General features: G+C 36.9%; 3 protein-coding genes across 5 annotated transcripts; all 3 read right to left on the bottom strand.

Moving 5' to 3' along the window:
* Positions 1-6234: 6234 nt before the first annotated feature.
* On the bottom strand, positions 6235-53404 carry LOC108698913 (A-kinase anchor protein 17B-like). Of its 2 annotated transcripts, none has more exons than XM_041572762.1 (5): positions 53317-53404; positions 10404-11167; positions 10155-10276; positions 8822-9044; positions 6235-8249 (listed from the first exon to the last, which is right to left on the bottom strand). In XM_041572762.1, the coding sequence occupies exons 1-5, from the start codon at positions 53327-53329 to the stop codon at positions 6624-6626; spliced, it is 2748 nt and encodes a 915-aa protein (XP_041428696.1). In that variant the 5' UTR covers positions 53330-53404; the 3' UTR covers positions 6235-6623. The 2 variants fall into 2 exon arrangements, with proteins under 2 accessions (XP_041428696.1, XP_018086268.2); XM_018230779.2 differs by lacking the exon at positions 53317-53404 and adding an exon at positions 14334-14450.
* On the bottom strand, positions 24186-28896 carry LOC121397033. The gene is made up of 6 exons (XM_041572765.1): positions 27882-28896; positions 26876-26944; positions 26713-26784; positions 26557-26628; positions 26392-26463; positions 24186-25239 (listed from the first exon to the last, which is right to left on the bottom strand). Exons 1-6 carry the CDS (start codon positions 28198-28200, stop codon positions 25019-25021), a joined length of 825 nt encoding a protein of 274 aa, XP_041428699.1. The 5' UTR covers positions 28201-28896; the 3' UTR covers positions 24186-25018.
* Positions 38227-44105, bottom strand: LOC121397032 (putative nuclease HARBI1). 2 transcript variants are annotated; one of them, XM_041572764.1, is made up of 4 exons: positions 43658-44105; positions 41986-42110; positions 40240-40975; positions 38228-39513 (listed from the first exon to the last, which is right to left on the bottom strand). In XM_041572764.1, the coding sequence occupies exons 3-4, from the start codon at positions 40970-40972 to the stop codon at positions 39149-39151; spliced, it is 1098 nt and encodes a 365-aa protein (XP_041428698.1). In that variant the 5' UTR covers positions 40973-40975; positions 41986-42110; positions 43658-44105; the 3' UTR covers positions 38228-39148. The 2 variants fall into 2 exon arrangements, with proteins under 2 accessions (XP_041428697.1, XP_041428698.1); XM_041572763.1 differs by lacking the exon at positions 43658-44105 and having other exon boundaries at positions 38227-39513; positions 41986-42386.
* Positions 53405-57020: the final 3616 nt, after the last annotated feature.

The following is a 57020-nucleotide window of genomic DNA, read 5'->3' as shown; positions in this document are numbered from 1 at the left end:
ATATTGAATTTTAAGGTAACATCATTCAGCTGTATGTTCAACATAATGGAAGTGAATATGCCCAAAGACTAAAGCATCTGCCTTGTATTGTAAGTGATGCTTTTTTCGTGCTATTTAACTTGTGGTTGGTTGTGAGTGCTGGGATGTTAAACTTCTTCCAAAGTGGTGTTGTTTTCAATACCCATCCACCTTCTGTAATTGTAGCTGATGAATCTACACTGGTATCATGTTTTACATGGAAACAGACTTTCCTGCTGAACGTCACTGTGTAAAGACAAAACACCCACAATATATATATCAGAACGTCTACTTTTTCCTTCGTCATCATATTTGCTTCTCACACATCTTGCCTTTCTGTATTAATTTTAAGCTTTGTTCAATCTTCCTTCCTTATTTTACCCAGCCTTTGTTTGTGATCATTGGATTTTGTCTAACTTGACTATCCGCTGCTGCTGCTTGCTTATTGTCGCACCCAGAAGGATTTATATTTTACCAGTGCTGGTATCTTCCATGATTCCCCAATCAATTATGCTGTTTCTCTATCAGAGGGGTTTAGGGGGTACTGCAGTCTGAAGCCCTGGGGCAAAGTGGGCCAAAAGAGATGTGAAAAGATGTTAAAAAAAGGAGTGGGCATGATTGGAGTGGATCAGGGCACAGTTGTATTAAATGGGCCTCATTCTACTTGTTGGCTGGGCCCTCTACTCAGGGGCCCAAGAAACCAAAGGATTAATTACTGGGATCCCCTGTGGGGTCCTGATAACTAAATAGCATAGGGCCCTGTGATTTATGACAGGCAGCCCCCCCCCTGGCATGCACAGTGGAAGGCTTCTAGAACAAAGCATTCACCCTCCCAAAAATTCAGTGTTGTAACTTACAATGAGTTAGACACGGGGTAGGAGGCGAAAGACACACACTTATTTAGACACAATAATGAAACAAGCAAAAACAGTGATTAAAATAGTAGGTATTTATTGAAAACATATTTCTGACAGAGCTTTAGACCTTTCAGTTGTCCTTAGCATGAAACACAAGGCTATGTCGGAGATGTTTTTTCAATAAACACTTTTCCACTTTATTAGCCTGAAAATTAATTTCATGAGTATCCACCATTGTTGCTTGATTTACTGCCCCCAGCTGAGGCTCCAAGGGCTGGTTTATCTGCACCACTGATTTTATTGGTGATCCATTTGAGACATTCTATTGCGACACTGACTTAAATGTGCGAGCTTTGCATAGTGTTAATTTGGTCAGTTCTTTCATGCAGATTTGCTCTAGGTTGTTAAGGTCTGATAACACTTGTTCACTTTAGACTTCAAAAAGTGTCACCCAATGTACCCTTTTCCTGTTGGCTTTGTGTTTGGGACAAGTGTCCTGGTGAAAGACAGCATGATGCTGCCACCACCACCACCACCAATCTTCACTTTAGGCATAGTCTGCCTGAGTTGTGGATAGTGGTAGTGTTAGATATGTACCCACATGTTTCTTTAAACGACACCAAAAAACTCTTTCTTAGGGGCAGATTTACTAAAAGGCGAAGTGGCTAACGCTAGAGACTTTTTGCCAGAAATCGCATCCGCAGAGACATTGCCAATGCACTAACAGGCACGGACGACAACGCTTGCAAAGAGTCCGTCCCTAGCGTTCGTTTGCATCCTTTTACGATGGAACTTTTCGCTCAGGCGAATGGTCGTTGCTCCGCAAATTCACTAAAGTGCAGATTTTACTGAAAGTTACCTCTTTCACCAGAGTTTACTTCACCACCTCAGACCAGGCAAACTGATAAAATGAAGCTTCATCCTCCTCAATCTTATGTCACTTACATCATATCCTGTCTGCCGAAAATGCATTGAAGTTGAAAAAACGCTAGTGACTTTTCCTTTTTTTAAGAGGTATTGCCTGAAAAAAGTCGTAAATTAAACTTTTGGATTAAGATTTTTCCCCAGACTTTTGAGGGCCATGGAACATAAATTTTACAGTGGGATCATGTCTAGGGCATTATATGATCTCTTTTGTCGTTATTAAGGTTAGTTGGACATTTTTAATAAAAAGTGGCCACTTCAAGCATTTGCACCAACATCTCTAATAAAGACATCCATACAACTTTAATGTACCCACCCTATTCAAATTTACCTAAGCGTAAAATCACTAGCGGCTTTTCACTAGGCATAAACGAACAATAGTGAATCTTTGCTATGACAAGCTTACACTTAAAATGTATCGCTAGCGAAAAGTTGCCAGTTTTCGGCGCCCAGGACCCAACTTCTTATTTTAGTGAATTAGCGTAGTGGTAATGAATTTGCACCTGCACCTGTCGCTGGCGACATTTTACCCTTTAGTAAATCTGCCCATTTGCCTGACCACAAAATGCTTTGTCATGTCACAGCTAGGTCACAATAATTATTTTTGGAAACTCAAGGAAATACTGCATGAAAACATGTTTTAATCTGATAAATGATAAAAGGAGATGTTAAGATCGGGAAGAGGAGGGAAAATTAAGAGAGTAAAAAACGGTATTCATAGAAAAGGGGTGGGTAATGAACAAAAAATACATTCTTTTTTGTTCAAGTGACAGTTGTTTTTGGAAGCTCTGCAGCATGTTTAAAGAAAACTCTGCCAAATCTATTGTGTTCAGTGGATCTTTAGATATATATATATATATATATATATAATTATAGATATATATATGCATATTCATATCTTGCCACGAAAAGGCCTACCAGAAAAACTGCACTTGATTACTAATAAAATAGAATTTTCAAAAGTAGCTAAGATATCAAATATTGAACTGAGGCATCCAGAAACATTGCCAGCAATTCAAAAGGGGTCTGTCGGGACAGCCTGCACAACTAATCTAAGAGAAAATTTACCAGATATCTGTTGGGCAGGTTTGAATTTCCTTGTCTTTGCCCAATTTCAGCCAGATATCGATCAAGCAGACTGTTCTGTAGGTCATAGTATGTTCCGATCATTGGCCCCGGGCAAACTTTTGAATCAACAATTGGGCCCAGCATTTGGGTTCCAAACCAGGTAAAGATCTGCCCATTTGGTGACTTCACCAAGAGGATGAATAGGAATATGTCAGGGTTAAAGGACAATAGAACCCCAAACCCAGGCAACCTTCTCCACACCAGCTGTTACTGTCAAGTGTCCCTATCTTATTACCTTTTGTACAAAAACACAGCGGGGTTCTCAAGATCCATCATGCTCCACTATGGTTCTTAGAATACCCAAGTGGTGAGAGTCAAAGAGCTTATACTGATTAGCATAACTGGGTTTCAAGTATACTTCATTTATTCATGTCTCCCAACTTGATGTATATCTTAAATTCCAAAAAGACCAGGTAATTGTCCTTTACACCTTCCCTTGATATTCTTGTATCATGGAGGATATCTGAACCACTGAAACAGTGCTGTTCCATTGAATATGTTTAAGACTCTCCTTTTCACTTCTTCCATGTTAACATTTGCTTTAATGGGAAACACTGGCGAACCCATGGCATAGCCAAGTTTTTATCTATTAAAAGATATCCTTATGCTTGATGTAGGTTGCGTTGAGAGCCAGGCTGTTTTCTCATTGTTTGACTTGCCTCTGCAGTAGGTATGCACATGAACTGTGAAGAGTAATATCATAGGACACTGAAACTGTCTCTAGTTTCCCTTCACAAAATTTGACAAATAATATAGTTCTACATGCAGTGAATTATGTTACCAACTAAGGTGGTCAAGTTATTAGCCAAGTATTTATCAGTTTTATATGAGTTGATGTCCCAAGTTTCTTAAAATGGTCTGTAATGTCTTTTTTTATATTATTTTTTTTATAATGCAGTAGGAAAATAATAATAAGATTATGGATTTAGAAAACCATAATAACCAATTCATAGGAACAACAAATATGCCTTTTTGTTACTGTTGACTTTGGAATTCTGCAGTACGATGTACCTTGCACAAGTCAAATTTATATTTATTTTAAATTCTAGTGCCCAGTACTGACTGGTTTACCTACAAAAAGACTCATACCTGAAACAGAGAAAATGATCAAGGTTAATCAATTGTTCATAATTTTACATTTGTAGAACAAATTAGTCCCAGGAGACCAAAACATGACATTTAAATAGAAAATCAAATGTCTCTTATACACTTCAGAAACAGTAAAAAGGTTAGTGTATTTGAACTACTGCTGAGTAGATCTGAGAGACAGATGAGCAAACTTTTTTTTATTTCCTATGTGTGAGAGTTTCGAAAAGGGAACACTGCAGAAGAAACACACGTGCAGTGTCAAATTTGGCTCATCCACGAGGTTCAGATCTTCATGTAGGCAGGGCCGGCCTTAGGCCTATTGGACCAATTGGGCCCAATAGGGCCCCGCACCACTGGGGGGCCCCGCACCACAGGGCAGCACAGATAATATTTCCCTCAGCACATGATGCTGCCTGGCCTGCCCCCAACTTTGAGAGTCCAGCCCATCCCCAAATCCATAGGTCTAGCCTGCCCCCAACTCTCATAGGCCCATCTTTCCTCCAACCTTGATAGGTCTTGCCTGCCCCCAATCCAACCAAGCCTGCTCCCAAGATGAATCGGCCCAGCCCCAAACTAATTGGCCCAGTCCACTCTCCTATTTCCTCCCTCTCTCTCTTACCCTGTGTGCCCCTATTATGTGCCCCTATTTCATCCCTCTCACTCTTACCTTGTCTGCCCCTTTCCTTTCTATTTTGTGCCTGTATGCCCTTATTTTCCTAAATACTTGGTTTGTCAGTAGCCAGCAACACTTTGTCTAGGGGCCCCGCCAACATGGTCCCAATTGGGCCCCACATTTGATAGGACCTGCCCTGCATGTAGGTTAGGACCTGTCAGGAGAAGACTGCATCAAAATGCAGATGGATCATTGCTGAAAATATTTTCAACCCTGCCCAATAGATCTCTTATAGGTGGCCATATATTTGTCAGCAGGCCATCAGAAGGGACATAACCCTGACTCACATTTAGGCTGCTACTCCATATTTGATCATAACCTAACAGGCAGTTTATATGCTTATTCCAATCATATCCCTAGAAGATGCTAAACAGCTCAGTTACAGTTTATTTTCGTATAAATGATGATATCTATGGATTGGTAAACCTAAAAGTCTGGAGAGACACAGGAGATTATTGGCCTGTGCAAAAACAAAAATCTGTCTCTTTTTAATTCTATATTGGTAGTAAAAATAAAGCATAAAAAATAAAATTAACTATTGATGCTGTCCACAAGAAAAGTATTATTACTTAAAATACAACTAGTAAAACTTGAAAAGGCATACAACCATAACGTAATCTGAATGCAAATAAAGTATTCACCATTCTCCTGGCGTTGCCTCCACACTAATGGATATTTGAATGGTTTCTTGCCACACTTAGGGGCACATGGGTCGAATATCGAGGGTTAATTAACTTCGACCATCGAAGTAAAATCCTTCAACTTCGAATATCGAAGTCGAAGGATGTACCGCATTTAGTTCGATCGAACTATAGAAGGAAAAAACTATTAAGTCCTTCGGATCGAACGATTCGAAGGATTATAATCCATCGATCGAACGATTTTCCTTCGATCAGAAATTACTTAGAAAGCCTTTGGGGAACGTCCCCATAGGCTAACATTGGTGCTCGGTAGGTTTTAGGTGGCGAAGTAGGTAGTCAAAGTTTTTTTTGAAGAGACAGTACTTCGACTATCGAATAGTCGAGCAATTTTTAGTTCGAATCAAAGTCAAAGCCGTAGTTGAAGGTCGAAGTAGCCAATTCGATGGTCGAAGTAGCCAAAAAAGTATTTTTCATTCTAATCCTTCACTCGAGCTAAGTAAATGTGCCCCATAATATTGACTGCATAGTTGAAGTCGACATTTGTAGCACTTTGGGACAATGGGCAAATAAAGGGTAAGCAAACCTTTATAGATTTTTTTTTCACACACGTACCTAGAGCAATTCATTATATATAATTTTAATAAATAAGTGTGACATACTTTTCATCCTGGTCTCAACGTTGGATGCCACTGTTGTTAATGCATATTTCAAAAGTATCTTTTTAACTCCTTCTCCAAGTAAAAATTGCATATTCTAATAGAAACTGGGTACATACTAAATATAACTTTCTCCTTTATATGTCTTTATAATTACAATGCAAGATCTCAGTAATAGTCTCTGGATCCATTTATAATAATAAAAAAATGCTTTTGTTGAGATGAAACACATCTTAATCCCATTCAATTCCAATAATAACCACAATGTATTTCTTTTTAATGAGAATTGTCAACCATATGGTCATTAAATGCTTGCAGTGAAAAATGGATGGTTAACAAAAACAATATAAGGGTATTTAAATATTTACTTTCACATATGAACAATTATATAAGCAGCATCAGCCATATTCTATTCACATGAAAAGCATTGATGTCCTTTGCTGAAAAAGGAGGTTAGCTCTAAAGGACTATTGCTATACAAGGTTCTGAAGATATTTCTTCTGATGAAGTTTGGCAACAGTTATGTAGGTAGCAGGGTAGCTTACCCCTAAATAGCTAAGCTCACAGTTCGTAGGTATCATATAAAACACATAACATATACAGTTTGGATGAACCTTGGTTGATTTTTAGGTTATTTTTACATTTTGTACTTTGTGCCTCTATCGAGTTCTTCCTCACAATAGAAATGATGCTCCCATTCTAAAGAGTCATGGAATGATCCTTTGGAACTAATGTCTGACTGCAAGGTAGAGACAGATGGATGGCCGGGACTGGAGCTAGACCAACTGGAAGATTCATCGGAATCCCATGAGTGTTCTTCTTGTTTTAAACACTCTGTTTTGTGTTCTGGAATGTAGCATTGTTGTGGATTTGATATTTTCTTTACTTTTCTGTGATGTTCTCCATAATAGCTCAAGTTATCGGGTTCATCTTGCCACATGTAGCTATTTTTCTCAGATGACACACCTGCCAGTCTGTGAGCATTAAAGCACTTTTCTTTGGAGTGGTTTCTGTCTTCCACCGTGCAGCTAGAAGGATTTCTTTTCACCTTCTTTCTCTTTCTTACTGCACATACTTGTTTCTCTGTATCAGTATCACTTGTTTCACTATCATAATGTAGATGTACTTTGGCTTTATGGCATGCTTGTGTTGGATGACACTTTGTGTGCTTTTTAATTTGCCTGCATACAGAGTAGGAATGTAACAAATGGCCCAATATATCTTCATGGTGGCAAATCCTATTTTTCTCACAATGACAGCAAGACATAGCTTTTTTCAAGCAAGCCATATTCCTTTGCCTTTTGGAAATCTTTCTAATATTATTCACTTTCGTTACTGACTCGCTTACCTCTTCACTGAAGTATTCAGAAGTGCTGCTTATTTGCTCTAGGACATCTTTTAGCTCATCGCTAGATTCTGAACTATGGATAGAATCTTCATTCTTCCGTTCTTTTGCAAATAGTCCCTCTTTGTCTTTTGCACAGTGAGACCTTGCTGTCTCTAAGGGAGGCTTGGGCTCATCTTTAACTACATGATTGTCCGTTTCTTTAGGACATTCTTTGGAACACTCATTGTCAGAGGAACTCTCTGATTTTGGAATATCTGCTGTTATTTTACTTTCATGTTCATCATTGTCCGTTTTGTGGCAAGGCTGCTGCTCAGTTTTCATCTCAGGAAAATTACAGGTCATGTTTCTGACTTCTATGTGAACAGTATCGCCACTATAAGAAACCACTCTGGAACACCAGGCTTTGCTTTCAGTATCCGTAGTTTGAAGAAACAACCTTGCATATTCTGGGTAGTCGTAATAATTCAGCAAATAATTGATGAATTCCTCAGTTTCATAAACTTTTATCTTTTTGCAGTATCCAATGCTGGAAGTGTCCTGAGACTGCAGTCTTTTCAAAGGTTTATGCTCCGAATAATTAGATTTTATTGGCTCTGTCTCATCTTCTTCCTCTTCAAATGTAGCAGGTTGAAATTTATAATTCAAGTTACTTTTCCATGCAGATGTAAACCCTTTTCCTTTCGCTTGAGGTGTATATTGTCTTTCAAGTGGAAAATATTTTTTTTTTTGTGGGGGCATAACTCCACAGTCATCTTTACTCTCAATCCCATGCTGTCTGCTCACCCTTTCCTTTAAACTTCCTATGGACAGGGACTTACTCAGTTGGGAATATGTAGATATTGTGCTGTCACAGGAGTCCTCAGTAAAATCACATTCCATATGTTCTTCAATATGTCTGTTTGCTTCTGCTAAATTCTTGAAAAGAAATAAGCTTATGTTAATAATAAAGCAACTGAAATTTTTATTAACTCCTTCAGTAGATACATATTTAGTACAACATGTTTAAATTTCCCAGTGTGTTACACTAATGGGTCACTTAAAGATTTGATTTTGTTGGAGGATCTTAGCTGTCTTTGTCTGTCTTTACACTTTTTTTGGTTTTCCTTGTCACCATTTAATTGGTGTTTCCCTCTATTCCTCACAATTTAACTATGTGATTATATTTTCATGAACATAATTAATACACAACATACAATGTATAAATAAAATCTGGTGAAAGCATTAAATAAACTGCCAGTGCTTTCTTTAAAGCGATACTGATGTTTGTATCAAACAAAGCCAATACTATGACAGATGTAAAAATGGTTTAGTTTCTGGTGTCAGTATCTCTTTAACTTGGTGTGAGGATACAGATTTTTTTTCTTGTAACCTGTGTTTTGGGGACAACTGTGTGTTTTTGTCATAAACAAACCATTCATGATATAGGAAAACCAAGAATCGGGGGAAAACAGATGTAAATAGTGAAGTTAACTTGTGGCAACACTTACATTAATTTGGTCCAAGAGCAGTGAAAGCAGATTGATTGATTCGACTCGTCTCTGAGCTAGAAGCAGTTTCCTCTCCTCCCATTCTTCTGTGTTTTCTACTTCCTCGAAAAACAAATCTTTTTCTTGTGTGTTTTCTTCTTGCTCTTTTTGTTTCTGAAGCTTCCTTTTCAATCTGGCTTTCCTTTTTCTTGCTCTTAATTTTCTTTCTTTAGCCTTTCTTTTTCTGTCAAGACAAAACATATTTTTTTTTTAAATTTAACAATATACAGTATGTCTGTGATGTATATTTTAAATTGGCAGATGAACACTTAAAGGGGTACTGTCATGGGAAAAAAATTTTTTTTTCCAAAATGAATCAGTTAATAGTGCTGCTCCAGCAAAATTCTGCACTGAAATCCATTTCTCAAAAGAGCAAACTGATTTTTTATATTCAATTTTGAAATCTGACATGGGGCTAGACATATTGTCAATTTCCCAGCTGCCCCAAGTCATGTGACTTGTGCTCTGATAAACTTCAACCACTCTTTACAGCTGTACTGCAAGTTAGAGTGATATCACCCCTCCCTTTCTCCCTCCAGCAGCCAAACAAAAGAACAATGGGAAGGTAACCAGATAGCAGCTCCCTAACACAAGATAACAGCTGCCTGGTAGATCCAAGAACAGCACTCAATAGTAAAAACCCATGTCTCACTGAGACACATTCAGTTACATTGAGAAGGAAAAACAGTAGCCTGCCAGAAAGCATTTCTCTCCTAAAGTGCAGGCACAAGTCACATGACTGGGGGCAGCTGGGAAATTGACAAAATTAAAATTGAATATAAAAAAAATCTGTTTGCTCTTTTGAGAAATGGATTCAGTGCAGAATTCTGCTGGAGCAGCACTATTAACTGATTCATTTTGAAAGAAAAATTTTTTCTCATGACAGTATCCCTTTAATACAATTGGCCAGATTCAGTTTCTTGAGAAAAAGGTTTATCACGTGAAAACTCATGAACGACATTCAGCAAAACCTATATAACGGTTTATCACATGAAAACATTATTGAAGCCTATGGGATAAAATTAGAACTGAATAAGGAGAAAAGTTTTTTCTCTTCAAAAAGAATATCGTCCATGATTTTTTACGTGAAAAAACTTGAGATAAATTTTTCTCACTGAATTGAATATGGCCCAATTTCTCTCTCCCTGTGTCTCTCTTATTATGTAACTGGATCAATAAATGGAAAAAAAATCCTTAAAGCTTGTTCCCTTAAAATAACGTCTGTGGTTACCATAATTTTACAAAGACTACAAAGTCATTAAGAAAATCAAATAAATATCAGAAACTGTTTTACCGCTCAGCTTCCTTCTCTTTTTCTTGTTTTCTTTGCTGTTCCAGCTCCTGTAACTGAAGTCTTTCAGCATTTCTCTTACTTATTGTCTCTTCACTAAAGTGTTTTGTTGTATCTATGGATACCTAAATACCAAAAACATGAATTCACAACAATCATTTACAAGAATATAATATTTTTTGTCGCAAAGATGGGAATATTATCTAAAGCATTTTAGTTTTCTACTGCCACTTGATCTATGAAATATATTACCTTTATATCACAAGCTAAACACTTGCCATCTTCACTTGAGTACATCAGTTTCATTCTGCGAAGTGCCTGAACTGCATTTATACTGCTTGATATATCTTCATATTGAAGAAAGGCCTCAAAGGTTTGAAGACCTCCCAAAGACAGGTTTCCAACAACTTCTCTATATGGATCAAGCATAGGTATATCTACATTTGAAAGATTTCCATATTTCTCAAATGCACTTCTGAGAACGTCTTCACTTGGCTTCTCAGTACTCACACTGGCCACTGAAAACCATTTGCAAGGTAACCCCTCCAAATAGATTGCAGGTGGAATCATATTTTCTGAATGATTATTTTCTAAATCTCCCTCAGGTTTTGGCATATAGAATTGTAACTCTTCATCGGTTGGCGAGTCCAAGGGAACCTCTGTGACGTCAATGCTCAGTGGCTCCTGAAAGCTGTTTAGTTGTAGCAGTGCACCATTAAGCTTTTCCAAGAGTACTTGAGCTAACATTTTTGTATCAGCTTCACCTTCAAAGCAAATATTCTCTTTTGTATTTCTTAAAACCTTCAGAGAACTGAAATGTTCCGGTTCCACCAAATTCTTTAACTGTTCTAAAATCTCCCGGTTTGGTATTGGCCTGGAAGGGTCTCTTTCTTCTGGGAGGATCACTGTGATTAATAACTTTAATTTTGGTTTAAGAAAGAGCCGATGTGTGTTACACAATTCCACAGTTTCAGAGTTATCATGCACTGTAATAACTGCCATTTTGTCCAGCCACTCTATTAAAGGAAATATAATACATTCATTAGATTTTTACCCTGAATACAATTCAAATGATACCAGAAACATCAAAATAGCTATGCTTTCTTTTAAATTTAGTTCACAAAATGGTTACATTATCAATGGACTTTTAAGTAGTTGTTTCTATTTCTGCACTCAAAATCACAAAAGAGTTAAGGGAAAAAAAATCCCCCCCCCTTTGCAGTCAGCGTGCACCTGATGCTTTCCAATTAGAGGTAACTGATCACTAGAGAATATATATGCAAAACCCAACTGAAACAGCTCAACACAAAAACACCTGTATTATCTTTAAGCAAACACTGCTCTTAAAGGATAACTTTCATTACATGAATTTAACTGCATAGAAAATGTTGTGCATGCTCATTAGTGGAAATCCATTCATGCCCTCCAAAAATCATAAAAGTTCATTGATGATTAGAGGGAGCTGCATACAAAACCAAGGTGCTCATATACTGTTTTCTAAATGTTGATTATTTTTAAAGCAACAAAATAGCTTGTAAACATTAATACTGATATTACATACATCAAATCCTAACTATCTTGGTATCTCTTATCCTTGTATTATGTAACCCTACATGGTGTTATTCAGCTTTTACTAATTCAACTTTTAATAGAAACTAGGGATGCACCGAATCCACTATTTTAGGATTTGGAAGGAAGAGTAACATTTTTACAATTTTTTTTATTTATTTGTGTGATTTTTTGGATTCGGTTCAGCCAGTCATTTGATTCGGTCAAATCCAAATCTTGCTGAAAAAGGCAGAATCTTGGCCAAATCCCAAACTGACTCCTGGATTTGGTGCATCCCTAATAGAAACATTTATCTCCTTTTTTCTGTGGGAGCACACTGCCACCCAACTACCTAAAGCATTACTTAGGTAGAGAGGATGATGTTTTAGGCTGTTGTAGCCCCTAAAGTGAACTAAGTGTTGTCCCCAGGATACTGGGTCCTGGTAATGGCACTATAGAAATTTCCAAACTGTTTCTGCTTTTTTATAGTTAACGAATGTTAAAAAAGATGTATGTTGGCACCTATTGTGCTTAACTGCTTACTTATGCATTACCATTAATGCATACAGTATATTAAACATTACAATGTTAAATATCCGAAGTCAGCTGCTTACCACTCCATGTAAAGAATCCAGTTGCCTTCTTTTCCTTAAGAGAACTGAGCAAGGTATGTTGCGCCAGAGTTATAAAGTGTGTATTTATCCAAATCAAACCTTACATCCATGAGCAGAGCCTGCAGAGGTGATCATGGCTAAGGAAATCATGGGAACAGATTCTTTCAGAGTACCTTAGTGCTTGGTAGCTCTTGGTATACCCCACCTGCTCAGCTCCTCAATTGATCTCTGGGGATCTATTCACTTTATACAGAACCAGCAGTATTCCATGAGGATTCAGAAAATCTCATCAAAAGCAAAACAGCTGTGAATACCTTGGCACCCAAGCTTTGCATTAAAAAATGTGTTACATTATTACATTTGTTTAAATGTAATAACAAAGCATATATCACCATATTAAATGAGGAAGATGGATAACAGGTTTGCACTTGGTCAGTGCAGGTATGTACTAGAAGGTAATGGTGGGGTAATCTCATCTTATTTCACCCAAACATCCATGTCTACACTCAACAACAGTGTTTAAATGCCATCCTATTTATTTAGCCACAGAATTTGCATGAGTGACACTATTTGAAATTTCTTGCCAGTGCTCCAGAACCTATGTTGTTGACAGGCAAAGGGTTTTAGAGCAACGTCACCTTGAAATTTTCTCATAGCATGGTTTAGGCAGCAGCATTTTAAGGCAATCTGCAACTGGACTTCTTGTTGTATTGCTCTCAGGCTGGGAATTTAGATTACTACCTGGATGCTATGGCCGAGCAGTTGGGCAATGGTTTGAAAGTCAAGAACACAGAGATAGTCAATAGAAAATAAGAGTAACAATAAAGTTACTCTGACCATCAGATAGTATTGTAGCTTCACAGAGGCAGAGAGGGAAGGTTTATCATTTAAAAAGAATTTAAAATAGAACATGACCATTGCAAATGTGCTTATAACAGACCATCTGTAACATATGTAAAGCTACACTTTCACGTTAAAAACGTTGTTCTGCATTCATCTTATTTTCTTTTGGAGTTTTTAGCATAAGACACATTTTCTAGCTGAAACCCACCAATGTGTGCAGTAACAGGCTGATTCTACACCTGTCAATATGCATATAATCCAGTATGGGCCATTAGCCTTATTTCTATACTTTTACCTTATTTCTGCTGTTACTATTTAAACAATTGTACAGTAAGTGACTAGACATCAGGCAAATCAGATTAATTACATGATTTATACCAGTGCATTAAAATGAATTTCAATCACAGTTAGAAAAATTACAACACGGTTCAGCTATTTTTATGGAGAAAAGAAAACAAAAACCATGTCTAAATCTGAATCCAGGGCTCACAGCATTTAAACATCATTTTAGCATTTTGTGTTTAATGTTATAAATACATTCTTTGTTGCCCTAGAAGACAAAAGGCCTATTGTTTTGCTGTGTTTAACCATGGGAACATGAACTCAGTGATTCCACTGACATCCAAGGGGTTAAAATACATCTTAAAGTGCAAGCTGTTATAAAAGTGTCTAGGAAGGCAAGAGTATATATGGATAATTATGGTACGGACGTCTCTAAAGAATAGATGGTTACGCCTGTAATCCCCTTTCCTGAGTTACTCTCTCTCTCTCTCTGCACCTTCCAAAAAATCCTTTTTCTCAGTTTTGAAAGCAATACTCTAAATTAAAGTGCTAAATTAAAAATCTACAGTAAGGTACAACTTGTGACAAGGGCCCAGCTTGCAAGGCACAAACAAACCAAGAGTTTGCATGACTCAGAAATCAGGAAATATACAGTACATCGAGAAGCAAAATACCAACTGTTGTGGTTAAACTGTTACAAACCCTGTCGTTTCTAATTTGCAAAGATTATGAAATAAAGCATGCAAGATCACACTATAATTTAAAGATTAATCATTACCACTCCTGATATTCATGTTATAAACCGAAGATGGAGATTCATACTGCATCTTAAAGCATATCTATCTATCTATCTATCTATCTATCAAAGTTTGCCTTGATGATAAAGTGTTCTTACCTGCTGTAGAGCCAGATGCCCGAGCTTCAGTAAGCCGCTGCTGAGAGAAGAGCGAGCAGGTGGGCTGTATCTGTGTACTGCTTCCTGCTTTTGCAGAAAATACTGCTAATATTAGGTTATGAAACACACAGGGGGTTTACTGGAGCCCGTTTACTGGTTCACTCCTTACAGCAAATTATAGCCTGTTGTCAAATAACCCTGTGCACGCTGGTTTGTCCAGTAATGTGTTACTGTTTAATATAGTACAGACCCCTTCCGGATACATTTAGATGAAATGTTTTCTCCAAAGAAATTTAGAAATGAAATATTTGCTGTTTGAAAGAGTAATTTTTTTCATTATATATGACCCTTATGGAAGACATCAGAGGTCTTTTAAAGACAATGAGAAAAGAAAGAGTAAAATTTACAGCAGCACCTAAAAAATAAATCAAGCTAGTAAAGCTAGTGCCTATTGGGCAATCTAAGATTTTGTTCTAATTTTTTATAAATACAGTAAATGCCTACCTATATATAAATGCCAGTGTGCACTACCTTTGCAAGTATGTATTAATAAAAGGCCCACTGATACAGATACCTCATCATATTCAATTAACCCTGCTGCTCTCCCAGCAATCAATAGTACTCATTTATGACTGGGAAGTGCATATAATGGCGCAAGCTGACTTTTTTTACTTTGCACACAGCATTACTTCTGAAATGAATTGTCGCAGCACTCTGCACAGAGACCTGAGGCCGTCCCCATGAGTTCAGTGCAGCCTATGTATGCCATCACTGTATTCATCAGTGGAGGGAGGGAGGAGGCATGTAGGCACCCCTCCCCCTAAATGTCCTCTTACTTATCCATCAGGCAAGCTAGCAAGGGAGTGGCAATTGACAAAAGCTGCAATGTGGTCCTGCACTTACCCTATAGTAGATGTTAAGGACAGGGCTGGCCTGTGCCCTCAAACTATATGCTTTGCTCTTCACCTTAGACTTTTTTTCCAGTGTAATGTGCAGACCCCAGACAGAAGTGCTCTCTGCATGAGCACTATGGTGTATGCACTTCCACCCTTTAATGCATGGGGCTGTAGTAAATTATCCCTATGTGTGAAGTTGAGTCCCTTAGACAGAGAGAGAGAGACCTCCAACAGCTCACTGACATACCAATGCTTCACACATCCAGATGATGAAGGGAATGACAGTTCCCTATTTTGCACATCATTGTCCAAAAGTGCCCCACCACTACACTGCACTGGGTAGGGGTTGCTGTGTGGGCCCCTTCGAAGATTTATTTGCAGAAAGGGTGCCAATTAGTTACACTACTGCATTTAGTACTGCTCAGAACCCTCTATAGACTATTGTTGCAGATGAGTATGCTTGCATAAACTCTCAGATTGACTATATAAAAGGATATATGAGATGGTATCTCTACCATTATCTGCTGCACGAACACAAAATAAATCTATTTACACATGATATAGGCACACGCCGCAGCACACTTGTTATAGTTATAAGCATACACCCAGTGTTTGTGCACATGTCATTAAAAAAAGACATATCAGTCACAGAGTAATGGCCCATTGATTGCATCTGTGAAGTACATAGGCAGTTTCGACTTTAGGTTAAAGTCTTATTTTGTGCAGTGTGCTTGACAGTACAATAACATTCTGTTCTAGAATATTGCACCAGGTTTACTAGACATTATAACTTTTCTTCAGTATGAAGTTCAGTATGAACTGAACTATTTTTGGCACAATTTCTATTTTACTGTACTGCCAATGAACACTAGCTCAAGGGCTTAGCAAACAGAAGGTGATCAGCACTATCCATTCGTTCTAGTCAAACTTATTTCACCTGAAAAAATAAATACAGACATTGATATACAATAGGGTTGGATTTAACTTTTCGGCTGCCATAAGCTTCCTCTGCTGTCACTAGTTTCTTCTGCTGTGACAAATATCCCCTTCCTTAATTTTTATAGAATGTTAGCCTGTGGAACCATAATAGATTTGGGCCTCTTGGTCCTGGTCATTGTGGCTTTCCCACAAATCTAGGCCACAACAAACATCACTGGCTAAAAAACAGTATACCTTGCATGTGTGCTGCATCCATCTTCAGTTATAAAGTATACCCCTGCCTTTACACACCAGAAGCAGACTAAAATAATGCAGTGTATTGCAATAGATAATATACATTCAAAACGCACTAGAAATTGATGTTGGTTTTGTAACAGAAAGCACAAGTGTATAGTTTATAAAATAAGCCCTCCCCAGGAGACAAAGAGGTTCATTTGAGTTAAATTACAGGACTGAATTGAGAAGAGAATCAGGGAATCACCTAAATTTCCCTGAACAGATGTGTTTAAAGAAAGAATTGTAAAAAAAAAAAAAAATAGAAGGTAAGGCAGAAGGAGAGAAAGCAAAATGTAATTTCACAAGCATAATCCTGGAGTTGACATGACGATAGCAACATGGAAAAGGAAATGTGAAGGTCCAGATAGCTAGATTTGCAAATGAGAGGCACTGAACGTAGTGTTGTTGTTGTTGTTTTTTTATTAATCATTGCTTTGCAAGTTGTGGTAAAAAAACAAATAGCATTCTGAAGGAACTGGTTATGAGCAATGTGGTTAATTAGAAATGTAGCCAATTTATTCCATTCATAATGAACTGGAGTTGTAACAGGGTAAAGGAAGACAGGAAGGAAGGGGTAACAAAACCAAAAATTGGAGATAATGACTGTAGGTATTATTGGTTTGTTATTTGATGAGGGTAGAGGAGGGGGATACTGAAAGGTCTTGAATGTGAATAACACACAGCAAAGAAGAATTACAAGTGTAAAGTTAAGAGTGGGCCCAACGTGCTGAACCAACCATTTACACAAATAAAGACTTTAGGTGAGGGGATGTTAAAAATTGTTAGCAACATAACAAGTGTGTGTCTGTGATCTAAAGAACATACCAACTATCTCTGTCTCATGTCATTTTTGAATGAAGCATTCCCCAGGAAAGACAAACTCCTTATTCAGCTGGAAATGAACTTCTAGCCGAAGAAAGAATATTAAATTGTGGCTCACTTTTAGCATGTGATTGAATAGGCAATTCTAAACAACTTTTCAATTGGTCTTCATTTTCTAAAAATATTTTTTAATTATTTGCCCTCCCCTTCTATATACCAGTTTTCAAATGGGGGTCACTGACCCCATCTAAAAAACAAATGCCCTGTAAGGCTACAAATGTATTGTTATTACTACTTTATATTACTCATCTTTCTATTCAGACCCTCTCCTATTCATATTCCAATCTCTTTTTCAAATCTGTGCATGGTTGCTAAGGTAATTTGGACCCTGGCAACCAGATTGCTGAAAAAGCCACTGAATAAAAAGTTAAATAACTCAAAAACCACAAATAATAAAAAATTAAGACAAATTGCAAATTGACTCATGTCCCTCTATATATCATACTAAAAGTAACCTCAAAGGTGAACAACCCCTCCCTATAACTTAATATTCAGAAATAAATCACAATGCAACATACAGTATAGCCACAAAGAGTCCCGAATGCATTAGTCGGCATTATATTAGTTATGGGTTGGACGGGATGGGCATGTAGACATGGGGCAGAGGGCTAAGGTGCAAGGACAGGGCTGGTCTGGGCTCCCTGATGCTGCATTATCCACCAAGCTCCAGATTTATAACACAGTGCTCTGTTCAGAGTGCAGCATTCCCTGGGTGCTTGCACACCTACTGGTGACTACATTGTGCTTGCCAGATAGAACAAGGTTTAGGATTGAAGTATACACATCCTATAAATGTGTGCAGAAGTTCAGAATAAAAGCAAAATATCAGCAGCACTGAATACAGGAATTTGATTTTACTGCCTTAAAAAAGCTAAACGTGTCTGTGAATCTTGTTTGGAAGCACATACATATTTTATTTGATTGCAGGGGAAATGCCATCACCAAGAAAGTGACAGTAGCTGTAGTTGCTCCTAAAAAAATCACACAAATGGCAGACGTCATTTTGACACTGGGTGCTGGCACAAAGCATTTTCTTTTGTGATAATACCTTTCCATATCTTTCTCCAATATGTATAGAAGTGGGTTGTACTATAAATCAGGCCTTAGTACAGTTGTTTTTAAAAATAACCACAGACTTTACTTGCCTTGTTTTTGGTGCCACAATCAAAGGAACTAGCTGCTGCTTCCAACCTTTAACAGAACAAGTGTGTGTGTGAAACTCTCTTCCTAATTTGTCTGAAAAAACAGAAAGCCGGAGTTGGTGTTGTTGGAAAAGGGAACTATGGCTAAATGAGGACGTAGAATAGCAATTCTTTTAAACGGGCAGGGTCACTAAAAATCATGTTGTTCTTACAGGAAATGGTAGGTAGAAAAAATGCAGCCTTTGTGCATAAAAGGTACTTGCACAATCTTTGCACATCCACATAGTTGCATTGGTGTGGCCGTGTCAATCCCACCTCCTGTTGCACGAGTGCACCTAGTAAAGCATGGGAACCCTGGAGCTACTGCCAACCAAATATCAACTATTGCAGCGTACTTACTCCTCGTACTCTACTCTACGTTATTTTGATGCCAAGGCACATCGCCATCTCTTGGACACTACTATGCTGAAATTATTGGGGGAAATACTGCATTTTGGGTACAAAGCATGCTTTTCAACTTCCTAAGTGGCACTTTGCCCACTGCACTTGCGCTTGTGAATGATCCTTTGTGAACATAATTTCTGAAATTTTCTGTGGGGCTTTCAATTTACATGTTTGCACCCCATTTGGAACTGCAGAGATTGCAGCACAGTCCATTTGTTTATATAAGGGGAATTTTAAAAGCAATGTACCTATTGGGGCAGCAGAGATTTCAGCACATGCCTACCATTGTATTTTTATATTATATAATTATTTAGGGTCTGTAGAGATATCAGTACAGGTCTGTACTATTCATTTTCCATAAGTATACCATTAAACAGGGAATAACATATGTTATCATAACCCACATAAACACTGGCATATATAACACCTAATAGCCATGAAATGCATAGATGTAAACACACACACTCTAATTACAAATGTTAATGTATGAATGAGAGGGAATGTTGTCTATTTTTGGCATCTTATTTTAGTAAGTGTCCTGGAATGTACAGAAAGCAGATGTGGTATAAGAGGTGCATGCTTTTATGGCAACCTTTCCAATCAGTTAAACAACCTTAATAACCTAAGCTTTATAAGCAGTGTTGGGAGGACTTAGTGCAATGTGACTTGGATACGAGCAGTGGTTGTCTGGTCACTTGCAATCTTGTTCCAAATGGATATGATGTCTTCCTGCACATTCAATACAGGAAATTATTTCTTGTTATTTATTAATCATATCCCTGAATCACAGACATAAGATTTAACACTCATAGAGTCTAGACATAATGGGGGGAATTCACAAAAGTGTCGGGAACGAAAAAATGTCTTTAAAATGTCGTAGAAAGTGTCGTAGCAACAGCCGACAAATTCACAGAGCATTTCCCCGCCAGTTTTCCGACATGTACGACACTTTTGAATTAGTGTCGTTAAAAGTGGGCGTGGTTTTTTAGCCGCCACTTTTTCCGACATATTTATGAATTACTCGTAAACTCATTTTTTTGGCCGACAATTTTGCCGACACATTAGGCCCTCCAAAATAAAAATGTCGGTCAAATTGTGTGTAAGAAATATTCGTGTAAAAGTCGTGTTTCCGAACTTTTTTTGAGCCGAACATTTATGCTAATGTCAAATTACTAGACAGTGTTCAAAGAAATGTTGGAAAGAGGTAATTATATATATTTTGGTAATTTATTTAAATGATTTAGTATGTATGTATGTATGTATGTATGTATGTATGTAGTATGTAATGGGATTGTACCCAGGGTTGGAATGGGAGAAAAAACTAGGCCGGGTAAAAAATAATCAAAGGAGCACAGATGTGTAGACATGATGATCCTGTACACATCCATCCATATTGCCTTTCTAACTTGTGTAATTAATGTAAAATATGTTAAAGATTATGCAGTCTTGTGCCTTTATATAGTCACAGAACAACCCCTCAGTGACTTCTAATATCCTTATCATTTACAGTAGGGTGTACATTATCGCTTATAATACATGAGTGAGACTCAGAGTTCCCTGTATAACTCAGCCTGCAGCCTTGTGTCTTTATATGGTCACAGAACCCCTCAGTGACTTCTAATATCCTTATCATTTACAGTAGGGGGTACATTATCCCTTATATACATGAGTGATACTCAGAGTTCCCTGTATAACTCAGCCTGCAGCCTTGTGCCTTTATATGGTCACAGAACAACCCCTTAGTGACTTCTAATATCCTTATCATTTACAGTAGGGGGTACATTAGCCCTTATAATACATGAGTGATACTCAGAGTTCCCTGTATAACTCAGCCTGCAGCCTTGTGCCTTTATATGGTCACAGAACAACCCCTTAGTGACTTCTAATATCCTTATCATTTACAGTAGGGGGTACATTAGCCCTTATAATACAAGTGATATCATAGTATCATGTCAACTAGGGTGTCCAGACTATGCTAGCCTGGGATATAGTCTCAGCACCTGGCCCACATCAGAAGATAGACTACTATTTTTATTAAAGTACATCTACTATATTGTGCAAGAACAAGTACGCCACGCTTATGACACCGCCACAGTTAAAGCTCAGAGTGAAGATGCTTAGGTCTGAATAGAAAACTACTTGGACTCTTCAGCTATTGTTGCATTTCAAGTTGTCCAAGGTCATTGAGAGGCAAAGGCTGGGGAGTAGGTTTGCACGGTATAATATAGCTTTGGACAACGCTCCATGTTGAACTGGTGTGCCTGTGGCCCACCAGGAAGCCTGATCTCAATGGGCAGTGACCCACCCTAGTAACTGGAACACATCCAGCTGAAGACTATCTAAAAACTAGCTAAAATATAGCCAAAAGGCATTTTAAAATCTTAATAAAAAGATGAAAAACAATTATGTTATCAATTAAGTTAAGTGCATGGAAAAAAAGTTGCCTCATGACGAAACTTTGGGCAATTTTAGAAAACAAAGTGCAGTGAGTGCTATACCACTAGAGATTTCACATTCAAGCTGGCGGGAAGGCAGTTCGAGGAGAAAGAGGGACAATCTGAGACAGTCTTTAATTGGTTTTAAATTATTAACAATTGTAGTTGCTAGAGTCCAAATTCCCCTAGCAAGCATGCATTGATATGATTTTGAGACTGAAATACAAATAGGAGAGGCTTGAATAGGTAAAAGTATTTAAAAATATCAATAATATATGTTGACAGTAAACCCCACTTGAAAGCTGTAAAGAGCCTGAAGCAATGAATAATAACTGTAATACTGATAAAATAAAGGGGAATTGTAAAGTTTTTTTGAATTATACATAAATTATTATATTCTATAACATATTAAAATTTAACTTTATGATGAGCCACTACTTTAATAGTGTTATTGAGATTAGTTGGCCCAAGGAGTAGAAATTCTCTACAGTTTTAAATTATGCAGTAGTAACCATTTCATGTGTTGTGAAAGACTTCTAAGATTGTCTTGAGTATGCCATTAGAAAGTGCAAAAGATTTTTATTGAATATTAACAAATGTTTGTTTACAAGTTTTGAAACTATTGAGATACTTATAACCCACACCTCCTTAAAAAAATATTTTAGAAAAGAGATTGCATGTTTAACCTATTAATATGCAAACTTGTCTTGGAAGGGACTGAACACTAGACTGTTTTCAATCCGGCTTGTATGTAGACTAAGCTCTTGCCTACTGTGAATTCTACTAATTTGTGTTTTTTTATTTTACCCATCTTTGCTTAGGTAATCAGAAGAGCAGTGAGCGAGAGATATATGCATTACAGCATCATGGAACCTACCTTAATTTACATCCTCAGAATTCACATTTTCCATTGTTTACCTATGGCCCCATCATTTATAAGGGGTCTATTCCTGTCTTTTAAACTAGTAAATCAGCCTTGTCGTTTGCCAATCTTTTTTTGTGTTTGTTTAAATTAAAATTCCTGTTATATTACACTTCTTTGTAAAACTTAAATGTGGCTACAGCCTTGTGTGATAACACAATGATAGGGAGGTACTGTGCTGAAGAAGAAGCCACCGGGCAAAAGAATACTACTAGGAAAGGGAAGTGGCTACTGGATTGAAGGAGGGGGTGAGAGAGGGACAGAAGGCTGTAAGAATCTGTTTTGGAAGACTGAAGCAGACACACTGGAAAACCCACAAGTTTTTCAGTAGAAACAGAAGTGGCAGGTGTTCACAGAAGGAAAGGTTGGGGAAAAATAGTTCAAGCCTGTTTGAAGAGGGAGTTTAAAAGGACCGTGAACAAGACCGTGACAAAGAGAGGTAGCTGCTGTGTAAAAGAAGGTGGGAGAAAGAAGCAGTCTGGGTAGGAAGAGAAAGGGACTGGGTGACTAGACTGGAGAACATAGAAATGGTGGAAATTCACAAAAAGTGTTGATATAGTTTTAGTTTATTATTGAAAGTTTTGTAACTTATAAAGTAACTTTTATATTTACAAATAATACTGCTACGTATTTCTGTATTCTTAACATGTAACGTTTTCCCTGTCTATTTCTGTTTTTATTTACATGTCCCTTGAAAAAAGTTAATTTGTTTTGTCTGTATATTGTGTAGAACCTCTTTTCCTTGTGTATTTGTAATGTTTGTTTTTTTTGTTTTTATTAAAAATGTATAACTTACTGTGTGGTATTCTGTCTAGATTTTGTCCATGCATTGTCATTAACACACGTTACTTAGAACTGACAGGGTATAATAATTAAGATATAACCTTATAAATCTGTGTAGCAAAAACAAATCTAATTGTGATGTGGTAAACTGATAAATTAATCAAAATGTTTCGACTGTTGTACCTTTGGTTTACTTAAGTATTCGCATTTATAGGACCAGTCATTTATAGGTGTGAGCTGAATATGTGCTATTTTTTTAAGATAATCTTACCTTTATGCAGCCTAATTGACGGCAAAGGCTGAACATTACCATGTCAAATTTGACCATATATATGTAATTTTATATATAAATAACTGACATCTATTTAACAGGAGAAAATGAAACACAAAACAACTTGCAAAGGAAGAAACTTGTATTTTGCAAAATACCATTAACATTATTAATGTTTGTTTATCATTTACTCTTTTATAAATAACATTCACAATATTTTTTAGAATGGTTTACTTAAACATAGAAAACTTTTTACATCAACCAGGTTGGTTTAATGATTTTAATTTGAGGTGCTTAATTAGAATGAAGCACTTGCTGTATGTTCAATTGTACATCATGATAAAATTTGAAAGCAAATAATGAATGATTTAGCGTGCAGTGTTCTGTGTCTTCTACAAGTACTTTTGAAGAACACCAGTGTGCTATATGTATCAAATGCACCCTTCTCATTGTGGGGCAGATTCATCAAAGAGTGAAGTCAGTAGTGAAGTTCCGCCACTAGAATGAAATTCCGCCAATCTCCATTCATTTCTATGGGATTTTTAAAGGCGTATTCATCAAAGAGTGAACTTTCACTTCACCCATTGATAAATAAGCCTTTCAAAATCCCATAGAAATGAATTGAGAGTGGCGGAATTTCACTCTAGTGCTGGTACTTCACTCTTTAGTGAATTTGCCCATCAGAGTCAGTTGGAGCAAGGAAGAATTGTACAAACATTAGAAATAACATCAGACACCTTTGCTATGCCTTGTTCAGATGGACGAGCTGAATTGTAATGATTGTATGTTCTATTGAACACCATGCTTAAAATTTAAAGAAACAATAATCGTGCAGTGTACAAAACGTCTTGTAGAAGTCACAGAAGAACACCAGTGTGCTATATCAAATGGACGCTTCTCATTCAGAGTCAGTTGGAGCAAGGAAGAATTGTACAAACATTAGAAATAACATCAGACACCTTTGCTATGCCTTGTTCAGATGGACGAGCTGAATTGTAATGATTGTATGTTCTATTGAACACCATGCTTAAAATTTAAAGAAACAATAATCGTGCAGTGTACAAAACTTCTTGTAGAAGTCACAGAAGAACACCAGTGTGCTATATCAAATGGACGCTTCTCATTCAGAGTCAGTTGGAGCAAGGAAGAATTGTACAAACATTAGAAATAACATCAGACACCTTTGCTATGCCTTGTTCAGATGGACGAGCTGAATTGTAATGATTGTATGTTCTATTGAACACCATGCTTAAAATTTAAAGAAACACTAATCGTGCAGTTTTCTGTGACTTCTACAAGTACTTTTGAAGAACACCAGTGTGCTATATCAAATGGACGCTTCTCATTCAGAGTCAGTTGGAGCAAGGAAGAATTGTACAAACATTAGAAATAACATCAGACACCTTTGCTATGCCTTGTTCAGATGGACGAGCTGAATTGTAATGATTGTATGTTCTATTGAACACCATGCTTAAAATTTAAAGAAACAATAATCGTGCAGTGTACAAAACTTCTTGTAGAAGTCACAGAAGAACACCAGTGTGCTATATGTATCAAATCTTAAATATCAAAAAGGTTTCTCTTATAAATCAACTCGCTCATGATATGTTAAAAGAATATCATGATGCTTATAAAAATATCAAATACAATTAACAAATAAGGATTATTTAGAATACTCGTAAACAGATCTCAGATTTAAGTACTGTTAGAAACTTGAACACATTCATTATCTGATATTTCCTCAGTATTGAAAAGATGTTTTGCAATACGTAGAAGTAACAACTTAATAAATTTGACATCTTGTTTCAATTCAACAATTTCTTCTGAAGGATAACTGAACAAATCAATAGAGCACTGGGATGCAGCATCATCACGTTCTAGTTTGTTGCAAGTTTCCATAAGCTCTTCTGAAAAATCTAAAAAGAAAAGAAAATTGTAATTCCATTTTAGATTCACTACATAACAGACAATGTATCAAAAGCAACATAAAGATTATTAAACTATATCTCAATGTTTAATCTTTTGTTGTGGTTAGTTATTATTAGGGATGTAGTAAAGCTCCGAAAATATGTTCGCCAACACGTTTTGCGAACTTCCACCGAAAATGCGAACGTTCGCGAACTTCGATCAAACGCTAAAATCGTTCTAATTGAACGATTTGAACAAATTTAGGCATTCGATTGAAGGAAAAACATTCAATCTTTACCTGTCTAAGTAAAAAGTCAAAGGATTTTTAAAGGGGAAGTACTTCAACCATTGAATGGTCGAAGGTTTTTTTTTTATTCTAATTGAGCGTCAACCCAAAAACTCCGCAAACATTCGGCAGTCGCAAACAGTCGATGTTTGCACAAATTAGTTTGCCAATGAACACTTCGCTACATCCCTAGTTATTATAACTAATGCAATTGTGAAAAACACCTTTTGCAGTTGTGTTTAAAAAAGTCCAATGGGGATAAACCATAATCTATCTGCACTACATTCATAGAAGGTTCCGGCTTGTTTTGTTCAGGGTTTTCCATTCTAATAGCTACAAGTAGAGAATGATTTCATTAGACAATAGTATGCAATCTATATTCTGTTTGAAAAAGCAATGGCTGACCTCGCTTTTGATTTCATTACATTTTTGTTTTAATAAAAATTGCTTATCATGTGTGTAGTTGCAAGATTAACTTTTTGTTTTTTTAAAAATAAAAGTAGTAGTTTGGAGTGTGCATATAATTGTATACTGCTGTAATGGTCTCTTATAGACACTATATAACTAGGATGTCTTAGAAAGTGTTGTCAATGTTAGGACATATGTTTAAAGAAAGCATTTCTATATTAAAGCCTACAATTTATTGTAAAAATGCTATATTTTTATACTACTCAGGAGATGTGTTTGCATACTAGGAACATTATTTTGCCTTGAATAATACTTTATTAAAAAGATGACTTTGATTATATGTAACCTTTTTCCATTATGACTAATTTACGGATAAGAAACATAATACAAAATTTAATTTAGTTAAGTTAATTATAACTAGTGTTTTAACACATTTGTAACAGTGCTTACGAGTAAAATATCTTACTTTGAAAATTGCCAATGTCAGATGTGGGTTCAGCAGTTTTTGAAGTGGCATGCTTGGTTTGTGAAGAATAATCTGTATGTCAAATCACATAAAAAATATATTTTAAAACATTTTACACACCTAATAATTTTCACACAAAGTTATCAAATGCATTAAATATCTTACTATGATGATCCTCGATGTTTGAAGAAGTGGGTGTGCCAGATGAAGGGTCTTGCATGGTTTGTATGGAAGAATCTGTATGGCAATTTAGACAAAATGTATAACATATTTCCTAAAGAAATTTGATAGAAGGCTTAAAACAGGCATGAAATATCTTACTTAGAGAAACTTCGATGTCTGCAGATGCAGGTTGACCTTTTGTTGCAACAGGTTTTGTTTGTGAAGAAGAATCTGTATGGAAGAACATATTATAAAACTAATACATTATTTTGCTTAAACAAAATTTATGATGTAATGTTTATAATGGAATGCTTTTTCTTACTTTGACATGGTTTGTCTGAAGAAGGGTGTTTGTTCGTTTTTGTCCTGTCATGGTTGGTTTGTTTAGATTCTATTGGAAAAAAACAGAACATTTGTCTATTTTGCTGCAAAGCAGATTATGTGTGCATTTGTAAGACAAAAAAAAAAAACATAAAAATAAAAAATAAAAACTAAAGTTAAGGTGCAACTAAAAGTCAGTTTAAAAATAAAAAACACTCTAGATTAGTATTACTATAAAAAGTGCTTAAATGTAAACTTAAAGGACACCAAAGTAACACCAAAATATGATAATTACTTAGTTTTTTAAATTTGATTCTGGTGGGGGTGGTACTAAAAAGTGCTGTGTTTGTATTAGATTAGTTTTAGTAGGACATTGCAAAACTTGAGCCTTTTTAGCAAATGTACAGATAATTGCACACATCGAAATTTGACATCACAATATGACAATCACCGTCATAATACAAAAAATGCATGACACAATACCACAAACGAAAAACAGAACAACATCAAACGACACAAAACGAAAATTACAAACGACAAATGCACTGACCAATACAAGACAACCAGTCACAACCGACTATTGCACGACATAAAGCGAAAATCCATTACAAACGTCAATTACACAAACGACAATTACACGACATCAAACGATAATCAATTGCAAACGACAAATGCACGGCACATACGACAATCAAACAATCACGAACGACAATTGCACGACATCAAACGACCATTACCCTGATCAATACGACAAACGAGACAACCAATCACGAACACAAATTTTGAAAAAAGAAATTTATACGTAGATTAATACGACAATCACCAATCCATTAACAAACGACAATAAAATATAATCGAACTATGCACAATGTCATCATTAATCAACTGAAAATGTAACCGGCAAAAACATGATTTTTGAAAACTTTTTTTAAACAATAACCATTAAAGTATTTAAAATTTGTAATGATTTCAAAATGTGTATCTGATTAACAATATTAAATACTTACTTTTTCTTATTGTTTCACGAATTTTTTTAAGTTGATTCTTTTCTCTGCACTTCAGATCTGACCACCTTTTCTGCAGCTGTCTGATGTCTCTATCCACTCCATATTGCTTCTTTAAAATCCTTGCAATCTTTTGCATAATGGTCTTCTTATAAAAAGGTGGTTTCTTAGCTATTGTCCGCCAATCTTCATATTTGTATTTGTCAAGAAGTCTCACCATCGTCGCCATCTCACGATGAGACATGGCGGATGCTCTCTCTGTCGTCTTTCCAAATGCAGCGTGCTTTTCCATCCTTGCGCGCATGAAAAGCGGAAATGACATCACAGTGAGTTGGGCGTGGTATTTATAAAGGCCACCGTCACGACACTTTTATTCGTCTAAACGCCGAATATAACGAATTTTGTAGGCGCATTAAATTCGCTTAAAGGTAAAGTTATGGGTAACAGTTAAAACAAGAAGGATACAGTTATTTAAGGAACTTGCAAAAAATCCCACAGACAAAATAGTCTGGTTTACAAACATTTGAAAAGTTTAAATCAGGTGATAACAAGCAGCTCCTTTCGGGGTTTGTTAAAAATGCATTTTTTCAAATTTATTTTACAATAGAGGCCAGTATTAATTAAATTGGGATAAAGCTTCATTTTTATCGGCCAGGCCGGTAAAATACCGGTCATGTGGCAACCCTACCAGTAAGTGCTGTGAGAGGTAATACGCACATAACAATGGTATTGCTAGCCTTCCTCTGACCTGGACCAATGCTAGGGTTGCCCGGCCTAGATAGGGAAAAACCTGCTGGGGCTGGGTCAGTAATACACATTTATGGGAAATGTAGCTGCCAGTGATTTGTAATACCATCTATAAAATCTCTTGGCCGCCAAGGAAAACTTACATTTCCTTTGCCTTGGACAATGTGGACCCACCATTTATTTGACACAACACTGTAGCTTGTCTTTTTTGTTGTTGCACGCCACACTGTCCCTCCCCTTTTTGTGTTAAGTCCCGCCCCTTAAGTACCACCCCCACCACTGGCCGGTAATTTTATCTTTAAAATGTGGCAACTGGCTATAGGATCGGGTACAGAGGGTGGATCTTAATGGTACATTCTTTACTTGGAGTAAGGTTCTTAGTGGAGTCCCTGAGGCTCTGTATTAGACCATCTGATTAAATAGATAATATTATATTTAGGCAGGTAAAAATACAATTAATTGTGTACTTACATAGTTACATAGTTAAATTGGGTTGAAAAACGACAAAGTCCATCAAGTTCAACCCCTTCAAATGAAAACCCAACATCCATACACACACCCCTCCCCCTTTCACATAAATTTTATATACCCATAATTATACTAACTATAGAGTTTAGTATTACAATAGCCTTTGATAGTATGTCTGTCCAAAAAATCATCCAAGCCATTCTTAAATGCATTAACTGAATCAGCCATCACAACTTCACACGGCAGTGCATTCCACAACCTCACTGTCCTGACTGTGAAGAACCCCCTACGTTGCTTTAAATGAGAGTTCTTTTCTTCTAGTCTAAAGAGGTGGCCTCTGGTACGGTGATCCACTTTATGGGTAAAAAGGTCCCCTGCCATTTGTCTATAATGTCCTCTAATGTACTTGTAAAGTCTAATCATGTCCCCACGCAAGCGCCTTTTTTCCAGAGAAAACAACCCCAACCTTGACAGTCTACCCTCATAATTTAAGTCGTCCATCCCTCTAACAAATTTAGTTGCACGTCTCTGCACTCTCTCCAGCTCATTTATATCCCTCTTAAGGACTGGAGTCCAAAACTGCCCCCATACTCCAGATGAGGCCTCACCAGGGACCTATAAAGAGGCATAATTATGTTTTCATCCCTTGAGTTAATGCCCTTTTTTATACAAAACAGAACTTTATTTGCTTTAGTTGCCACAGAATGACACTGGCCAGAATTAGACAACTTGTTATCTACAAAACCACCTAGATCTTTCTCATTTAAGGAAACTCCCAACACACTGCCATTTAGTATATAACTTGCATTTAAATTATTTTTGCCAAAGTTCATAACCTGCATTTATCTACATTGAACTTCATTTTCCAGTTTGCAGCCCAGTTTTCCAGTTTAGACAAATCACTGTGCAAAGTGGCAGCGTCCTGCATGGAACCTATAGTTCTGCACAAACTTGCTTACTTGATGGACTTGTGTCTTATTACAACCTAACTTCCCATACTGCCATGCTGACATGTGGGTAGGAAGTGAATTGCTTGTACTACGCATTCTTACAGAGACATTAACAGTTTAATTGTTAGTTCAAAATCAGATTAGAAGTATCGATCATGAATATTATACTTAATATCTATCTATTGTTTAAAATCTAACAATTAATTAAGAGTAGAATATTCTGGTATATTGTTGTGCTCTTGCACTACGTCCTCACTATACTTGACAAAGGGGCGTGTCCCAGAAACGTTGCACTGCACTAATAAATTTGCAAGGGCTTGCCCTGTTGAACTAAATGCCTGTGTGCCGGTGAATTTCTACATACTCTTGGCAACATGCAACAATGTAAATAAATAATAAGCTATGTTTATATATTTATATAATTAAAGTACTTGTATTAAAGTGAACACAGCTGTTTTCATAATTGTATTTTGTTTTTTTTTTTAAATTGTAGTTAAAAAATTAGACAAGAATGTCAAAAAAACACGAAAAAAAAGAATATCTTTGTCAGAGACATGCACTTTTAAAGAGAAAACAGGAAATGCCTAATACACCATCAGTTCTAAAAAAACAAATCTTAAACTACACTGAGGATTTATATACTATAAATCTAGATGACCTAGCTAATATATCGGCAGATGATACAAACTTATCAGAAACAGAAGGCAAAGCCGAAAACTCCATAATCAACAGAAGCAGAACAAAAGCTAAAGAAGTGATGCCTACATCACAATGTGACCAATTGACCAGTGAAGAAGTGGGTAAAAAAATTTCAACAAACAAAAAACAAGAAAAATTTTCATTTGAAGAACTTGTTGTCTTGACAGAAGAGGTAAACAATAAAATAAAGTTTTTTCTGTCTCCATTAACACTAGTATGTACTAAATGTTTCTTGTGGAAACTGTGTTTATGAACTCTATAGCATTCTAATTTTATGTGAATATCGCTTATTTCAAAAACACACCATTTTGAGTAAAATTTGCATTTTTATAAATATACACTGTGTATGAAATAGAAAATGTTTCAAACACACTTAGTTACAAATTCAATGAATAAGGGTGGCATATGTAAATGTATTAAAGAACAGAACAAAACACAACTTAAAGGACAAGGAAAGGGAAATATATAAAATCCCATTTCCACTTTCTTTAATGAAAAAGAAACCTATCTCAAAGATACTTTAATTAACAAATGTGTACCATTTTTATAAGAAACCTGACTGTATGCAGTGAAATTCTCCCTTCATTTACTGCTATGGATAGGAATTGTCAGACCGTCCCTAACTGCTCTGCAGGGAAACAATCATACTTATGAACAGCAGGGGGAGCCCCGCCTTACTTCCCAGCCATTCAGATCTCAAGCAGCTTTGTTTATGACGATCCCTAGGCATCCCAGACCACACTGAGCATGTGCAGTGTCAATGTCAGACAAAGATGTATAACAAAGTTTCAAGATGGTGACCCCCTGTGGCCAACTTTGAAAGCATAAATCATTTGTTTGATTAGGCTTGTGGTGCAGTAAGTTCATGTTTATGTTTAGTAAACAAAATACAACATTTCTAGCATTATTCTATTTTAGACTTTCCTTGTCCTTTAATGCCAGGAGTCAGTCAGCATCTTCAAGGGAAGCTACTGTACATATGACATAACTCTTCATAGAGGTTGTAATTGATCATTAGCAGCAGCATAGATTCAAAAGTATGTATGATTCAAAATGTATGAACCATATAGACCCTCTCAAGTTATTAGATGCTTAACTTCCTACTAACCTATGGGGAAAAGGGAAACAAAGTGAGCTCGAAATAATAAAAAATAATAGTTTATAAATAAGCAACCATAAAGGGCTAAGAGCATCAGAATGTATATCTGTTTACTTTATACAGTTTTTAAGTATGCAAGAAATCCTAAAATAATACAGCTTCCTACATACTACAAAAATTATTCCTTGTTTTCTATCTTCTAGGTTAAAAAAAATTACAAATTTCTTTTTGGGGAAAAATCAAAAAGAACATCTCTCAATATGAAAACTAACATATGGAAATCTATACTAACTAAAATTAATGCTGTAGGCATTAGCGAAAGAAATTTAAAAGATCTGAAGAAACGCTGGTATGACCTCCGCAGGAATCTGAAAACAAAATTAAATGCCAAAACAAACACAAATCAGTTGAATGAAACAGAACCTGAACTTAATAGATTTGAAAGAAATGTGAAAGATACTTTTCATCCACATCTTCTACATGGAATAGTCGATGTAGACAGTGGTCATTCAAAACCAAGCACATCCAAAGGTATTATAAAATTTTCATTTGTGTGTTCTTTTGCTTGAAGTTGTAACGATAGCTTAATATGAAAAAAATGTGGATAGACACATGAAATTAACAACACATATCTGTAACAACCTAAGTCACCAACACATACAGAATAGTCCAATCAAACTTGTCTGTAATTAAAGTCCTGTGACATCAAGTGGAATAACACAGGAAATATCTATTTTTAAATTAAGTAAAATGCATTTAACAATTAAAAAATTACTTAGTTAGAAATGATCGTTTCAAAGCATCTTGTGTATAGAGAAACAAGCTACATGCATTACTCCATTGGGATTTAGGCCCATTACAGTATGGTGACACAATCAAATTCGGGGAGATTAGTCGGACCAGCAAATTATCACCTCTTGTTTGGGGGGACAATTTCCCCTGAACTGCCTTCCCACTGCCTTCCTCTTGCAAAAAGAATAATAGCATGGGGGAAGGCACACGTGGTGCTTCACGTTGCCAGAATTTTCCTCACGTGTGTATAGAATTATTCTCTATCACCTTTATTTTAACTAGACTATCATAGAAGATGAATTGAAGAATCTCTGCCCCACATGTTTTTTTCAGTAGCTCATCACCTTTAGCTCTGCAACAACTCTATTAATCTTTAGACTCTTCTGTTCAAAATGTTGTAATAAACACCAACGTGCTAATTTACTTACCTTACGTACTGTCAGGGAGCCGGGAGCCCCCTCTGGGGAGTAGTCCGGATCTAGGAGGAAGCCCCTCTGGAGGGATCAGGGTCGCGGTATCCAGGGGGTCAGGCAAAGAATATCCAAGTCCAGGCACAGGTCAATAGGCAGGCAGATTACTAGCAAAGTCCAAAAGTCCAGGCAAAGGGGTCAAAGGCAAGGGAAACAGGCAAAATTACAAACAGGAGATGATTCAGAAACCAAGGAAACAATGGCAAACGATTCCTATTTTCAGGCGCCATCTTTGCGCCTCAGGCGTCCTTTTAAGCTTGAATATGGCGTCTGTAGACACGTGGCGGCCATGGGCGCCGCCATCTTGGATTCGCCGGCGGCGGCGGGAGCGACACTTACCTTCTAAGCTAATTTACTTACCTTTCAAGTTGCACTAGCGTTGGCTTCTCTACACTTCGTCAAGCTTAAATTCAGTAGGGCTGCAGAAATTTATGAAAATCCAAAAATCCAATCAGTGGTCAGAAGTTATGCTAGCAACTGCAAATTAGCATACAGTAGCAACGTAAAGTAGAATAGATGTATTTGTAGCAGCAAATACATTACACTACACAAGCCCAGGAAACATGAATTAAATAACATAGCATAGAGTATTTATTTTGCCACAAAAATGTGTCCATTGCATAGGTTATGTACATTATTTTCTTAATATGGGTAATTCTTATTCTATGATTGACAAACCTTTTTTAATCTCCTTCAGATACATATAACATAGATCTACAAGATTCCGATCAAGAGAGCACATTATTGGAACAGAATATGCCATCTCCAGAACCTCATGAAATGAATTTACCAATATCTGAATCTGAATATGAAGAAGACGAGCCTACTTCTCAAAACAAGTCACCAAACTTTGAACAGTTGGAAGTCAATTTCCTTCAAAATATGGAAAAATTCCAACAAGAATATTTTCCATTCACATTAAACATTGCAAACACTATTGAGCAGAGTATTTCTACTCTCACAAAAGCAGTACAACAATTGCACAACACATTAGATACCAGACTAAGCAACATTGAGCAATTGTTAGAGCAACAAATAATTAATGCAAATTCAAAACAGAGTTCATCCTCAAACATTTCAGATGCAACACACACTTTACAGACTTTTCCACACACTAGTAATATGTCAAAAACTTCCAAAAAAATATATGTCCCCCCTTCAAAAAAACAACCCACAAAAAATGAAGCACAAGAAACATTTGAAATGTTAGCAACAGATTCAGTGAGACATGCCCATCATGATGACATCACTTGCACCAAAACTACTGCATCGATTCAATTTCCAAAATCAATTCTTGAGATTAAGCAAGAATTTCTAAATGAGTTGGATTAAAATTTAAAGCACCGGTGCATCTCTTCAAACAGTAGTGGAGATATGCAATATTATACAATATTTGTTTATTTTTGAAAATGCTTATTGAGTAAACAGTTATTTAGATGACTATAAAAACATATTTCATGTTACTTAAACATATTCAACAACAAAACATATTGGTGTATCAGTTTTTCTATATTTGTCCCTAAAGAGCAGTGTATTCATTTACATGTCATACCCACAGCATTTAGTACTTCTTTGAGTATACACTAACGTTTACATTGCAGCAGCAGTGTATCTGTCAACAGTTTTTCCCTTATGATGGTGTGTTTTTAATTATTATTTTAGGATAATTTTTTTTTAACTTTATCTAAGGACCTCTAGGTCCTCATCCATCTATACGTCCCTTACCATATAAAATTATATATTTATCTATTAAATGTTCTTAGATCTTGCCGATGGATCCCCATCCTATTGAACCCGTGACTAAGCAATATTCTGAAGTAAAAGGAGTTGTGGTGCAACAATAGCATGCAAAATGTTATTGGGGTAAGTGCTATGATTGGGCACTAAGTGGACTGTGAGCAAAAATTGAGGCTAAGTTTGGCAGTACACCTAGTTTTAATGAAACTAAAAAGTGCCTCCAAGCCTGGATATCAAAAATAAGCACCTTCTATGAGGCCACTGAGAGCAACATCCAAGGGGTTGCAGAGCAACATTTTGCTTACAAGCTTCTGGTTGGTGATCATTGCTGTAGGCCAGTGATCCCCAACCAGTAGCTTGTGAGCAACATGTTGCTCTCCAACCCCTTGGATGTTGCTCTCAGTGGCCTCATAGATGGTGCTTATTTTTGAATTTTAGACTTGCAAGCATGTTTTAATTGCATAAAAACTAAGTATAGTGTCAGGTAGAGCCTCTTGTAGGCTGGCAGTCCACATAGCGGCTACCAAATTGCCAATCACAGCCCTTATTTGGCACCCCAATAGACTTTTTTATGCTTGTGTTGCTCCACAACTAATTTTACATTTGAATGTGGCTCACGGGTAAAAAAAAAAGGTTGGAGACCCCTGCTCTAGCCTATAGCTCCTTCCCTTTTGACGTCCAAAGTGCATTTCTTTTGGATTTTTGTGGTATACATGTGCTCACCTCTAAGATAAATCTTCTGCATGGTTCATTAATATACACTTATGTTCCATTGGTGTAAGAATAACACTTTTCACACAAATTAGCTGTGTGAGCACTTTCCAGAACAAGTGTATTACAGGACACTCCCATACCATATGCAATAACTCAGCTGGATTGTATTTACATCTGGGGCAGAAAGGGCTAATACATTTTGTATAACCATTCAGGTTGGCCTACTGTACATGCTATGTGTCAGGGAGCCAGGAGCTCCCTCTGGGGAGTTTGTCGGGAACTAGGAGGAAGCCCTCTGGAGGGATCAGGATCGCGGTTTCCAGGGAATAAGCAGAGCATATCAAAGTCCAGGCACAGGTCAAATAGGCAGGCAGAATAATAGCAAAGTGCTAAGTCCAGCCAATAGTCAATAATCAGGGAATCAAGCAGGATATAGACAGGGAAAAACACAGGAGATCAGGAACAGGAACCCAGGATACAGGCAATGTGATCCTATTTTCGGGCGCCATCTAGGCGCCTCAGACGTCCTTTTAAAGGGGATTTTTGGTGCCCTTGCACCGCCGTCATCACGTCCACGACCGTCGCGCTACATCTGCGTCCGTCGCGCTGTGTTGGCGTCTTTGCGCCTGCGCCCAGGCGTCTTTGTGCCGGCGCCGCTACCCACATGGTGGCCATGGCCGCCGCCATTTCCCAAATCCCAAATTTTGCCCCCAAATATGTACCTGTGCCCTCAGCAGCCAAGAGGGAGGTGGGGGGTGCTTAGGCCTGCAGTAGGAATCACGGGGAAGAGGGGGTTGAAAAGGAGGTTTATGAAATTGAAAAACTATAAAAGGCCAAGTAAACCAAGGATTAAAAAAAAAATCCCCTTAAAAGAGCGCCCCCCCCCCCATGATTGCGCCCTAGGCGGCCGCCTACTCTGCCTACCCCTAGTTCCGGCCCTGATCAGAGGTGTCTAAACTTTTTGCAACGAGGGCCAGATTTGATATTGTGGAAATGTGTGGGGGTCAACCATTTAGCCCGGCATTCTTTGAACCATTTACATCATTTAACTTGTTTAATTAAGAAATAGCATAGCCGAAATAATTGGGCACATTAGTGAAATGATGTGCCACTTGGATCTATACTGCTACCTGTGTGCTGAAGGTGTTAGCAATAGACACGTACTGGCATGGAGTGACGCACTGATCTTGCATACTTCTTTAGCACTGAAGGTGTCAATAGAAGTACAGAAATGCCAGTACAGTAAAGTAAAGAAGTGTGCTAGAGCAGTGCATCTCTACGTTCCAGTAGGTGACTATTGCTAACACCTTCAGCACACAGGCAGCAGTATAGACCCTGCTACCTCTACGTGATTCCTGATTGAACTGTACTGGGGGGGCCACATTATTCTTAATTCCATGATGGAGGCTGAGGGCCAGAGTAAATTTGATAAAGGGGAAAAATTGGCCCCTGGGCTGCACTTTGGACATGCCTGCTTTACATCTTAAAGTACAAATTAGTGTAGATTTGGCAATCCATCAATGTTGGACATACAGGAGCAACAGCACAGTCGGGTAAAGCCAGAACAGTAATGTTGCAAATTTGGATAAATTATAGTTCCGTCTGCCATGCTCATACTATGCCTTTCATCAGGGGAGTCACAAACAATAATTAGTAAGTACATAGATGGTACTTTAAAGTGGGGCAGAAGCCCCTTATCTTTCTTTAGTCAGATGTAACATTTTATGGACAGAGCCTTTTCACAGACATATATTATGTCTCCATGATTCCACAGGGCAAAATTGGTAAATGGCAACGTGGGTAACACTAGTGAAAATTCCCAAGTGTGTATTTAGTAATAGTTGCTGGCGTAAATCTGTAGCAAAGTAGGCACTACCCAATGCCAGCCATAACTGGACTAATAATGTTATCTTTTGCAATACCTGTTGTACCAGACTTTAGTTTGCTAGCTCAGATCTGCAGAAGTGCAATACAGTTGATAGGAGTTTGAAAAATTGAAAGTGAAAATAAGAGTTAGTGAAAATAAAGTTGGACATTTTTGTACGTCCCAAAAAAACTTGCATGTTTTAAATTTTCATGGGTGATATGTTAAAATGATAAAAAATATTCTCTAGGGTACCCTCATTCCCCATAAAATTTATAACATAAACAATACTATAAAGTTGGTACTTGTGTACGACAATATAAGACCTCTATTTTATTTAATTAACTTTCCCTGGCTTTGTGTAGTGTAATGTAATTGCTGCAGCATATATTTCCTTTGTAGTTTTGACTGTACAACGTATATTAATTCAACATTGCTGGCTTAACGTTGGACTGCTTATCGTAAAATCATTAGTGCAACTTCACAAGCATTTAGTAACCTGTGCGCAGGAATCTTCAGAAATTTATGTTGTCGCAGCGAATATAAGTATGGCAAAGTGTTACGGATGTGAGCGAGTCCAGCACAGGCGGATCGTCAGAGGTAATTAAATTAGCCTCCATGTTCCTAAGTGCTTATTGTTACATGCAGCATTTGGTTTATATCATATATTATAAATAGAGTATACAGTGAGTGTGTTCACATAAACCAAATGTAAAAAAAATATACTTACATGGCTAATGTAAAAGTTACATTTTTAATGTCAATTTAACTATATATATTTACAATTGAAGACCATGTAATTAACATAAAAGAATATAAAAAATATACCACCATGCTCAATAAGTTAAATATCATTTTAATATGCATTACTATTTACTCCAATTTCAATGTGAAAAATAACAGTGGTATGTCTTTTAATTTCAATACAAATCTGAATAGTGGGATGTTTTATAAACAAAGAATTTTAGTGACACAATATTCTGTTGCATGAAATTAAAACAAATGTGTAAATCTGGTTGTGCAAACATTTGTGGAAAATTAAATTTTTTGCAAATGTCCATCACGCTACCCCACCTGAATATCGTAATAAATCTTAGAAATGATTTGAAGGAGGCTGTACACGGCTCGCCAGCCGACAAAATTTTACTGAACAGAAGAGATTTTGTATGGACAAATGAATAAAGAATACCGCCATACAGGCTATATGAGGTGTGTATAGGCTGTTACATTTCAAACAGGAGCTCAACTATTTCAGTTCTATTCAGCGCTTCTTCAATTTGCATCTGAACCAATCTGCAAACTAGGGCCAACATTTGTCTAGCAATCATGCATTGATTTGAATAAGAAACTGGAATCTAAACAGGAGAGGCCTGAATAGCAACATTCACAAAACAAAGAAGCATTAACAATAAATTTGTAGCTTTACAGAGCATTTGTTTTTTAGAAGGGGGACAGTGACGCCCATTGGAATGCTGTCAAAAGAAGAGTTAGAAGAAAATGGCATATAAATGACATATAACTCTAAATTAAATTAAATAATGAAAAACAATTGAAAAGTTCCTTTCAATTAGCCTTTCTATAACATAAGTAAATTTACTGTAAAGGAGAACCACCCTTTTAAGATTGTTTTGTAAGCTTTTCATATGAATACATTTAACAAGATATCAACAATAAGAATATAAACAAGTTTTACAAAAAAAAATGTAACCTCCCAAAGTCAAGTGAATCAATCAAAAAAATCGTTGAATCAAATCGTTCCTTGTGATAATTGCTTCATTCTGGTCAACATGCATTTGAAGGTCAGTGTTTTCTTCACATGCTGGTTGGATTTCACATACATCATTTTGGACCCTTTGTATAATGATATTATGTAAAACAACACACGCTACAACAATGTAGCACACCTTTTCAGGCGAGTACAGTAGTGACCCCCCAGTGATGTCCAAACAACGGAATTTGCTCTTTAAGATTCCAAATGCTCTTTCAATTATACATCTTGTTGTAGCATGGACTCGGTTGTAGTTTTTTTCTTTTGCATTCTTAGGCCGCCACACTGGCGTCATCAGCCAAGTTTTTAACGGATATCCACAATCTCCTGTAAAGAACACAAACAAAATAATCAAATTCAAGTAGCTACTGCATAAAAAATAGTAAGGTAAATGAAGAAATAAATTACATATTGCAAGGCTATCAAATGAGCCACAGTACAAAGCAGCTAAGCTTAAGGCTCATCACTAATTATTCACCAGAAAATGAGGTTGGTCTATAATATAAGCTAATGCTACAGGGCACTTTGTTAAAAAATTATACTAGTTACACTTGTTTCTGTGCTGCCCTGTAGTAATTATGTGTATTAATTACTAATCAGCCTTATATTTTGACATTTCTATTTATGTGTACTGTATATTTTGAGTGGGTCCCGAAGCTCAGTAAGTGACAGCAGCACAGAGCATGTGCAGTGAATCAGCAGAAAAGAAGATGGGGAGCTACTGGGGCATCTTTGGAGACACAGATCTTCACTGCTAAAGGGCTGTGGTTGTGTACAGTGTTGGTACCTACTTCTTTAGTTTGGCTTTATCTGTTAAATTTATTTTAAATTATTATATTTACATATATAAAGCATACAGTTACAGAGAAAACCTGTGAAACAGAATGCTACAATTAAAATTTCAATGACACACGTTAAGTAATAGTTTACATATATGTTTTTGAAGACAATGCTAATACTGATATTTTAAACATTTTAACCATAAATGAAATTTTTCACAAATGTTTAAACAGTGATCAGTTTCATGTGTTAAAGAAATTAAATTTTTTTTACCTAATAGCCACGAATCTTTGAATTCGCCCTGTTGAAAACGTTCAGACAAAGATGAATTTGACAAGATATACGAATCGTGAGAAGAGCCTGGGAATTTAGCAACTATATCCACAAATTTTAGATTAAAGGAACACACAAGCTGGACATTAATGCTGTGGGAGCTCTTCCGATTTCTGTAAATGTGCTCCAGGTCAGCAGGTGGGCATAGTGTAATGTGTGTACAATCTATAATTCCCACAATGTTAGGAAATCCGCCAATCTCATAAAATTTTCCTTTAACTGTATTCAAATAACTGCTGTCAGAAGGAAAGTAGACATACGATTTATAAACTAACATAATTGCTTTCAAAACTTCATCCAATGAGCGGCTGCAAGAGCTTTGAGACACACCGCCAATCACTGCTATGCAACTTTGAAAGTCACCTTTTGCAAAAAAATTTAATGCCAACAGCAAACGTACAAGGCCAGGGATGGCGTGAGATCTTTTAGTTGGCTTGCACAAATTCACTTTCAGCACATCATACAGCGATAGAATCTCCACAGTGTTTAGCCTGTATCGATCCTTAATCTCAGTGTCCGTTAGGTCCACCAGCGTCACTCGGTCACGAAACATTTTTATCTTCTGGCATTTGCGCCTTTTAACTTGCTTTCCATTATTAAAAGGCTTATCGACTTTTTCCATTCTTTTCTTTCTTAAATGGAAGAAAAACAGTGAGGGAAATATAATTTCCATAATCTAAAAAGAAAAGAAAAACTTTTATTACAACAATGAAACATTCAAAACAGTGGTAGGCCAGGCCACCTAGACACCCTAGCCAACCCATCCATCCTTAACACATTCATTACTGCACATACATACATGGTAGTGAATTACATGTGCAATAATAGCATTCACATGAAAGCCTAGTGCAATGTCCAGTCTAGGGGTTGGCATAACAGGTTCCTCCTCAGCACCATCCTATATCTGTGTCCTAGGCAGCTAAATATCTGCAGCTATATATCTGCCATAATTCAAAGTGCATATAAATGCATACAAAACATATTTAGTTTGGTAATTTTGCCATGGGATCTAACTGTTACTTTTGTTATAAACAGGGCATTCCTACATCAGTGGCCAACTTCAAATTCCCATGCTCAGCCTCCTGTGTAGCTGTCTCTCATCTTTGACCTCAGTGTCAGATCATGCTCTAATTACCCCCACCAGTAGCAATCACAATAAAAATTAAGAGTTAAGTGACCTGTATAATAGCACTTGGCCCACTGGCTTGTGATTTTATATGTATTTGAAAAACAGGGTATGAAGCACAACATCCATTGGCATTGCCTTAAAACATTTCATTCAGCAGAAAATTATTACACAAGCTTTCAGGGGAACAACCCCTTCCTCAGGTCAAAACACGGTTTCTTCCACACACCACTTACCATCGGTGTGCTTCATACCCTGCTTTTCAAAGACTGAACAATTTGGCTGACTTGAGGGCAGCTGAGGATTGGATGCACCCAGAGCGAAGTAAGTCAAGTGTGGAAGAAACCGTGTTTTGTGATTTTATATGGTCACATAACTCCTAAGTGAATAAATGTAAAGAACAGACAGAGAACTAAAGCAATCAGATGGGAGACTTTATATTGAGGAACTTAGGGTAAACCTGTAAATAACAGAACCCTGTCTTAAAGTGAGAATGAAGTAATGCCATATTTAATGAAAACAACACAACAGGTGCTTCTAGAAAATATAAATATACTAGCCTGTGATGAAAAGAATCTGCAGGCAAAAACAGAGTCCAGTAAACAGGCCAAAGGTCGGGTCAGGCAGCAGGCAACAGTGTCCAGAAACAAGCCAAGGTCAAAACCAGGAAATCTAAATAGAAAATCTAGAATAGACAGGAGCACAAAGAAACAGTGAATACATACATAGGAATGTAAGTCAATTGCAAGCATTCTACAGTGGCTAAACTGGAGAGTGCACAATTTTAGAAATGCACACCAAAGCATTCTAATCCCACATGATCCTGACAGTATAACAACATTTTTATAGCCCCCCCTAGGCCCCCAACTCATATTGGCTCCATTCCCTAATCCAGTGATCCCCAACCAGTAGCTCATGAACAACATGTTGCTCTCCAACCCCTTGGATGTTGCTCCCAGTGGCCTCAAAGCAGGCGATTATTTTTGAATTCCAGGCTTGGTGGCAAGTTTTGGTTGTTTAAAAACCATGTGTCCTGCCAAACAGAGTCTCAATGTAGGTTGACAATCCACATAGGGCCTTCCAAATGGCCAATCACAGCCCTTATTTGGCACCCTGAGAACATGTTTAATGCTGATTTTAATGATTTTTGATTTTGATTTTAATTTTTACTTCTGAATGTTGCTCTCAGCTTCAAAAGGTTGGGGATCCCTGGGCCTAACCACTAAAGCCCCACCCAAGATCTGGCCCTGTTCATTGATGGTTATGGCACCCATAAGTAAAATAAAATGTTTATTTCACAAACTCCCATAAAAATTGATTTGTGAAAAAAAAATGTGCCAGACATTCCCTCTTACAAGTTAAAAAGGATATTGGCCAGAGAATTATTTAAAAAAATACATTAGTGACAAGAGGTTTAATAAATTAAAAAAATACACTGATTGATGTACAGTAGAACTAAACTTAAATTCAGAAGTTGGGGACTATAGTAGATATGGCACGGCTTTGGTGTTCTCATTGGCGGACCAGCTATTTTGACAAGTACAGATCAGCTAAGCCTCTCCCTGTGCCCTCTCTGATAGTGAGATTTCTGAAAAATTATATCTTTATAAATGTAAGTATTGTTTAAATGATGCTCTATGCATATTAAAGAAGCTAGTATTTCCAACATAAATACATTTTTAACACAAGGATAAAAACTGGACTTGGAACTAGTAATTACTGTATATAACAGTGTAACAAAATGTAAACTACATCTTTAATAGCCTCAAATTATGTCTGTATATTATCATACAATTTAAACTGTAAGCTCTATGGGGTAATGTCCTCAAGCATTTTGTCTGATTGACACTGAGCACTTAATCTATATTGTAATTATATATTATATTTATCTCACTTGTTTTTCTAAAGTGCACTTATTGTTACTTATGAATGATACTTTTTTAGTTACTTATTAGTTACTTACTATTGTTGCTTTTTATATATATATATATTTATATATATATATATATATATATATATATCAGTGTAACTATTTACTTTTTAATGTTACTTATTACAGTGTCCTTTTCTTTATTACTTATAAATGTATTGGTTTGCTGTACTGAGCTTTTTACTGAAGGAGTGCAATACAATTAGAAATATACATATAAATAAAACAAAAGAAGAAAGATTTAGAAATATATATATGTATTTAAAAAAGAAATGTAATAGAAAACAAATGATAAAACTTACTTTAAATATATATAGAATAACCTCAGGAACAATATCTTCGGAAAAACGAAATCTCCTCAGGATTAAGCAGCTTCCTCTGAGTGACAGAACTCATCTACAACGTGACGTGAAGCTATTCTGCAGTTGTCGTGCTAGGAAATGTTCTTTCGGGTACACGACATATTTATTCGTTCTAACGACATTATTTTAATCAGTTGTACAGTGATTGCGCCTTTTTTCTTGAATTTGACGTAACTACGACAATTTAACTAAACCGTCGTTCCACCGACAAAATATATACGACATTTTATAAAAATGCCGGACTTACGAGAGATTCAAAGACAGTGACATCTCCCTTTGTGAATTTGACGTACATACGACATTTTACAAATTTGTCGACCGCCACTTCTGGGTTACTTTTTTTACCGACACTTTTGTGAATTCCCCCCAATGTGTTTTATCTTACACTACAGTAGACTGGATATGTCACAAAGTGGCAAAAGAACATTTCCCACACACACACAAAACAGTACAATTTATATAAATGTCTTTGCCCTGATACTTACAGGCCACTTTTATGAATCCTCCTTACCCTCCTGTTCCCCATACAAACAAGTGTAGAATAAGGCAGCCATATGCCTGCTTTATGCAAGTGACAGATGTCACCCTGCAAAAGCCACAAGAAGCAGTTGGTCACGTAAATAACAATCCAACAGCATTGAAGGAATGGCTTCTGGGTCTGACAGGTGTCTCTTCCTCTTGTATAGCATATAAAGCACAGGTATACTGTTAGTACTGGCTGTTCATAGATTATATTGGGTTGTCGGATTGCAGAGACCGGATCTTTTCTTTGGCTTGTTCAGCATGTAATAAACTCCGGCTTTGGTTGTATGGCCAATTAAACCTTTCGAGTTCTATTGTTTGCAGACCTAGGTCCTTCAGTCTGAGAAAGCTCTCTAAGCATCAATGTCTGATACATGCCAGAGGTAGTGGCCAGTGAAACTGAGAACTGTTTCTCGCAGGTAGAGCAGGGAATCCGGTTATAGGAAATGAGCAGGACCTGCAGTTCAGATATGACACTAGTGTCTGCCAGTCTAAATTATAACTGTGTCACATGTAGCCAAGGGCTGTTTACTCAAACAGAGAATGCAAGCAGAGTTTTGAAGTATTTTTCAGATAAAAGTTCAAGCATTTGATAAACACCGCTAGGCTGTTTTAGACTACTGCATTCCAGCCATCAGGGGTACACAGAGAGTAGCAATTATAGGGGACCCCATTATTCTTGGGGCACAGAGAAGGGAAGTTATACAAATAAAATGAATAGACAAAAGTCTCAGAAATGGGAAACTTTTTTCACTGGATGTTGAGACAATACCGTCACTGAACCGTCCATTCAGCAAGTTTTTTTTTAAAGAACTAAAACTAGGAAGTACAAATATAATATAGAGAAAAGGGTATAAACACCAAAATACTTCTTTAATTTTATGTAAAGGTATAGAATCTCTTATTCAGAAACCTGAAATCCAGAAACTGTAATAACACAAAAAACATGGCCCTTAAACCCCCAGAAATGTGTTCTGCTAAATTTTGTAAAATGGACATAGTATTTAGGGGGTGTGTAGGGTGGCACAACTTTTTATCCCTCTTTCTGATTTTTCAAATGTTGGGAGGTATGCGGATTGCTTTCCATTTATCCACACTGGCATTTGGCATTGAGTATTCTGTGAACCAAGATGTTATAGGCAGAAATAGCTCTCTGTAAACCAGAGCCACTGAACTTCATAATAATTCACAAAGAAAATGCTCAAAAAAAATTGATCTAAAGTGTCACTAGGGGGCATATTTATTATGATAAAAATGGCAGGATAACACTCCACATATCACCAGGCTTCGCCATGTAAAAAACTGCATAACATTTTTACAAGCAATGTAAAATAACGTCACCAAATCTGGCGTTCGCATTGGCATAAAATTACACACACCATGCGATATTTTACACAGCTTTTTACACCATTTTTTTGCCGATTTTCATTGTACACAGCATAATAAATATGCCTCTTACAGTTGCTGCCGTATCATTTATTCTTTTCATTGTTTGTTGTAGTATTGAATAACCCTGCATTCACTGAGACGAGGCTGAAATCCCAGGGATGTTTTCCTCTTGACATTTGTTCAGGTCCCAAGATCCATTGTCATGGTAGTGGTATCTGAAGGCTTGAGCATGGTTTCAATAATAATTGCCTGTATACTAAACACACCATCGCTTGTTTTCCTAGTTCACAGAAATGTGTTTGAGGAGAGTAATATTAAATACCCAGGGTAATGAAAAATTGTTGGTCCATGAAGAAATCATATTCCAGAAAATATTATCATAGATGTTATCACGTATTTCCTTTCAGCAAAATCCACATTTATATTACTGCAATTTATGTTTCCATTTATTTCCAAGATAAAGTGATCCCTACCAGCACATTTTACACCCGCAGCGTGTATTAATCTGATGTCACACTGATGCCAGACTATACCAAATATTGTAACAAAAGCTTGGGTAAGTAATAGAGGCAGGCAGGTTTCTAACAAACAATTGCAACATAAATGGCAGCACCTACACATTTGGTTTGGCACAGTGCTCCATAAAGCAAAAACAACACTCAAGTGATGTCAAAAATAAGTGGAGATCAGATTGCAGGACAATAGGGCACCCATTTCTTATATCCAAATAGTTAGGTATGATTTTTATATGCATGATCTATGTCATAACTGCAACATAATATGGGGTGATTAAGATAGTACACCTAAAACCAGTGCTAATGGCTGTTTGTGGTTCTGTGCCATCATTTGTGGTTTTGAGCATTTATTGGGTCTCATTTATAAACACTGCACCTGGCAGTAACCCATAGCAACCAATCTGTGATTGCCTTTTTTTCAGCCAGAAGAACAATGAAAGCAAACATCTAATTGGTTGCCATGTGTTACTGCCCAGATGCAAATGTGCCCAGCCTTTATAAATGACCCTGTGTTCTTACTTGATACGCCACGGATTATTGTTACATATGCATATCTACAATCAACATGTGCCTGCACAATCTAAAATAGCAACAGGTTTCTATTTGAAGGGAAATTACCATTTGGCAGCAGTTGATATTATTTTGTATTAGTGCTTTACAAATGCAGATTTTTAAAATGCCATATACCATATATTTCAGGTTGTGTTTATTTTTCATTTAGCAGTAATATGAACACTGAGCTAGTAGGACATCTATTTCTTGCACCTTTTTAATTAGAATTGGAACTAGAAGTGTGTGGATGCTTTGTATAGTAGTTGTTATATTTTAGAATTGATTCATAAGTATTCTTTATAATTTTGTGTACACATACATACTACACCTGTGTGCGTGTACAGGTATTGGATGTATAATATTTGCCGTAACCCAATACATTTCAGTAGGCATAGGTCATAAAACTCCATGGGGCAAATTTACTAAAGGGCGAAGTGGCTAACGCTGGCGAAAATTACGCGTATTTGTGCTAGCGAAGGAGATAGACTCTAGCGCAACTTCACACTCTAACGCCAGGAGTATTTTCACTCTGGCGAAAGAGCGTTACTACGCAAATTCACAAAGTTTTTGTTTTTAATGAACGTTACCTCTATCGCCAGACTTGCCTTCGCCAACCGCAGACCAGGCAAAGTAGATAGGACTTGGTCCAATAAAAAGTTTTTGGAAAACGCTGGCGTCTTTTCCTTTTTACAGGGTGATAGGCTGAAAAAGATCGTACGTTTGTACAATCATGTGTAGGGCAATAGAACAACTCTATTTTCTTTTATTAAGGTTCCCTGGGCTTGTGTAGTGTAATGTATTTGCTGCAACATATACAGCCATTGAAATTTAACTTCCCGCCGTATGCAAATTATCTAACGCTAACGCAACTTCGCTATGCCTGCTGTAGTAACGCTAACGCAACCTCGCAAGCATTCAGCACCGGCAACGAAACTTCGTGAATAAGCGATGTCTGTGCGAAGTTGCGCCTGGCGAAGTGTGGCGAAGGTGGCAAAGCCATCGCTGGCGAATTTTCGTCTGTTAGTAAATTTCCCCCCATATATCACAGAAAACAACTGTGAGTGAATGTGCAATGAATAGGCTGGACAGCAGGTGGCATTCTAAAGTCAAGTTCTTTGTGACAGTGAAGTAATTATAGTATATTTAATTTTCAAAATGTATTGCTTGAAATGTCGCTAGGCACCAGTGTGTAGAACAAGCTTCTATAGTGTATTGAGTAGCATAATAGATATTGACACTGTAGCTCTGTAGCTGATTTAAAGGATATATTTTTTAGTTGCAAGAAAGCACATCTACAAAGCGCCCAAATCAGCCCAGGTGAGGAGGTGCAGGTAAGGTGAGCCCTGTCCTAACCATCTGCCATAGATAAGGACATGGCAGGACACCCAATTGTTGTGGTCTGCACCTCGAGGCAGATCCCCCCCCCCCCAGACTGGGCAAAGAAGTGTTTGTGCCCCTTAGTTCTCTGCATTTCTTCCTAGGATTTCCACCCAGATAGACCCATTTTTGGAAGGGCTTCCAGATGAAAACTGCCTTGCGGATTTCTAAAATAGGAAATCCACACTGGACTCTAAAGTAAATGACACAAAATCAGCCAATCATTGATCACTGTGTCATAGCAAGCCCCCCATTGTCACTGGCCCACCCCAAATACCTCATGCATCCCCTGCTTGACATTGCTGACACTTAAATATCACCTCCCCATCCCCCACCCAGATGATCCCAAATCCAAGGGTGGCAACCCTACTTCTTCCACTGGTTTATCGTAAATGACCCTAGTTATATCTCTATTTTAGGGTCTTAAATGGGACAACTTCCCTACAATATAACAAGGTAAAATTATTCTTCTAAACTCTTTTGCAATTTACATTAAAGGGGTAGTTTACATTAAACTTTTAGTAATACGTCTTCATTTTTTTATTTTTGTGTTTTTTTTTTTGTTTAGCAGCTCTCCAGTTAGGAATTTCTGCAGCTAAAAGTAACAATAAAAATTGCAGCTACGCAGAGCAATTGTTTTTTTGGCTGCTGGGATCAGTAATCTGCATTTGAAAACTTTAAAGAGGCAGAAGAGGAAGGAAAATAATACAAACATTATTTTAAAAGATACCATTTATAATGTTGCTAAGAATAGGCAATTGCAAAAATAATTAAAGGTGAACTACTCCTTTAATTACTTTAGAGTTCATGATAAAAACTGCTAATATTATAAAGGCATAACCTAAGTGCCCCTGTGAGGGCCAGGCAGAAAAGCATAAGCTTTTTTTACTGAAGCATGAAGCATCTCTTGATGCTTCCCTGCTCAGTTCCATTGCTCAGTTTGCAAGCGATGTGACACCTCAGAATTCATTAACTGCATCTCGAGCCTTGCAAATATACAGGCTATAGTGTATTTGCATTTTACTTCAGGTGGAGACAGGAAGTAGAACACAGGTGTGTCGGATTATAAAGAGCTTTTATAGATAGTTGCTCATTGATGGCTCATTCTTTTTAATGTTATGTTACTTTTCAGCTCAAGGGTGTTCAACATCTGGAAACAATTTCTGTATAAATGGTAGGGATATTGTAAATTATAGGGTTTTTAGGTGTCAGGCACACAATTATTTCTTATTTAGTATGCTTATCCAGGGATTGTCCCAAATGTCCCTATACAATCAAGAAGGATTATTTTAACCCTTTAATTGCCACCATGATTTTGTATTTTTGTGTGCTCTTTTACTTTGGGTTATTTCTTGGGAATAACTTTTAGTTTACCTAGAAACATTTTTTTGGGGTAGACAACATCAGTTTTCCAAATATGACTGAACGAGTGTGTAATCCTGTAGATATATAACTCTAAATGCTATTAACATATTACAGAGAATTATAATGTATACAATACCAAATATGAATATGGAGATTCCCAATTTATATAGATCAAAAACATGGTGTTTCAAGGGTAAGTGCCAGCTTGAGGTGGCCTAGTGGATGCTGCCCCCTTGCGCTTAGTTTTTTTTTGTGTTGGAGTGGGTCGGGGGCACATCACTAGCCCCTGCCATGGCAGTAGCGCCCCTGATCTAAAACCCAGAGCAACATAAACTTGACGTTTCAAGCATGGCATTAGAAATAACATAGATTGCCAGACCAAAAATATGTCCCTTCAACCTACAGTGTATTTTGTAAGCTTAGACATGTCCCTGAATTCAGAGTTGCACAACTTAACTTACTCCAAACAATTCAGCTCTTTGATAAATATAGCATTTTCTTATACATTTATGTGTACACTAAATACACTAATGGGATCTATTATCCCATAACTTGTTATCAGATAGATCTAAAATAGTGTTCTACTTAAATAAGCAGTTCGTAATTTTTCACTGATTTGCATTTTTTCTGTAATAAAAAGGCAGTACCTCACATTTTTGTGATACCGTCTGTTGCCCCCATGCATTTTGGGAGGCAACAGTTGCTTACACCAGAAGGGATTTTTAGATGCACGCATTCCAAAAGGGAATAATTAGGTTTCATTTATTTAAAGAATCTGATGTCTTGTATATTTATAATAATTGCAGTTCATTAAAATAGCAATTAATATTTTTATAATACCCTGTACTTCTATCTGTACTTTTTAGTTTAGCTTAGGAACACCTTTAAGGTAATATCCATAGTATCCACATATGTTGTTCATTTAGCTAGAGCAAGGCAATGTCCTCTAAACGTTGCTTTTAGTATACAAGCTTCTGTTATATGACTATATTGTGGCAGTATAATGTTGCAACCTCACTATATTGGCTATTACTCACAAGTATTTGTTTGCACACCTTGCAGTGCCTCTTTATTTTACTGCAGTTCAGCCTTTTCTATCAGTTTATCCTCACTGTGCCATAGGGAAGTTTCAAATGCATTGCAAACACTTGTGTTTAAAATATCCAATCCAGACTTTTTTTTTTCTTTGGTGTGTTTGTGGCAGGGAACTAATGCAACTTAGCTAGTTCAAAGATGTCACCCTTTCCAAACAAAACAAAAAAAAAAAGAAAAAAGAAAAACATTTTTTTTTAATATAAATAAATCTTTGTAAAGTTCTACAGTTCAGCACTAATAATGCTAATAATATACAGTATTAACATTGGAAATATAGGCCAAAACATATTAATAATTTTCTGGAATCCACCAATATTTTCTTATTTCTAAGAAACATTAAGGGCTCCTACACACATCGTTTTTTGCTGCGCTCCCCTGCATTCTGCTTTCTTCCGTTCAGCCGCAGGGGAGTAAACACATGCAGGTGGAATGCTACATGCCGCATCCCACCTGCGTTTGGCACTTACATGCGTCTGTGTGAGCACAGTCCCCTTGACAATAATTGAGTGTGTTTTTTGCTGCGCTCCCCTGCGGCTGAACAAAAGAAAGTGGAACGCAGGAAAGCGCAGCAAAATAAGACCGTGTGTAAAGCCCTAAAAATGTGGAAAAAATATGCTTATCATGGCTATGGGTGTTTGTGTGCCATAGACCATTCACATCTTGCAATGCTAAGCAGTCACTCCGTGTGTCTGTCGAGAAACAAGTACAACCTGTGGCATACATCAAAGTTAATTGCTAATTAAAGGGACTGTTCACCTTTGGGTTAACTTTTAGTATGATGTAGAGAGAGATATTCTGAGACAATTTGCAATTGGTTTTCATGTTTTATTATTTGAGGTTTTTGAGTTATTAAGCTTTTTATTTAACAGTTCTCCAGCTTGCATTTTAAGCAATCTGGTTGCTAGGCCCAAATTTTCATAGCAACAATGCTTTGACTGGAATATGAATAGGAGAGGGCCTGAATAGAAATTATAAAAAGTTGCAAAAAAAATTAATTTGTAACCTTACAAAGTATTATTTTTAGATGGGCTCAGTGACCCCCATTTGAAAGCTGGAAGGAGTCAGAAGAAAAAGACAAATAATTATAAAACTTTATAAATAAACAATGAAGACCAACTGAAATGTTACTTGGAATTGCCCATTTTATAACACGCTAAGAGTTAACTTAAAGGTTAACCACTCCATTCAACCATCAAGTATATACGAAAAAGCCATCAGCTTAAAGTTAACATTTAAAAAAATAATTTGACTTTTGTTAATGTAACACAGACACAACCCACAGTAGAAAAAAAAAGTTAATTAAAATGAATTTTTGGCATTAGAGTGCAAATGACAGGAATATCAGTATTTGTATTTACAGTTATTTATCCCTATAGATGCCTGCGGCTGCTCAGTACACATTTAAACAGAAGTTGTAGTGTAGATTTTATATTTATGTTTGCAGTTATACAAGGGTGAGTTGGCAACCCTACTGAACAGAATTCTGTACTGATAAGTCACAAAAGTGGAGTAAAGTAAAACTGCAATGGGCTGAAAACAATGTAATATTAATAAAACCATCACTGCACTTTGTAGCACTTTGGCAATACATTTACTGAGCCTTAACTTCAATTTCAGGTTAAATACGCATGTGTAATTCCACCCTAGGAAACCCTTGGAAGGAATGGCTGGCTAAAGGCTGCAAGTAGAACAGTCTCTCCTTTCCCCAGCAGGAGGAAACATGGGCGGTGACTGGTTACTAGAGGCATGCTGGAAGCTTTAATGGGCTGGCAAGGAAGCAATTTGGATGGAGTGACAAAAGCGTCAGTTTTAGGAGGCAGAAAGGAAGAGACTGTTTAACTGTAAGTAAATAGCCACTTTATCTCTGTGTCTAGGACTCTTTGGCTCTGTATATTCTTTCCATATCTGCATGTAGCATCAAGCCTGCAATTATTTTAACTGACTGCCTTTCTTTCTGCTGTCTTGCTTTCACTGGTTTTCTTTGAACAGTGGGGTTTGCGTTCCAAACCAAATGTTATGTTTAAAAATATAAAGCTTACAATGTAGAAATCAATCTTGTTAAATACCCTGTAAGTGAGAATTCGTAATTATACTTACTGTGTGACTACAGATTTTATCACTGCCACACAGCTTGCATTTTTCATTAGTCTCCCTTCTTAAAGGGGAATGTTTCCATTTATGCATTGCATTATTGCATGGCAAGTCTGCAGTTTTAGATTCTGCGCAGCCTTTTAGTTGCTACTTAATTGTTAATTAAGCATTCAGTTTGTTGATTTTATATGCGTTGGGAAAAGGAGCGAGGTGGCAATCTAGGTCACACCTTGAAACATATTATGCAGGTCTCAGCTAGAATCTCCCTGAAATTCTAGGAACAAAGCTTATACAAGACTGGAGGGACACTCATATTTTGACCCTATTAACCTGCCTTTATACAATAAATGCTGATTATTGCCCATATATTGCCCATTTTCCTATACAATGGAGAGTATTGGCAGGAATAAATGTAATGTGGAGCTACAGAGCTCTGAATGGTGATAAGTGTACCGATATTAAGGGCAATGTTGGTAAAAATATACCTAATGTGCAACTGTAGAGGTGTAAACAGGGTTAATCTTCTATAAACGTTTTTTAAAGCTTTCCTATAAAAGAGGGTTGAACCAAGGAGGTGTTTATTCAAAACTGATAGTTCCCATATAAAATGCTTTACCTAATGTTTATTTAAGCTGAGTGAGATAATTCTGCTGCACTGAAAATGTAGGCCACAGGTTTTTAACAACCACTCACCTCCATGTAGCATTTATGTTGGACACCCTGGTCAAGAGCAGACTCTCCATCTGCTGAAGAACTACAGCTCCCAGCATGCATTGCAAACTTATTTTGTGGGTGAGGAGCTATATTTCTGCAAGAGGTTCCCTTACTCTGTTTAGCTGAAGCCCTTAAAGGACCTAAAATATGCACTTCTGCTATTTTACATCCAGCTTCCAATGGATGCTTATGTTTATTTACATGGGAACACCGCATGAAACCGACCAGTATTTTACCGGCCTGGCAGGTAAAAATGATGCTTCTTGGCAATGTTATTAATAGGGAAATCAGATTTATATATAGGAAAGCTGGTATTTTTTTTCCAGAAAAGGTGGTAAAACTCACGGCACAAATTAAAAAGTTGTGATTCATTTTCAGATGTTAGCCTGTATGGTTGCTTCAACAGCAGTCTGTCTTTAGTTAGTATTCCTTTTTATTATATTAACATTATGTTCCCATCACTTATAAAACACAATGCAATGTGGCTGGTGAAAAAAATACTCTTGTCTTCCACCATTTGTTGGATTTGGCCAGCAGATGTCCCTGTGGTATCTTTAGATCACAAACTAGGTCAGCCCAATAAATGATACATTTTATATGTACTATTAAAATGAACTTTCTTTCATAAAACATTTATACCTTAGAACTTCGCAGCTCAGGTGCTGTGCTTTGCCAAGGAAATGTTATCACAAAAGAATTGCATTCTCCAGTACTATGGAATGTCACATTGTCATTGGTCAGAGTTGTGACCATCGTTGGCTGAGAAACCAATCAGCTTTGTACAGAAACTGCTAAAGAATAGTTCTCTGATGCAATGGTCATAATCTCATTGGTAAGATGGGGAGGCATGATTTTGTTGGAAACAGATTTTAAAGTACATTGCTGCACAATATGTTGGCACTATATAAATACATGTTAATAATTTAATAATACTAATAAAAGCCCCGTGTATGTTTTTCCTTTACCACAATGCGCTATTGAGTGGGTCTTTAATGGAATGGTGCAATCTCGGGCCTGTAATTTTTATGTGAAGGGATGGCAGATTGAGGCTCTGCACTTTTCTTGTTCATGTTTTGTTGTTTTTGCCATGAAACTGGTTAGATAGAAAAAACGGGAACAATGTTTGTGAACAAAAAATTGACAGTGGTTCCCTATTGGTTAAGATGATTGTACTTGAAAAGTTTGTTTCATTTTGTGTCCAAATGAATCATTTGTGGTAACATGACACTGGAGAGTAGGCCTGAGATACGCAGGGCCATTAGACACAGGGTCCCAGTGTTTATTGCACAAAAAATAACTGTTCAGCTTCTGAATGGGAGGATGGTCCCTGGACCTTGAGATGTTATGTTTCATTTTTAGTCAAACTGTGCCACAAAAGGACAGTCGCCTTTGGATATGTATTTATAGAAAAAAAATCAAACAGAAATGCATTTATTTTGCCTATAAGGTTTTAATGAACAACATAGGTGTAACTGAACTGAATGCATACTACTTGCTAGCAAAAGGTATCATTGTACTAAATAACACAATAACACCAGCTCAATGATAAATGCCTGGTTCCTGAGGAATATAAAGGTGTGGCCCCCATTGTTACTTGTACTTTCAATGTCTTAAAAAATTTTTTCCTAAAAGAACAAAGCACTGGTTATAATCATGTGATCCTCCCATGGAAGACAAAAGAGTCTGAAAGCATATTATCAGCCATTATCACTCCTCGTACACAAAGGTTTGGGTGCCATTGGTTCTTGAAAAACAATAATACCACATACTGTGCTGTGGTAGAACCATATGCTCACTTTCTTGAGATATTATCTGGTCAAATTTACAAGTTTGATCAGATAAATGGCCCATGCTGGGAAACATTTAGGAGCATGGCAAATGCTTTTCACCCAACACCCTGAAAGCAACACCATGTATAAATATGGCCCTCATACTTGCTATTATGTTACTCATGGGTCCTCTGTCCTGTCTTGTAAGGCCTTACTATCCCATGCTTTGGACAGACCTCTCCATGAGAGAAGTCCAAGACACGGATGAAAGACATTCCCTTTCATCTGTTCCTTCAGGGGTCACCTGACGCTAAACTCTGCCACTAGAAAAACACCCCTATAATACATTAGTCATACAATTATGTTTCTAGCCCCAATACAAAATAGGGGCACACTAGATTACAACCACGCTGAGATTCTAGGCTGCTGTATTCAGGTCACAGGGGTATTATATTCTTATTGAAAGCCACTAGTTATGCTACTGCAGGATTTTGTCATTGGAAATTTAGCAAGGAAAGATTAAATATATATATATATCCTAAAAACTGGAATATATTTACTCTTTGTGGAAGCTTAAAATGTGAGGAGAGCCAACCACAAAAAATCAGTAAAGAATGTGTAAATAAGTCAGTAGTAGAATTGTTGCTTCCTAGTGGTCTAGTAAGTTATCGAAGTGGCATAACTAGATGTTACTGGGCCCCATAGTAAATTCAATTTAGGGCCCCAAAATATTGGTAAGCTGAGTTTTTCTACTATGATATGTTGAAATTGCTCATTAATTAGTTACTCGCTGGGCTCTTCATAAAAACAACTTCAGCCTTTATCTTGTGACTCAAGCTGCTTTGAGCAGTTTTACCACAGTATAAAAATTCCCTTGTCTGTGCAATGGAGGAAGAAGTTACCACTTCTCCAATGAGTCTCATAATGATAGCTTATAGAAAGATAAGATCAGTATTCAAGATAGAGTACATATGATTTTACACCCACTTGCCTCCCACACAATTTTTTTTTTTACAAAGAAGTTTGTGCATATTTAATAGTATCAATGACAGACTTTTTTTTTTTTTTTTTACAAACGTTTCAAATGTGAAAGATATTCACTGTATAAAGAACAGGGACTTGTTTTTGAATACGTGGATGTACATGTTGGTACAGCCTTATAACAATCTTATGATCAAACCTGAGTGAAAGTAATATACAGAGCCCATAGTCTGCAAAGTCGTATTTCTCATGGTAGTCACCACTGCTTGTAAGGTATGGGATCCATTATCTGGAAACCCATTATCCAAAAAGCTCTGAAAAGGCTCCATTAGACTCAATTTTAACCAAATAGTCCAAAAAAATCCTAATGATTCTTTTTTTCTGTAATAATAAAACAGTACCATGTACTTGATCCAAACTAAGATATAATTAATTCTTACTGACCTCAAAAAATTCTATTGGGTTTATTTAATGTTTACGTGATTTTCTAGTACACTTAAGGTAGGAAGATCCAAATTATGGAAAGATCCGTTATCCAGAAAACCCCAGGTCCCCAAGCATTCTGGGTATGGCACTGCAGCTCCTTAACATCGCTTTACAAATAAAGTTAAACATGCATAAATACATACACAACAAATCCCATACCAGTAACTTATAAAGACAACTCTGCCCCTCCCCATGCAGCAACACATGCACCATGCACTCTTACAGCATTTTAGGGAGAGTTTCTGCAGAAAACATTTAAACACAGTAGAGTATAAGGTTGTACATGTATGTGAATATCAATTATATAATTTAGGTAATTCTACTGCTTAAGCCGCCATCAATTATTTCTATATAGTATAAGTTTCAGAATGGTATTGGTTTTATTTGCTTCCACTTTCAAGCCTGTACATCTCACTCCTATAGAGAAGTGGGAGAATAAGTTGAGTT

The sequence above is a fragment of the Xenopus laevis genome, chromosome 8L, assembly GCF_017654675.1.
Source record: "Xenopus laevis strain J_2021 chromosome 8L, Xenopus_laevis_v10.1, whole genome shotgun sequence".
Classification (NCBI taxonomy): Eukaryota; Metazoa; Chordata; class Amphibia; order Anura; family Pipidae; genus Xenopus; species Xenopus laevis.
This window is presented reverse-complemented; position numbering and strand designations above follow the sequence as displayed.

Excerpts from the sequence above, each read along its gene's own strand:
- LOC121397032 (XM_041572763.1), bottom strand. The coding sequence starts at position 42,351 with ATGTTGTTCATGAGCTACTGGTTGGGGATCACTGGATTAGGGAATGGA. Across the intron at positions 40,976-41,985 it reads GCAGATTCTTTTCATCACAG|ATTATGGAAATTATATTTCC; the intron begins GCTAGTATATTT and ends TTTTCTTTTTAG. Across the intron at positions 39,514-40,239 it reads CAAAGATTCGTGGCTATTAG|GAGATTGTGGATATCCGTTA; the intron begins GTAAAAAAAATT and ends TGTTCTTTACAG.
- LOC108698913 (XM_041572762.1), bottom strand. Across the intron at positions 10,277-10,403 it reads GTTTAGCTTGTGATATAAAG|GTATCCATAGATACAACAAA; the intron begins GTAATATATTTC and ends TTTGGTATTTAG. Across the intron at positions 9,045-10,154 it reads AAAGAGAAGGAAGCTGAGCG|AAAAAGAAAGGCTAAAGAAA; the intron begins GTAAAACAGTTT and ends TTGTCTTGACAG.
- LOC121397033 (XM_041572765.1), bottom strand. The coding sequence starts at position 28,200 with ATGTCATTTCCGCTTTTCATGCGCGCAAGGATGGAAAAGCACGCTGCA. Across the intron at positions 26,945-27,881 it reads TCGTGAAACAATAAGAAAAA|AATCTAAACAAACCAACCAT; the intron begins GTAAGTATTTAA and ends TTTTTCCAATAG. Across the intron at positions 26,785-26,875 it reads TTCAGACAAACCATGTCAAA|ATTCTTCTTCACAAACAAAA; the intron begins GTAAGAAAAAGC and ends TCTTCCATACAG.